This window comes from Rhamphochromis sp. 'chilingali' (genome assembly GCF_963969265.1).
Source record: "Rhamphochromis sp. 'chilingali' genome assembly, chromosome: 15".
Lineage (NCBI taxonomy): Eukaryota > Metazoa > Chordata > Actinopteri > Cichliformes > Cichlidae > Rhamphochromis > Rhamphochromis sp. 'chilingali'.
In genome coordinates this window covers 744,606-815,593 of record NC_137942.1, presented here as the reverse complement: position 1 = coordinate 815,593, position 70,988 = coordinate 744,606, and the positions used below count along the sequence as shown (strand labels likewise).

General features: G+C 44.1%; 3 protein-coding genes and 1 long non-coding RNA gene across 5 annotated transcripts; 2 read left to right on the top strand and 2 right to left on the bottom strand.

The window, feature by feature from the left end:
* The first annotated feature begins 20,778 nt into the window (after nucleotides 1-20,778).
* Nucleotides 20,779-37,449, top strand: LOC308411040 (uncharacterized protein). Its single transcript, XM_080904737.1, has 3 exons — nucleotides 20,779-21,735; nucleotides 22,536-22,619; nucleotides 36,442-37,449. Exons 1-3 carry the CDS (start codon nucleotides 21,620-21,622, stop codon nucleotides 36,857-36,859), a joined length of 618 nt encoding a protein of 205 aa, XP_080760863.1. The 5' UTR covers nucleotides 20,779-21,619; the 3' UTR covers nucleotides 36,860-37,449.
* LOC308411041 lies at nucleotides 28,271-50,469 on the bottom strand. The gene is made up of 3 exons (XR_013974330.1): nucleotides 49,715-50,469; nucleotides 40,263-40,425; nucleotides 28,271-31,801 (listed from the first exon to the last, which is right to left on the bottom strand). It is a non-coding gene; the product is annotated as an uncharacterized lncRNA (long non-coding RNA).
* A 171-nt stretch (nucleotides 50,470-50,640) lies between these two features.
* nr1d1 (nuclear receptor subfamily 1, group d, member 1) lies at nucleotides 50,641-62,896 on the top strand. The gene is made up of 8 exons (XM_080904736.1): nucleotides 50,641-51,063; nucleotides 55,746-56,015; nucleotides 56,100-56,188; nucleotides 57,286-57,430; nucleotides 57,519-58,159; nucleotides 58,235-58,420; nucleotides 60,799-61,009; nucleotides 61,666-62,896. The coding sequence occupies exons 1-8, from the start codon at nucleotides 51,030-51,032 to the stop codon at nucleotides 61,884-61,886; spliced, it is 1,797 nt and encodes a 598-aa protein (XP_080760862.1). The 5' UTR covers nucleotides 50,641-51,029; the 3' UTR covers nucleotides 61,887-62,896.
* A 3,085-nt stretch (nucleotides 62,897-65,981) lies between these two features.
* On the bottom strand, nucleotides 65,982-69,442 carry LOC308411037 (uncharacterized protein). Of its 2 annotated transcripts, none has more exons than XM_080904735.1 (9): nucleotides 69,378-69,442; nucleotides 69,060-69,153; nucleotides 68,083-68,206; nucleotides 67,828-67,985; nucleotides 67,320-67,462; nucleotides 67,065-67,242; nucleotides 66,729-66,868; nucleotides 66,488-66,650; nucleotides 65,982-66,193 (listed from the first exon to the last, which is right to left on the bottom strand). In XM_080904735.1, the coding sequence occupies exons 1-9, from the start codon at nucleotides 69,392-69,394 to the stop codon at nucleotides 66,128-66,130; spliced, it is 1,083 nt and encodes a 360-aa protein (XP_080760861.1). In that variant the 5' UTR covers nucleotides 69,395-69,442; the 3' UTR covers nucleotides 65,982-66,127. The 2 variants fall into 2 exon arrangements, with proteins under 2 accessions (XP_080760861.1, XP_080760860.1); XM_080904734.1 differs by having other exon boundaries at nucleotides 65,982-66,143.
* Between the last annotated feature and the right edge of the window lie 1,546 nt (nucleotides 69,443-70,988).

The window sequence follows — 70,988 nt, the reverse complement described above, 5'->3', positions numbered from 1 at the left end:
TACAATGAAAAAAATGATAATAAGCAATACACATGTATGAGTGAACTATGTGCATGGTGTTTGCGTTTGTACTGCTCGTTACACATTTTAACAGCCGGACGGCTTTTTGAACTTTGACATGAGCAGAGATTTTGACTGTAACCCGTTAATGTTGAGCCCGCCTTCAGTATGAGTGACACCGTGTGTGTGTGTGTGTGTGTGTGTGTGTGTGTGTGTGTCCTCTGCCCCGTGCTGTTAACGCTGCGTTATTTTTCTCTGAAGCAGCTTTTTACCAAATAATCTTCATCACTTTTCTAATATTTGAACCCAGTGTTTCTGTTACAGTGAGGCTGGAGGACGAGCTTTATTACGCAGGTACGCTGTGACCTGTGTGTGTGTTCATGTTTGACCGAACATGGCGCGTGTCACTCCTGGGGCTCACGTTTGCACATGCTCAGTGGTCTCTGGTTGCACACAGACAGTTCAGGTATTCTGAGGTCAAACAGGTGAAGTCCTGACAAATCTCTGAAATCATCATCATCTGTGCTGCACACAGACGAAGCTGTCTAAGCTTGAGATCTGGAGCTGACACAGTGTTAATATCCTCCTGCTGCTGCAACACCGGAGCAGTTTAAACAGAAAGTCAGGAGCAAAAAGCTTCGGCCAGTAAAACCAGACGAATGAAGAAATGCTGAAAAAGAATCAAACCAACAGGGAAGAAATAAATCCTGCACAAAGAAAAAACTCAAGTATCCAAGATAAAGTAAAAATATGAGAATAAGAAGAAAATCACAGAAAGCTGACAAAGATTAAAAAAATATTTTAACAGAAAGGAGAGAAAAATGAAACGTGAAAGTAAAAATCATGTAAAGACACTCGCTGCTAACATCACAGATCGGGAGCCAATTAGAAGGCAGGAAGCTCCTCCTGTTCAGAAGTCCTTACATCATCATCTACATTCAGCTGTCAGTCACAGTGTCAATGAGCCCCTCACCATGGTTACGGCAGTGTGTGTGACCACGGCAACAAAGATACTGCCGTTTGTTTTTTCTTCTTCTTTTCATCAGCTTCATTTACCTGCTGCTGAATATTCATGAGGAGGAGCCACTGCCTGCGAGCTGATTGGCTACCAGCAGCTGCCAATCACACATTTATATAAGCGCTGCAGCCCGCCCCCTGCAGGTCATAAATATTCATATTAACGGCCAGAAAAACAGAAGTGTGTGTGTGTGCGTGTGCGTGTGTGTGCGTGTGTGTGTGTGTGTGTGTGTGTGTGTGCGCGTGTGTGCGTGTGTGTGTGTGTGCGTGTGTGTGTGTGTGTCTACAGGTTCTTACTATCTTGGTGGGGACCAACAGTCCTCATACGTACCAAAATCCAGTTCCCCACGGGGTTGAAGGCATTTTTCACACTCAAAATGTGGCTTTAGTGTTAGGGTTACATTTTGGATTACTGAGGACTCGCTCGCAGTGCATGCTGGGAAAACAAAAAGCAGCTCATGCGCCTGCAGTTCCTCTGGTGTCCAGCAGAGGCAGCAGTGAGTCTGTCCCCGGAGACTCCCCTGTTAAAACTTTAGGATAGAATATTTATTATATGAAAATGTTTGTTACAGCAGAGTCAACATGTTCACAGCCGGTAACACAAACTGTTTGCACTCTGTAGATCATTTCTTCCTTTATAACACCTGTTATTATAACTCACCTGTTTAACCTGTGTTACAGCTGAAAGTGTGCATTATTATTATACAGGCAGCTGTAGCTGCTAGCTGTCTGCTGGGCTTCACCTCAGCTGGATAAACTGGACCTGGCTGCTGTGATGTTAGCCGGTCAGATCGAAAGCCTCAGCCTGTCCAGCTGACAGTGAGTGGTACAGTGTACATGTGGCACCCTGAAGAATCATCATAAACTAATGCACTTAAAGGTACAGTCAGTCATTTTAAGAAGATATTTAATAAAAAACATGATGCTGTACTCATTCTGTGAGATGGGCAGTAACACGTTAAAAGTAACGCATTACTGTAATCGGATTACTTTTTTCAAGTAACGAGTAGAGTAAGGGATTACTATTGCAAAAAAGTAATTATTGTTACTTTCCCATAAGCATGCTGCATTACTGAACAGTGATTCTGTTTGTGAGAGTGAAAGAGTGAGTTTAAACACAAAAAATCATTTTATTTATTTACATTTCTTCAAGTCAAAGACTGTTGCATATATTTTAATGTTTGTTTGATGCATGAAGTTAAAAGATTAAAACTAATAAAACAATTTTTAAAAAGAGGCTTTTTCATTTGATTACATTTATATGATGTATTGTACAGAAAACATAGAATTGGGCTGAAAAGTCAATTGCTTTACTTTGTATTCAGGTTTTGCATCATGTTTTTACAAAGTAACTAAGTAATAAAGTAACTAATTACTTTTGAAAAATAAGTAATCAGTAATTAGTAACTAATTACTATTTTCAAGGAACTTGACCAACGCTGCTCTTAAGTATCCATAAAATACTGTGTAATTACACAAACATGTCCGCGCCATTTGTGGTTCCAGTTACTCTATGCTGAATGTTTTTGATTTGTCCCATAACAGTAAGAAAACAGACCTCTGCTGACATCTAGAGGAGAGAAATGTTACAGACTGTAACTTTAGCCAGAATTATGTTTCCTGAGGAGTCTAAAACCCAATAACTAAAACCAGGCTTAAAGTCTTATGTCATAGGTCAGAACGATGGCCACACATGAGCCTGTGTGAGTCTGCCCTGTATGTGTATGTGTGTGTGTGTGTGTGTGTGTGTGTGTGTGTGTGTGTGTGTGTGTGTGTGTGTGTGCCTTAGAAGTCAAATAATACATTAGCCACACTTAAAAAAAACAAAAAAACATCTGAATTTCATGTAGAGCTGAGATTCGATGTTGTAAGCAGAAATCGTATGCACAGCCAGAAACATGTTTCCCCACTTTCACAAGGCTGAGGTGTCAAATCCACAACCCCCAACAGATGGTTTGTTACACGTGGGTGTGAAGGGCGAGCTTTACTTACACAGCCTCACACACACTAGATTTTTAAAGTTTTTGGGTACAGTGGTTTAGTCACAGATGTAACTTCCACTTTTGATAAAGATCACTCCACCTAGGAGTTGGCCGTCCGACTGCGGTCTGGGGTGTGGGGCCTCCCTGCTGCTGCGGAGTCGGGGTGGTCTGCCTCTCCCCACCGCAGGGAAAAGGGTAACACCACCTGGGTCTGGGTGCAGTTCCCCCCTCCAGGGGCAAGGGTACCTAGACCCGGGGCTTAGAGTACGCTTGGGGAGTGTGATCATGTGTACAGCGTCTCTTTATGTCTGTCTCCACGTTGGTTGAGTGTGGAGTAAGTGCATATGAGAGCATGAGGGTGGGAATGGATGTTTGTGTCTGTGTGTGCCTGTATGTCTGTGTCTATATGTCAGGTTGGGTATCAGACGTCACCTCTCTGGGGACATCTCAGGCCCTCCAAGGTTTGGAGGCCTATCTCCCCCTACCACCACTTCCCCTGCCAGTGGCGGACTCCCTCAGGTGTCGGTGCGTTGGTGGTTCTTTGTGTCCGGGGATGGGCGTCCAGGTACACACCGGCTCACTCCTTGGCGGCCGCTTATCGGGGCCTGGAGCCTGGGGCTCGCTCGGGCCACTTCGGAGGTGGGGTGCCCCCGGCCTCTCGGCCTGGGGCTCGGTCACTCAGGCACGGCTGGCTGCCGGCGGAGCTCACGGGCGCGTCACTGCAACTCCCCCTGGCTTCTGCTCCGCGGCTGCTGAGTGAGCCCTCATCTGGGACTCTCCTCAGCTCTTTCTGGGACAGTGGCGCGGCTGCCCCTCTGTTGGTCTTCCTTGGTCTCTTGTGTTCTGGGGGCCTCTGGATGTCTGGAGTTTTGATCTCCTCCATACCTGCTTCACGCCCTGGAGGACGGGGCTGTGGCCCCCCCACACCCTCTAGCAGATTATTACATGAAGGAACCTTTTAAAAACAAGCGCGTCCATGCTCACAGGTGTACACACGGGTGATCACACCCACAAACTACACCCTTTTTGGCTCCTACCTCAAAGCACACTGTGTTCTGTTGATCTTATGTGCTGCACAATAATGTTTAATATTTAGTATTTACTGTCATATTCCCATATATCATTGTGATGTTGTTTATTCTATTACTCTTGTTCTCTGCTGCTTGCTTTCTTTTTTCTTTCTCAGCAGGTGATCCAGGTGATTGATATATGCATTTTTTTTCTCTGCCCGTTCTGTTGGTTTTTGTCTTTTGCCCTTCTCCCCCGTCCCTCTTCTCAGCTGTTTCTCTTTCCCTCTTTCTTTCTCCCCTTCTTTCCCCCAGTCAAGTCTGTCCCGTATTCAGTAAGTGAAAATAAAATAAACAATAAAAGGTGAATCAAATGGACCATTACGGCAAGGCTGGGATGGTCAGTTTGGTAAAGTAAATCCGTTGGGCATCTTTCTTTGCCTTTAGACAACAATTCTGATGCAAAGGAGCCAAACGGGACAGGCCAAAAAAAAGGAAAAAAAAAAAGATCACTCCACCTGTTTATTTCTTAAGAAATGAAGCGTCTTTATTAAGCTCTTATTTATAAATGTCTACACAATAATAGACACCGTGTGCTCTGAGACATTATAGTCTTCTACTTCTGCTTCCATCGGTTTGCATTTTAAACTCCCAGCCTTTCAGGTTGTTATGAACGACTTATATTTCTAACATTTTGTGATATAAAAGTGAACCATGTGGCTTTTTTTATTTTCTGTTTGATGGAAGGACTTAAGACACGAGTTATTTAAACAATTCTAAATGACAGTGTGATGGCCATAGTACTTTATGTGGGCCAAATGTGTTAAGGATAATGTTTATCAATGTAAAATTGCAAAGAACCTTTGAATAGATTATAACATTTTGTAAACAGATACCTCAGAAGCTGTACTGGTAGATCTATGTATGTAAGGTAAAACTTTCCACAGTACTTCCACTTAAGTAGCTAAACACATAAAGTCACCCTTACCAATAATCCGCTGCTCCTTGACAAAAGTAGCACAAACAGACAACTGACTGAGCAATGATAAGTAGAGCTACCCGAGGCCGAGACTCAAGCAGAAGAAAATTAAAAGTTGTTGTTTTTGTGGCTCGAAAAATTAAAGAAAGTATGTTTAATAATTCAACAAGACCCGCACCTTCAACACATGTACATTCAAATTCTGGAACAGGCTCAACATTGCTGCTGTTCAATAGTTTTTATCCGTTTGAAAAAGTCATTTTACGGCTTTAATGTTTCCAGCTGATAAGGAGAATGAGTGCGTTTCAAATGTGCGTCCAAAGGCTTTAAACATCTGCTTTGTCTGTAACGACAGTATCAAACTACAGAGCATTGTTTTTACTAAAATTCAACATTTTCAGATGAAAATTTGGCTGCTTTTTGTTTTTTCACTGTAACACGCACCTCAATGCCATTTTTAGGATATTCTTGGTGATCCCACCTTTTTCATATTTATGCTTTTGGCACTGAGGGTATCTAATACGCATGTTGTCACTGTGTTTGTACTACCAGCTGTGAGGGCTCTGCTTTTGCTTTGAGCAGTCTGTTTTTATTTTGTCTCGTGAGTGTGTGTGTTTTTCAAACGAGATCCTCGTCAGTTTGATTTTGTTACCACAAACTTTGTGTGAAGTTCACAACAGAGGTAAAGAGATTTAAACACCCCAGTTTAAGGAGGCAGGCAGGGGTTGAACCAGCTGCACAGGACAGGTGAAGCAGAGAGTGTCGGGGGGAGATGTGCAACAGAAGCAGAGGGAACATTTTACTAGATGATAAATGGCAGATTTAGGTGATTAAGGATTTGTTGACAAGATTAAAAGACACGTCCGTCAGAGTTCAACAACATTACAGTTTGATTAAATAAAAAGTTTTTAAACTACACAAGGGTCATTTTCTCCTCTGATAGTAATCATATTAAACATGTCAAGAAAGAAAGAGTATAAAGAAAAATAGTAAGTGTGTCTAATTAAACTCTTCCTGTGAGCCTTACATCATCCTTTAATATGTTTGGTGTTACAAACTTGAAGAAGCACAGAAAAGATCATCAGACATTAATCTAATCAGTTTGCAGCCTTCATTCATATTGAAAAGTTGAAATCTTCCCTGCTAGACCCAAGTGCAGCGTTTAACACCGTCGGCCAGAACATTTTATTACAGCTATTATTAAATGGAGAGTCCTCTTCACACACTGAGGTTAATTATGAAGCTCCACAGGCTTCTGTGCAAAGACCAGTTCTGTTTACATTATACGCGCTTTAGAAGGCATAGCATACATTTTCACTGCTATGCATATGATACCCACTTTTATTGGTTAAACTGCAGGGATGTCTTAGACACATAATGAGCTTTAATTTTCTGCTTCTAAGTTCAGATAGAACTGAGGTTATTGTAACGGGGCGTAAAAATCTTAGAAACGCTGCGGCTAACAAGATCCTTACTCTGGATGGCATCGCCTTGAGCCGCCTGTTGTAGTGATTTGGCACATTATAGGTAAAATTGAAGCACACAATCCCATAGCACAACATCAACATTTATTTATATACAAAAATAAAAATTAAAAGTAGACTGTTGGTCGAGTTAACCTCCTGAACTATCTACAACACTTGGAGGAAACCTGAAATTAAGGCAGAGAAGAGGTGAGACATGATCATTACTGATTACTGATGACAGATTTAGATATATTTTCATAAACCATTCATTTGACACATCAATAAACAGCATGGCAGGGCAAAATATTTTTTCTGACATGGCAACCTTTAAAAAGTGAAAGGAGACAGAAAGACAGGTGAGAAAGAATAAAACTTAACTGACTTTTTGATGGCATTTTACACACAGCACTGGTGCAGAATCTAGAAAGTGTGGGAAAATACTGGCATCATGTACAGTACTTACTGAAGAAATTATGATGGGACCCTAAAAAAATTACTATGTACAATAATGGATTTCTATGCATTGATGAAAACGTTTGTTGTAAGATTCAGATAATTATTTATTAAAAGCGAGACATTTTAAATGAGAATAAGAAAGTATTTCTTTGTGCCCCCCTCTCCCTGTTAATGCCCTACCTGCCCCCCTGGCAACACTTTGCTAGACCCGCCCCTGCACAGTTACCAGCTGTCAGCTACATAAAAAAGGATCCTGGTGTTATTTGTCTCTCAGAAACAGTTCATAACTTCAACTCATTCATGTCACCTAAAAGGTAAACCTTTTTCTCCATCACCTGTTCAGCTCTGATGGTTCAGTAAGGACATCTCCTGGTTTCATCCTCATGTTTCCCTCTCACCACATATCCAAACCGACATCATGACCAGCAGCTTTACAGCTGTGGCTCCAGCAAACATCAGCTGATACTAGAAATTAATATTAAATAAATTCTAACAACAGCTGATCAAGCTTAAACCTGCTGCTGTTGTTTAGCACGACATCCCCTGGTTTCCTCTTTCTGGCGCAAAGTGAGCGATAAACAAACAAGAGAGCCGATCAGCTGATCATTGATCAGTTTCATGATTGAAGTAGAAACAGGAGAGGGAGGGGAGAGAATGAGAGAAGAAGAGGCAGCTGTGCAGCAAAGACAGAATAACTCCAGCTTTGTCTCTTTTCCATTGTAGCTGAAGTCCGGGACAAACTGCTCTTTTTCAGCTCAACACGAAACGCGTAATAATTTCTCTGAATGCAGGAGGATTACGTTTTTTACGGGATGGTTGGCAACTCTAATAATTAACCTTATGAATAAAATAAAGTTCACTATCAGTAACATCAAAGCACCACCCAGCTGTAGAAACTCTGTCATGCTAGCTAGTAGCAGTACCAGTTATTGTAACTGACTGTAAAAAGTCAGCACAACGAAAATAAACTAAACTTGGTTTATATCTGACACAGATAGACTGCAGCTCATAACTTCTTACCTGAAGCTCAGTTCACCTGACACTCACCGGCCCCGCCTCGGGTCTCTCCTCCTCCTCCCTCCGCCTCCCTTCATCCACCTGCTGGCCTCTGTGGCAGCTCCGCCACAGCCACCACCAAACAACTGAGTTATTTTTACACATCTGCCAGCATCTGGCCAACCCACCACCTTTCATTGTTTATACCGTTATAAAAAAAAAAGAAAAAAACCCCATTGGCCCATAAAAACGAGGAGGTGAAATTATTAACAAGATAATCGACCTCTGTTGGCGTAGCGTTCAGATAGCTGCTCTGCTCTATGTTGGTACAGGGCATTGAAGATGATAACAGTGGGTGGATTATATTCTTAAACTTAGTTACAGCGCTTTCAGAAAGACATCTACTGTGATAAAGTCTACTCTCCACCGCTGTGTAATCAATTATTGTAAATGTAAATGTTATCAGGAAATGATCAGACAGGAGAGGGTTTTCAGGAAACACTGTTAAATGTTCAGTTTCTATGCCATATGTTAAAACAAGATCTAGAGTGTGATTAAAGTGGTGGGTGGGTTCTTTTACATTTTGAGAGAAGCCAATTGAGTCTAATAACAGATTAAATGCCATGTTGAGGCTGTCATTTTTAGCATCTACATGGATGTTAAAATCACCCACAATAATTATTTTATCTGAGCTCAGAACTAAATTAGATATAAAGTCTGAGAAATCAGACAGAAACTCTGTGTAAGGCCCAGGTGGACGATAGATGATAACAAGGAAAGGCTTTCAAATGAATTAAAAGTCTGTCTTGGTCTTAGTCTGGATATCTTCCTGGATTCATGTTTAAGGAACAGTTTTTGTATTTTGTAGATATTCATTTTGTCAGCAGGAAGCCGCAGGGGTTATTGGACCTGATTAAAGAAAACTCTGAGGAAGGTCCAAGTCGGGCGAGAAACAAGATTCAGTATGTCGTGAACCTGAGAGCAAGGCTGCACGTGTTGGGGTTTTGTTCCAGGTCCAACAACATCAACAGCGCCTGTACCACAGAGGGCCGATACTCAGGCAACTTTCCCTGGAGTTAAACTGCTTGTCTTGATGCATCTCAATCATCCAGGAAAATAAATCTCCAAAAGTTGAATCTGTTCATGTGGACGCAGCGTTTTGTGGGAGAAACGTTTCGTCATCATCAGGTGACGTCTTCAGTCTCAGCTGACTGCAGGTTTCACTGCAGCACATTTACATAATGACTGAAACCAGCCCACTGAGGGAACAATGGGCTGTGAGGGCAGTTCCTTCATCATAATTATGCAAATTCTCATGACCATTGATCAACAACCACTGATCAATGTCCATGAGTCCCATTCACAGAGAGTTGGGGAATGGCTGCAATCACAGCATGTAAGATAAGATAAGATAAGATAAGATAAGATAAGATAAGATAAGATAAGATAAGATAAGATAAGATAAGATAAGATAAGATAAGATAAGATAACCTTTATTAGTCCCACACTTGGGAAATTTGTTTTGTCACAGCAGGAAGTGGACAGTGCAAGAGTTATGAGGCAAAAATTAGAATACAATAAGAATAAATACAGTACACAGCTGTACAGAATAGAATAAAATACTATATACAGTAGAATAAAATAAAATAAATATACAATAAGATAAAAATAGAATACAAATACAAATACTATATACAACTGAGTAAAAATACAACGATGACAGAAAGGATTATTGCACTTAGTATTATTGCATATGTATGGATGTGTGTGCTTGATCAGTTAAAGTCTTTATTATGGAGTCTGACAGCAGTGGGGAGGAAAGACCTGCGAAATCTCTCCGTCCCACACCGTGGGTGCCGCAGTCTCCCACTGAAGGAGCTGCTCAGTGCTGTCACAGTCTGCTGCATGGGGTGGGAGATGTTGTCCATCAGGGATGACAGCTTAGCCGCCGTTCTCCTGTCACTCACCACCTCCACTGGGTCCAGAGGGCATCCTAGAACAGAGCTGGCCCTTCGGATCACCCTGTTCAGTCTCTTCCTGTCCCCAGCAGAGATGCTGCCGCCCCAGCAGACCACGCCATAAAAGATAGCAGAAGCCACCACAGAGTCATAGAAGGTCTTCAGGAGTGGGCCCTCCACCCCAAACGACCTGAGTCTCCGCAGCAGGTACAGCCTGCTCTGCCCTTTCCTGTAGAGGGCGTCTGAGTTATGAGTCCAGTCCAGTCTGTTGTTCAGATGAACACCAAGGTACCTGTAGCTGTCCACAGCCTCAATGTCCATACCTTGGATGTTCAGTGGTTGCAGTGGAGAATGCTTGTGCCTGCGGAAGTCTACCACCAGCTCCTTGGTTTTACTGGCGTTGATCTGGAGGTAGTTCAGCTGGCACCAGTCCACAAAGTCTTGGTGACAGATGGTGACAGATGGACCCTTAGGCCCCTCCTCGATTCAGAGATGGTCTTTCCCTTTTCACGTAAATGGCCTCCTTGACTCCGCCCTCAAACCAGCGTTCCTCCCTGTCCAGGATGTTACATCCTCATCATGGAAAGAGTGTCCACTGGCCTGTAGGTGTGAACAGACTGCAGAGTCCTGGCCTGACGAGGTGGCTCTGCTGTGCTGAGCCATCCTCTCAGCCAGAGGTTGTTTGGTTTCCTCGATGTATAAATCCTGCCAATCCTCCTGCACTTAACAGCGTACACTATGTTACTCTGTTTGTGTCGGGGGACCCGATCCTTGTGTTACTCATTTCTTCTAGCTCAAAGTTACTCGCCAAGTGGGAAGGACCATTTGTGGCCACACGGCGAGTAGAGGGATAATTAATAAAGAGTCAAAAAGATGGATGTATCAGCAGAATGTAACACTGATTTTATCTGGTGCAAAGATCTGTGACGATGTTAAAGCAGTGCTGTGTTTGCATGGCAGTGCAGTATTAATGTTTTTATAAGATCAATGAATAACAGCGATGAATAATGATGATTATTATTTTGGCTGTAATCGTGCAGCCTGCATGTTCTCCTGAGGGCTCTTTGTCTTTCACTGGGCAGATATTACAGCCTTAAATACTCGACTGTGTTTGACTGCAAATCATTTTTCAGAGTTTATCATTAAACAATCTGTACAGGAACCTGTTTCACTGACTTTGTTGCTGATAGAAAACAAACACAGACACTTTTATTCATTCATGACTTTTTAAAAAGACACTGCAGCTGCTTCCCCCTCGTCTGGTGAATCAGATGGTTTATAGGAATACGTACGTTCTCTGTGAGGGTCAGATAAGGTCGAGCTAGTTTCTCTTTCTTCACTTTTACTTTCTGATTGTGTCAGAAAACCATTGGTAACATCTGCAGTGTTGTTTGGGACTGGTTTCCTGCTTGTCTCATCGTGGGCTCATTTTAGAAAAAGATAAACATTTCTTTCATGCCACAAATAACTGAAGGCAGTTTATTACTTTCACTTTCACCCATCTTCACACCTATTGTTACAACAGAGCTAACATTACATAGCTACAGTACACAGAGGTTAGATGAGTTAAAGCACAAATCTCCATCTTTTTGTGTGCAGCAGTAATGCAGTAGTGCTAATAGTAATAAAACTTCCATATACTATCAGTGCTTACACACCTGGGTTTCAGTTAGCTGAAGGTAACGTAGCCTTAGCTGTTATTTCAAAGCATCTTAATGATCACAATAGTAACAAGAATTAAAAATGTACACCTCCTCTTCACTTCGCTGATGGTCTGTGGATCCTACATCATCATAATCATCACAGAGAGGTGTCCAGTGAGGTACAACTGCAGCTGTTCTTTCATGGCAGGAGGTAAGGATGCCAGTCAGTGGGAGACACATTTATCCAACAATCAGGCCTCTGGGGAGGACATCCACAGCATCCACACGATGCTCAGAGAGCTACAATGGCAAGACCTCCTGTTTCCCACAAATCCTAACAGACCACTTAAACATCGACCATTATCAGATACCCCCAGAAGAGGAAGCTCTGAGTCTCTGATCCTTGTTATCACCCACAATGCAATGCAGGGCTTGGAGGGAGTCGTGGAGGAGACTCAGCGGCACTGTTAGTGTGAATGTTGATACTACTTCCTCTTAAGGAAGTACAATCCTCCAGTTGCATCTGTTATCAGCAGCTGTCCTCTGTTGGAGCACTCTGTATAACTTTAGCCTTAAAAAGGTTGGAGGTTGAGTCCTTTTATCCACCTCTGAGTAAAGATGAGAAACACTCAGCCAGTGTTTCTAAATTAATGCTTATGTAAAAGAACCATAAGCAGCAGTGTCATTTGGATCAAATCCCCACACATCACACACACACACCTCTTTTTACAGCAGTTCTGTTATGAGACTAGTTGCATGTATTGATTCTCCTCGAGCTGTAAGTGCATTTTTAGTGAAATAAGCAAATCTTTGTTGGTTATAATAAATGCAATTTGTCCACATCTGTGTTTTGCTGGTTTCTGTCACATGTTCAAAGAATGGAAACCACCATGTGAATCCTGTGCTAATCTGATTGGTTGCTCATCAGTGACCCTCGAGGGACACCTCACTAACTTATTACTAAATGATTTTACTGACTGTGGCCACATCAGTGGAGTCATGGAGGAGACGAAGCAGTCAGTCACTTAGCCCTGAAGGCCTACTGAGATCTGATGTGCAGGTCTGTGAGGCGTCACCGTAAGAATGTGCATGAGTTATTTGTTAGTGAAGCAGTGAAATTCACAAATGCACAAGTTATTTTTGATCATGTCATGATTTGAAAAGGGATGAAACTGTCAGAAAGGGAGTGATTCATACGTCCTTCCTGTGTTTGTGTAAAAATGACCAGACACGGCACAGAAAACCATCCTGAAGCTCTCCACCATCCTCGCTGTTCGATCAGCTTCCATTCACAAATACATAAGTTATTTTTGATCAAATCGCTGATCCCTTGTAGGTGACACAGTCGTGCTCTGCAGGTGACACGATCCAGTTGGCGGAGGGCGCTCCATCACCCCTCATCTTTGGATCCAGCTCAGAGGGAGGTCAAAGGTCAATCACATTGTAAAAACGTGTTGTTTTCCTCCTCTTTAGGGTCGTTAGTGTGGTTCTGGAGTTCTCTTGCAATGGCTGACATGAACTCGAGCGGCGTGACCCTTGACCTTAACTGCAGTCTGTGTTTTCAGTAAAATCTGGAATGGATCCTTCCAACCTACAGAGTGCAGTCACCGTCATGCATCACTCAGTTTTACATTGGTCTGGTAAACAGAGTTTACAGGAACCCAAAACCTCTCTGTGAAGTCAGATCAGCTGCAGTTATTTCTTTCTTCATTTTGACTTTCTTTCACAAACTGCCAGATTTTTTATTTTTTCTACAACATGTCCTAACAAAAATGTCCTGTGAGAAGAAAAGGCTGGAAAAATATTTGGTACTGAAAACCTTTAAAAGAACTTCAGGAACATTTTGGAACTAATCTGGTTAATTGGCAGCAGGTCAGTGACATGATTAGCTATAAAAGAGCATCTTGGACAGACAGATGTTTTCTGTGTTTTATTATTAATCAAGTGTCAGTTTATGAGATTTCTAAATGATTCGGTTTTCATTCCATGTTCTTTAACTAGTTCTTCAGCATCACTCTCAGACAGGATATTTCTAATTTTAGAGATTTTATGCAAACGGTGGAGGTGAAGAGAAACAAAGAGCATAGAGAGAAAAAAAAAACATATTTAGAAGCAAGAAATTAGAGGTCATCTTTATGTTTTTAAGACATTCCTATGGTTTAATTCACTGAGTTTCATCACATGACCTCATGGATCAGAATAACAGGAGAACATCTGCAAGGCAATGAAACAATGCAGTGTTTTCTAATAATACCGGCTAAGTGAAAGCTGTTGTGTTGGCATGGACCAAAATCTCTGATCAGTGTTTCCAGCACCTTGTTGAGTCGATGCCACAAATAACTGAAAGCTCTTCTGAAAACAGGGTCCAACACAATAAGAGCAAGGTGTACCTAATAAAGTGGCTGGTGAGTGTAAGCGCTCTCTAAAAGCAGCTGCCTGTGGAGTTTGAAACTGAGTGTGGCAGTCACAGAGCAGGTTGTATTCACAGAAATGAAGGATGACCCCAGCATGCGTGGGTTCTCTCCGGGTTCTCCCACTTCCTCCCACAGTCCAAACACCCGCGTGTGAGTCTGTCTCTGTGTGTTACACTTCAACAGACTGGTGACCTGTGCAGATGGACCCTGCTTGTCACTCTGTGACCTGAACTGCCTCATCCATCCATCCTTGTCAGGGTGGCTGGAGCCAATCACGGCTACCATAGGGTGAGAGGCGGGGCACATCCTGGCTGTATCCCAATTCAGGGTCTGCAGCCTCAACGGTCCTCAAGGGCCGCGTACTCAAAGACCGCTAAGGCCGGAAGTGCGAGGCTTGTGAAATGGGCGGTCTAGCCTCCGTCGCGCTGCCCAGGTTGCCTAGCAACCATGATAGCTGGAAACGTGTGGTTGACAGAAATGAAGGAGAACATGTTTTGTTCATTTGTTTGTTTCTACATGAGCTTTGTGTGATTTAACAAGTATCTGAGGCTGAGACCACAGGACTGTGAAACATGATTGTTGGGCTTCATATCTGTACTGAACAGTCATTTAAGATCAGCTAGTAAATAACAATCAGCTAATGTTGTTCATGAGACTAAAGTCAGTGTAAATATATGTGGCCAATATTATAGTTATTATATTAATCATTATCAGTTATTACAGCAGTGAGTTTGAACTCTCAAATCAAATCACTTCTATTGTCACATCACATGTGCAGGTACACTGGTGCAGCACATGTGAGTGAACTCTGTGCCAAACACTGAGCTTCAGGAAAGATTCAAGTTGCAGTTATTTATATTTCCCATCACCTTAAATCTTCACTCAAAGACGAGTATCTGTGACAGTGTATATACAGATGTGTTATATATAAGAGACAAATATTGTTCGTTTAATATGTTGGTACTAAATTTGGCTCAATGCTTACATACATGTGTAAAAAGCAAATGTAGGAGCTGTGATAACTGTGTCTGATAGAATGAAGAGTAGACTGATATATGAAATATTCCTTTATTGGGTGAGAAAATCAGACCATGTCATAACTGCTGTAAGTCGCACAGAATAGATATCAGAGCCTTAAACAGGCTGACGTCTGCTAAATGGGTCAAACTGGGCAGAAAGTCTACAAACACATAACATCCTTATAGAATATGATAATAATAATAATGGATACTTTATTGATCCCCATGGGGAAATTACTTGTTTTTCTCTGCATTTGACCCATTCACTCAGTGAAGCAGTGGGCAGCCCACTAAGCAGGCGCCCGGGGAGCAGTGTGTAGGGACGGTACCTTGCTCAGGGGTACCTCAGGGTAGCCGTTAAGTGGATTCGAACCGCCGACCTTCCGATCATGGGGCGACCACTTTACCTACTGAGCTATCCCTGCCCCCAATGATGTAACACTATAGATCAACTTAGCTCAGAATATATAAAGCATATAAACAGTTACAGCAACATGATGCAACAAACACAGCAGCTACTGATCCAAAATACTCAAAGCTTCATAGAACTGAAACCAACATTTATTTTAGCTCCATTCTGCTGCTGATACAGACTTTAGGTTTCTGAACATTAAACTTGTTGCTGCCTTTCATGGTGTGTAACTTGAAGGCCCTGAGTACTCTGAGTACTTTCTCCCACACTGGAAACACTGGGATGATCACATTATGTGAACATTACCTAATAAGACTGATTCAGCACAGACAGTTCTGTTAAACTTTCCTAGCAGTCCTTCACAAACAGGGAACAGTCTGTCTATCCTCTCCATCTGTCAGCTGCTGCTGGCTCTTCCTCCTCCTCTTCCTCACACACTGCTGAGTTTGTCCTGGTGGATCATCAGGGGTGCAAAGCCTCACAGATGATGTGCAGCAGTGGCTCCCTCAGTCTGTCCTCACTCTGGACACTTGCAGTCGTCACACATGGAAATCAAATGTGTGATAAGCTGCAGGATTCAGACACAAGTGTGACTTATAAACACATGTTCATACTTTTATTCCACAATCAGAGAGAAAGAAACAGAGAGAGAGTGCAGGACAGACAGACAGGTGACAGTCTCAGGTGTACACACTGCTACACAACAGCACAGAGAAGGAGGATTTAGTGTTTGTGTTATTACGAGTGTAAACAAGAAGAGTTCCAGATGGTGCAGTGGACACATGTGTGACTGCTGTGATTAAAGCATCTTTCTTTCAGCTTAACGAGTGAACCGTCAGCTCGTTCAAACACACGTTAAAGTCCGTTTGGCTCGACACCACCGAACAGAGGCAGCAATATAACACAGCTCACATTAACAGTGCAGTGGATCCTGCTTGTGCCGTGATGTTCAGGACTGCAAACCGAGCAGCATCACTGACTTTCAGCTCGTTGTGTTTGTGGATATATGACTGACTTTAATTATCCATAAAATCATCACAATCTCTGTAAGATTAAGGTCAGCTATTGTATTATTATATTTTAAAGGCTTTGAAAGCAAGTTAACGCTGAACGTGCAAACATCACTAATGTCACATAACTTTGCCGACATGTGGCCAACAGTAATGTTTTAATGTTCCTCATTATTAATAAACATTTGCACATAAATAAGTGACATAATATTCAGTACTTACTTTTAACAGTTTACTCTTCGGCCGCTCCGCTTCTGCTGTCTGCGGCAAAATTATCCACACCGACTGCCGCGCCATGCATTGTGGGATATGTTGGGCCACAAAGTCTACACCGCCACAGCCTTAAAATTCAGGGAAACGCATTTGAGGCCGCATTTCGAGCAGCCTTTGAATTGGGACAGCCTTCGGCGCGCCGCTGTGACGTAATCAGCCTTAAAATGCGGCCTTTAAGGCTGCAGACCCTGGATTGGGATACAGCCCCTGACCATAACACACAGACAACTATTCACACCTGTGAGCAATTTAGAGTTTCCAGTTAAACTAACCCCACTAACTGTGTTACTTTGGACTGTGGGAGGAAGCCAGGAGCTGGAACTGGGCCAGTGAAAGAAATTCAGCCCTGAAGGCGTAGTGAGAAAATGAAAATGAAACCTCCAGCTTCCTCTGCTCTCACAAACACACTCTTTGGGGTGCTTCCCATACAAGAACACACACTTTACTTACTGTAGTTTTCGGGTCATAAGCCGCTACTTTTCCCCACACTGTGAACACTGCGGCTTATACTGACGTGCGGCTAATGCATATTTTTTTTCATGCGGCCAAAAACATTTTACCTGGTAACAGTAAACCAATCAAATTGATAAGTAGTATATATACGGTATATATTTTTATCGGTTGTTAAGAGACGTTGTAATGTTGTTTGTGCGCTGTTCCGTAAAAGAGCCATGAGCAAAGTAATTTGTGTGTTACTGATACGTACTTAAAGGTAGCCGTGTTACAGGCGCTGTTCGAGGGAAAAAAGCATTTGCTTATGTATTTTTGTATGTTACCATAACGTTTATGTTACCATAACATTTATGTTACCATGTTTATGTTACCTTACGGATTAAATTAAACGTTAAAAATCCTCACGTGTAATATTTCTGTGTAAATCTCATATTACAAGTGAAACGCATACGGCTTAAAATCCGGTGCGGCCTGTAATTCAATTCAATTCAATTCAATTCAATTTTATTTATATAGCGCCAAATCACAACATAAGTCGCCTCAAGGCGCTTCATAGATACAGAGAAAAAACCCAACAATCATATGACCCCCTATGAGCAAGCACTTTGGCAACAGTGGGAAGGAAAACTCCCTTTTAACAGGAAGAAACCTCCAGCAGAACCAGGCTCAGGGAGGGGCGGGGCCATCTGCTGTGATTGGTTGGGGTGAGAGAAGGAAGACAGGATAAAGACATGCTGTGGAAGAGAGACAGAGGTCTGTTAATACATAGTGAGTGAGAAAGGTGACTGGAAAGGAAACACCCAGTGCATCATGGGAATCCCCCGGCAGCCTACGTCTATTGCAGCATAACTAAGGGAGGATTCAGGGTCACCTGGTCCAGCCCTAACTATATGCTTTAGCAAAAAGGAAAGTTTGAAGCCTAATCTTGAAAGTAGAGATAGTGTCTGTCTCCTGAATCCAAACTGGAAGCTGGTTCCACAGAAGAGGGGCCTGAAAACTGAAGGCTCTGCCTCCCATTCTACTTTTAAATACTCTAGGAACAACAAGTAGGCCTGCAGAGCGAGAGCGAAGTGCTCTAATAGGGTGATATGGTACTACAAGGTCACTAAGATAAGATGGGGCCTGATTATTTAAGACCTTGTATGTGAGGAGCAGGATTTTGAATTCTTGTCATGGTCCGCGGCCCGGCGTCCGAGGTGCTGATGGGATGCCCACTCCCGTGGGCGCGGCTGCTAACTCCACACCTGCATCCCATCCCAGGCGATCACCAGGTGGACTATTTAATCCTGCCCAGCCTGCTGCTCCACGCCAGTCCGTAGTCGTCCTTCAGCGGTAACGTACACCTGCGGGAAAGCCCATATGCAGACCTATCCGTGTGAACTAACACTAACTCTGCCTTGTATACTCAGATCACAGCTCGGCGTGTTTGAGCCACCAGCCTGTCCACCTGCCTGTCCGGAATTTGGATCACGATCAGCCCCAGCCGCCTCGACCTTTCTGAAACTTCTCCCCACGGACCCTTACCCCTCCCTCCGGTTCCCTCGGCCCCGCTATCATCGTAAGACGCGTACTCTACTTCCCCTCGTATACTGCCTTTTTCCCCGCACCCCAATAATCCTTTTTTCCTTTTTCTGTTTCAGCCTCCCACAGTCCCGCTCTCGGCGTTCCTGCGTGATTCACCTCCCGGTCCCTCGGTTTTTTCTGGTTCCGTGCGTTTTTTCCTTCTACCCTCCCGGGACACCCTCAGTTATAATAAAGTTTATTTTTGTTCTCTCGTACCGCTGTGTGTGTGTGTTCTGCTCCTGGGTCCAACTTGTGCGTGGAACTTCGGTTCATGACAATTCTGGATTTAACAGGAAGCCAAAACAGGAGAAATCTGCTCTCTCTTTCTAGTCCCTGTCAGGACTCTTGCTGCAGCATTTTGGATCAGCTGAAGGCTTTTCAGGGAGTTTTTAGGACTTCCTGATAATAATGAATTACAGTCGTCCAGCCTGGAAGTAATAAATGCATGAACTAGTTTTTCAGTGTCACTCTGAGACAGGATATTTCTAACTTTAGAGATGTTGCACAAATGGAAGAAAGCAGTCTTACATATTTGTTTAATATGTGCATTGAAGGACATGTCCTGGTCAAAAATGACTCCAAGGTTCCTCACAGTGTTACTGGAGGCCAAGGTAATGCCATCCAGAGTAAGAATCTGGTTAGATACCATATTTCTAAGCTTTTCAGGGCCGAGTACAATAACCTCAGTTTGATCTGAATTAAGAAGCAGAAAGTTAGCGGCCATCCAGGTCTTTATGTCTTTAAGACATTCCTGCAGTTTAACTCATTGGTGTGTGTTATCTGGCTTCATGGACAGATAGAGCTGGGTGTCATCTGCATAGCAGTGTAAATGTATGCTATGTCTTCTAATGATGCTGCCTAAGGGAAGCATGTATAATGTAAACAGAATTGGTCCTAGCACTGAACCCTGTGGAACTCCATAATTAACCTCAGTGTGTGAAGAGGACTCTCCATTTACATGCACAAACTGGAGTCTATTAGATAGATATGATACAAACCACTGCAGTGCAGTACCTGTAATACCTACAGCATGTTCTAATCGCTCTAATAGGATATTATGGTCGACAGTATCGAACGCTGCACTGAGGTCTAGCAGGACAAGCACAGAGATGAGTCCACTGTCAGAGGCCATAAGAAGATCATTTGTAACCTTCACTAAAGCTGTTTCTGTGCTGTGATGAGCTCTGAAACCTGACTGAAACTCTTCAAATAAACCTCTGCAGATGATCTGTTAGCTGTTTGACAACTACTCTTTCAAGGATGTTTGATATAAAGGAAGGTTGGAGATTGGCCTATAATTAGCTAAGACTGCTGGGTCTAGAGATGCTTTTTGAGTAAAGGTTTAACTACAGCCAGCTTGAAGGCCTGTGGTACATAGCCGATCATTAGAGATAGGTTGATCATATTTAAGATTGAAGCATTAATTAATGGCAGGACTTCTTTGAGCAGTTTTGTAGGAATGGGGTCTAAAAGACACGTTGAAGGTTTGGAGGAAGTAATTATTGAAGTTAACTCAGAAAGATCAATTGGAGAAAAAGAGTCTAACTTAACATCAATGGTACTAAGAGTAGCTGTAGATAATATTACATCTGTGGGATGATTACTGGTCATTTTTTCTCTAATGATAAAAATTTTATTTGTGAAGAAGTTCATGAAGTCATTACTAGTTAACGTTAAAGGGCTGGTTGGCTCAAAAGAGCTCTGACTGTTTGTCAGCCTGGCTACAGAGCTGAAGAGAAACCTGGGGTTGTTCTTATTTTCTTCAATCAGTGATGAATAGTAAGATGTTCTGGCTTTGTGGAGGGCTTTCTTATAAAGCAGCAAACTATTTCTCCAGGCTAAATGATGATCCTCTAAATTTGTGACACGCCATTTCCTCTCCAGATTACGAGTCATCTGCTTTAGGCTACGTGTTTGAGAATTATACCACGGAGTCAGGTACTTCTGATTAGAGACCTTAGTTTTCACAGGAGCTACAGTATCCAGAGTCGTACGTAGTGAGGAGGTGAAATTATTAACAAGATAATCGACCTCTGTTGGGGTAGCGTTCAGATAGCTGCTCTGCTCTGTGTTGGTACAGGGCATTGACGATGATAACAGTGGGTAGATTATATTCTTAAACTTAGTTACAGCGCTTTCAGAAAGACATCTACTGTGATAAAGTCTACTCTCCACCGCTGTGTAATCAATTATTGTAAATGTAAATGTTATCAGGAAATGATCAGACAGGAGAGGGTTTTCAGGAAACACTGTTAAATGTTCAGGTTCGATGCCATATGTTAAAACAAGATCTAGAGTGTGATTAAAGTGGTGGGTGGGTTCTTTTACATTTTGAGAGAAGCCAATTGAGTCTAATAACAGATTAAATGCCATGTTGAGGCTGTCATTTTTAGCATCTACATGGATGTTAAAATCACCCACAATAATTATTTTATCTGAGCTCAGAACTAAATTAGATATAAAGTCTGAGAAATCAGACAGAAACTCTGTGTAAGGCCCAGGTGGACGATAGATGATAACAAGTAAGACTGGTTTCTGAGTTTCACAGCTGGGGTGGACGAGGCTGAGCATCAGGCTTTCAAATGAATTAAAAGTCTGTCTGGGTCTTTGGTTGATTAACAGGCTGGTGTGAAAAATTGCTGCCACACCTCCCCCTCGGCCTGTGCTGCGAGGTTTCTGGTAGTTAGAATGACTCGGGGGTGTTGATTCATTTAAACTAACATAATCATCCTGCTGCAACCAGGTTTCTGTAAGGCAGAGTAAATCGATTTGTTGATCAATTATTAAGTCATGTACTAACAGAGACTTGGAGGAGAGAGACCTAATATTTAATAATCCACATTTCACTGTTTTACTCTTTGGTTCAGATGTGGATACTGTATTGTTCTTTCTTTGTGATTGTTTATGTTTAAGTTGTTTGTTGCTGGTTTTTAGTTTGTTTTTTGTCTGTTTGGGAGCTGACACAGTCTCTATGGAGATGGGTTTTTGGGGGGGTAGCAGGAGGAGAGAAGCTGCAGTGAGGCGTGTAAGACTGCAGCTCAGTACAAAATTGATTTTCTTTCTACAATTACAGCATGCGGCTTTACGGTAAGATGATTACTTTCACTTTCTTTCTGACTGCACAGAATAACAAGCCCCCCACCCCAATGCTTCAGTATAAAAAGCCTGAGCACAGAGTCACAGTAACAAAGACTATCAGTCTTCTCTCAACAGGACGAAGCAGGTAAGACAAAACACCTAACCTCCACTATATTTATTATGGCTTTTTATTCAGTTATTCCTTTCAAATGAAATTATATCTCATCGTTATTTCTTTTTGTTCTCCCTTTTTCTTCTTTTCTTAAACTGATGTTCTGTTAATAAGACTGTTAATAAGTCAGACTATATTGGTGATTAATTCATACTGTATGGATGGAATCAGTCCAGCATGAGGGCTGTGATACTACCGTCCACCTAATATAATGTAAATAATGTTGTCTGTATAAAACAGTAATGATTGTAATCGACTGATCATCACATTTTAAAGATCAGAGGCTTCTGATCTCCATAAGTTATCCATTGATCGAGTTCATAAATATTGTTTCAGATCAGGTATCCTGTCCATCCTCAGCAGTCCTGTCTTTCTATCATGACTCCCAGACGGGAGTGTGTGTGTGGTAGCGAACAGGAAATAACAAAGTGAGAAACATAATAACAGCTCAGGCGTGACCCGATCACATGATGCTGACTGAGCCAATCTGAAGCTGAGGACAGGGCTGGACTGCATCTCTGGAACCGTCCCCTGCATGATGATGCTAGCTCACCAACAACCCAGAGTCCAGGATCCAGGACAGGGAGTAAACTGAAAGGACTTCCTCTGACTCTCTGTTTTCTGCTCCTCTGCACAGGTTCATCATGGGTCTCCCAACTCACCGTCAGTGCAGCATCGAGATCCAGAACAAGACCACGACGTTCACCCTGTGCAACCCATGGTGAGTCCTGCAACTCCACGTCCACAGAGAGCTGTCCCCGCGTCAGCTGCATGACAGTTATTGAAAAATCACTTGGATGTTTCTGTGAGGTTAAATCCAGATATATGTAATTATTGTTGTTTTCATTCATGAACGTTCACAAAAGCAGAAAAAGTAAAAGCACAGTTGTTGATTGATTAAATTACAGTTAATCAATCACACGTGAGTGTGCTGCAAGGATTTTAAAGCATTGTGAAGTTTGACGAGATCCCTCGACCCCACGAACGAGCCTTTCAGACTCATGCTGGGACATGAGGGGTCAAGGAAGGACAGTAGGAAGGAAAACTTCCTGTTAAAAGGGAGTTTTTCCTTCTGTTGGGGGAAAACTCTGTAAAAAACCCAGGAGAAATAAAGACACAATGAGACAAAGTTACTTTCTTTATCAAACGTGTACACGGGTGAGCTGCTAAGGACAACTCACACCATGCACAGTGGCTTGGTAATTTTTATAGGAAAGACAGTGAGAACAGGATAAGAAAATACAAAACAAATAAAATAAACAACTCCATATGTGGTGCTAGTCTCGTCAGCAGAGAGCTGGGAGAAGGCTGTGAGAGATAAAACAATCTAAAACAATATGTCCCAAAACAGTATGTCTTTGCTGAGAAAGTCTAAAAAGATAATTCTAAACTAATCTAACCATAGACAAAAGGGCATGCTTGCACATTTAAAAAAAAGGTAAAGAAACATAGAAACATTTTTCCTGTAACATTCCCTCCTGTTTTAACTTATTTTAAATGTATACAACAATTGTCTGTGAAGGTTATTTATTAAGTATCTTAAACAATTTTTAATTTTCAAAATGTCAGCATAGCAGAAATGGAAGTCATTTGGTCTAAAGAATAAAACAAAAGAAAATAATAAAAAGAAAAACATAGTAAATGAAAATCATAGTAAATGAAATAACAAGTGGAATAAACAAGAAAAAATAATAAAACTAAAACTACAAAAAATAAAGGATAAAAACCTTATATTTTAAAACGAAAACTACAAAAAATAAAAGGATGAAAACTAAAATGAAAACTTTGTATTTAAAAATGATGAAAACCAAATATGTGAAATGAAAACTTCAAAAAATACAAGGATGAAAACTTCAAAAAATAAAAGGATGAAAACCTGCATAACCTACTAATGTTTTAATCAGTGCGTGATCACTTGACAAGTCATTTTTAATCACCACGTCATTCATTAGCAGTTATTACAAGTTCTCCTCTAACAGAATTGCAACGGGATGCTGTTCTTCTTGAGGCATGGCAACATAAGCAGTCATTGTAGTTGTTATCATCTTTGAAATCATTACTCTTAGACATGGCGGTGTAGCTGCTCCAGATGTGTGGTCAGTGACATATTTCTGCAGAATGGTCAAATTCTGCAAAGCTTCATAAATGTCTCCGCTTACAAACTCCTCCTTGTGATGCTGTTAGCAGGTCTAGAGTCAGTCTGTTCTGCAGCACCATCGTTCTGATGGCCTGCTGTTCTCCTGCTAAGGCGGTTCCCAGGGTCTTAGTCAAGTTGATGTGTCGTAGCAGAGCATATCGGTTGATTTCCACATGATCCCGCACCTCGGCAACTCCAATGCCGGGGATCAAGCTCTGTAAGAATTTCACTCCTCCTCCCCAGATGCGAAACTCTCCCGGCACTCCAGTGTCCACGGTAATGCCGAAAGAATTGGGGGAGGCGATGTCCACTTCACGTCTCTGCCGGCTGCTTGGGTGATGTGCAACACTTTGCATGAAGAAAACGTGATCTGATAATTCCACCAGGGCGCACAGACCTCCCCAACCTTCAGGGAGTGACAGATAAGCCTTGTTGCCACATAGGAAGTACCAGTCAGCCAAAACTCTGGTTCCTCTGCTGCTGGGTGCCGTCCGTGCACATCCTGTCTGGTACTGAGTCTTTGTTTGTAGTGGCATTCGGTAGCTGTAGTCGGAGCGACAGTTGAGGCTCATCAGCGTCGTGTTACTGGCACAGGTTGTGTTGGTTGAACAGGCCATACACTTCCTCTCATTCCTCGGTGGGCAGAAAGTGTGTATTTACATAGGTGAGTAGGCAGCTCCCCCACTGCCCGCGATCCATTGTTCATCACACATACTGGCAGTTGTGATGCGTTCAGTTTGTTCAGTAGAATTACATCAGGCAGTGGGTCTGAGACTTGGGGCCAGGTCAGTAGGTAGGTCTGTCCAGAACAGTTCACATTTGTGAGTGACGATGACCTCCAGGTTGCTTTCGCTGGGATGCTGTAGTTGGCTTTGGACCAAAGAGTACCGTAGCCTGGATGTGTTGCCAGGCCCAACAGACACCAACTGCGATCTTCAGGTATGCTGTATGGCCACAGACCAGACGTCTGTGAGGATAGGGGCATATGGGTACATGCATAGCAGTCAGTTTTGTTATTCAAATGAGCTGTAGTGTTCATAAACTGCCACCAGAAGTTAGTGGCGTAGCCATGGGGAAACTTGGTGTACTTTCCTTTGTCATACAGTGTCTGCCTTTTCTCCATATAGCGTGACTTGTTGTCCCTCATGGAAGCAAAGGTGAAGAGCCCGGCCATGGTCAGGGCCGCTGCAGTTGATAAGAGCCACCACCTCATGACGACGGAACACACCCTCCTGTCGCGAGTAGACCCCCCGGCCAGGAAAGCTGACCCCTCCACCGGGCGAGATCACAACAAGTAGGCAAGCCTGCCGTCAGCTGTGTTTAGATGGCTTCACTGACTCGCCTGCAGTGACTCTGATGGATCCAGGATGGTCGTTCCGCAATTTTGCAAGCGGTCGGTGTAGTGAGGAGGACTTGGTATGGCCCCTCCCACCTGGGTGTGCTCCAGTTTTTCCTTTGGAGCACCTTGATCAGAACCCAGTCACCGGGCTTTAGTCTGCAAGACACTGGAGAAACATCATCAGGTTGTTGATTATGTACAATGATCTCTTTGTTTTCTAACAGCTTAGACATCCATTCTGCTAATGTGTTTTCTCTGATTGCTTTGTCTATTGGTTGACTGGTAATAGGCAGTGGAAACGGCCTGCCATGAATGATTTCAAATGGAGTTAGTTTATGGGAGCCTTGTGTTAAGCGCATCCACATCTTCACTAAACCCAAACATTCAGGCCACGGCCTTCCTGTTTCTGCCATGCATTTCCTGAGCCTTTGTTTTATAGTGCCGTTAGTTCTCTCTACAAGGCCTGCGCTCTGAGGGTGATAAGCACAGTGGTGTTTTATGCTGAAACCGAGTGCTTCAGAGACTTTAGTGATGACATCATTTACAAAATGAGTGCCGTTGTCTGATCGTATCAAAGCTGGAATGCCATATGTGGGTATGAAGTGATTGCACAGGCACTTTGCTACTGAAATTGCATCTGCCTTTTTCACTGGATAGATTTCCGGCCACTTTGAGAACACATCTATAACCACTAGGGCGTATTTCGACCCTTGACATTCGCTTAGTTCAATAAAATCCATATGAATTGTGTGAAAAGGATGAGGCGGAGTTGGAAAACGGCCTCTTCTTGGTCGCAGATTTCCCTGAGCATTATATTTTTGACACGTCATGCACGTTCTGACAAATTGTTTTGCTGAAGTTTCAAAATTTACAGTGTAGAAATGAGAGTTGACAATACAGGTCATTCCCCCCGATGACAAATGCGTACAGCCATGAGTCACTAATGCCGCCATCTTGTGGAGCGATTTGGGCAACACTGGCTTGCCATAACACATCATTAAATCGTTTGTCAGAACTGCACCGTGTTTTAGCCATTTTGCCTGCTCTGCTGTGCTTGCTGCTTTTTGTTCACTTTGCAACACATCCAGTGGAATCTGATGCGTGTTTACTGCCATCAATGTCATGTTTGTCTTTTGTGCCGCCTGTTTTGCGGCACTGTCAGCAAAATTGTTGCCTGTAGTAATAAAAGAGCTATCAGTTTTATGTGCTGCACATTTACACAATGCGAGTTGTTGTGGTAAATTTATTACAGTCAGCAGTCGTTGTAAGAGGCTGCCATGCTGGACTGGTTTACCGGTTGATGTAATCATTCCTCTGTTTTGCCAGAGCTTTGCAAAATGATGCACAGCAGAGAAAACATACTGGCTGTCTGTATAAACGTTTATTTGTTTATCTTTGTGTATTTCACATGCACGAATAACAGCTATCAGCTCAGCGCTCTGTGCAGAATATGAAGAAGAAAGTGGTTTTGCTTCTATTATTCTACTGTCTGTGGTTACTGCGTAACCTACACAATTACGGCCTGTGTTGTCTTTAGAGGCCGATCCGTCCACAAAGACATCACTAAAACCAGCTTGTGGCTCAGCATGGATGTCAGGGCGGGGTTTGGTGTCTTTGTCTAATTCTGCATGGCAGTTGTGCACATCTCCATCAGCTGGTGTGCTCACTAGAGTCCCTGGATTCAGTGTGCCACATTTTTCCAGTGTGATGTGAGACTGTGATAGTAAAATGCCTACATACGATAGCTGTCTGGCATGAGTCAGGTAAGAGAGATTGGCTTGCAGCAGTATAGATGTGACAGCATGCGGGACCTTGACAACTAGTTTGTGCCCTAAGACAATGTCTGCTGACTTCTTTACTGCTTCTGTGGCCGCTGCACAGCTTTGGACGCAAGTCGGCAGGCCCGAAACTACAGCGTCTAACTTACACGAGTAGAATGCCAGAGGGCGCTGTTTGTCACCAAAAGCCTGTGTCAGAACTGCCTTCATGTAGCCGGCCCCCCCATCAACATGCAGCACGAAAGGCTTGTCATAATCAGGCAGGGCCAGGACTACATTTGTTTGTAAAGCCACCTTTAGGTTAGTAAATGCTGTGTCTGCCTCTACCGTCCACGTTATTGTATCTCGCAAAGCGAGGTTTTTGCCATAAATCATGTCTTGGAGTGGCTGAACTGTTAGTGCATACTCTGGAATCCAAGCTCTACAGAAATTACACAAACCTAAAAAACTCATCATCTGTTGTTTTGTTTTAGGTTTGGGTGTGTTTTGCACTGCCAGCTTTCTGGTTCCCAGCAGTGTTTTGCCCTGGCCTGTGAGTGTGTGTCCGAGATATGTAACGTTATCACTCCACAGCTGCAGTTTGTGTTTTGAGACTTTGTGGCCCTGTTCAGCCAAATGCTGTAGCACAGCAAGTGTGTTGTCTTTGCACGCCTGCTGTGTGTGACCGGTTATTAAAATGTCATCTACATACAGCAAGTATTGACCTAGCTGTGGGAGCTTACAGCTAGACATTGACTTCTTCAGTGCTTCTGCATAGAGGGTTGGGCTATTCTGGAAACCCTGGGGCAAACGAGTGTATGTGTACCTCTGACCCTCAAAGGTGAAGCCAAACAATGGCTGTGAGTCTGGATGTAGTGGAACTGAGAAAAAAGCGTTTGAAAGGTCGATTACTGAGAACCACTGTTCTTTCGGTGTGACCTGATTTAAAATAGTGTGTGGATTAGCAACCACAGGTGGGATTTGTTCAGTCACTTCGTTTATAGCTCTCAGGTCATGCACTAGACGGTATGCACCCGTGATAGCTTTTTTAACAGGAAAGATAGGAGTGTTACAGGTGGCTGTCTTTATTTTTATTAAAATTCCTGCCTTTTCCATGTCTGCTATCACTGGGCGAATGCCATGTCTAGCCTCAGTAGTGAGTGGGTATTGAGATATCAGTGGTCTGTGTTTTGAGAGAGGTTTTACTCTTACTTCATCTGCATTTTTTATAAGGCCGACATCAGCAGGGCCTGTAGACCAGAGAGTTTTAGGCAGCTGAGCTAGTGCTGCCTGATGTCATTCAGTTAATTGTGCATGTGTTTCAGCGGCATCGGCTAGGTGTACAGCGGGCCTGACTGCGACCAGCCAACCCAGTGTGTATCGGAAACACCCTGTCCGGCGGCCTTGCAGCCAGCCTTCATGAGTGTCTTCCGTTTTTTCATAAGTGTCTGCTTCAACCCTGGCTAACACATTTCCTAAATCCTTCCAGTCTGAATGATAGTTATGCGCTACAGACACGTGTGGCTTAGGCATGCGGTTCAAAGCCTTCACGGCTGCTGATTGGATTACTGAGCACACTGCATTTCCCGACTTTGTGACATACAGGTGTTGTAAAGTCAAACTCTGTTGTCCTAGCTTCCACACTTGCTGATCGTAAAGTGGGTCTGGGCCTGGAGTTTGTTTAAATCTCAACGTGTTGTGATAGTCAGTGGGTTTCTGGAAATAGGATGTGGGGGGTGTATATTTGCGGGCCACATTGTGTAGTTTTGTGAGCTCTGGCAGTTCGAGAGTCCAGTAATAATGTGGGACACCGTGGCCTTGAGAGAGACACACGTTGCTGCTGTGTGCCGTGTTAATGCTATCTGGCTCTGGAGTGTTGTCATTTATCATGCATTCAGCAATCATGCCATTCTCTTCCGGTATCACGCCTATCCTGAGTTTTGTCAGAGCGTCTCTTCCTAGAAGGTTTACTGGGCATGACGGGTCATATATGCATTTAATGAAGCACCTGCGGCCACTTTCTGTATGTATTAGTTCTAAGGGGGCAGTTAGTTGTTGTACAGTGGTGAGGCCTGTGGCTGACTTCACAACTAATGTATCTTTTGAGTACTGTAAGTTCTTAGGTGCCTGCCTCAAAACCGTTTTACATGCTCCTGTGTCGCATAACATTTGGATTGGTTGCCCGTTCACATGAATTAACAGCATTGGTTTGTATTCTGACCCTAATAGCAATTGTTCTATGTTAAAAACTTCCCCTCCCTCATCAATGTTCATGTCTTGTGTGTTTTCTAGTCACATGTCATTGTTCTCCATAGATTCGCCACTGTTTTGCCTGTCATTGTTCCTCCTACTATTATGTGTCTGTGGCTTACTTCTGCACTCTCGTTCAAAGTGACCTCGTTTTCCACAGTTGAAACAGGCATTGTCTCTTTCATATCTGCTGTCTCTGTTTCTGTGTCTGCGGCCTTGCTGTCGATTACCTTGCTTCCCTTTCTGTCTCTGATAGCCTCCCGAAAATGCAAGGAAACCTGTCTCTGAATCTATGGTGAAGACGTCAGCCTTATTTTTCTGTTTGTGCACTTTTGTGGCGTGTTCAGCATGTAACAGGGCATCTGGCAGGTTGCCAGTGTTCATTGTGACCCAATGTTTCTCTACATGTGCTCTGATTGGTGGGAGCAGGCCATTTAGAAATGCATTTTTTAATTGCTGCTGGAATGGCGTTGCATCGCCATCGGCATAATCTAAATCTGAATGCTGCCTAAAAACTGGGCGCAGGCGGTCTAAAAAGTCTGATGCAGTTTCATTTTCTTTCTGTTTCACCTCTCCTATTTTATTGTAGTTTGGCTTGGGGGCCAGCTGTAGTTTCACACGTTCATAGAAGTTATGTAGTTGGCCTTCTAATTCAGGGTCACCTGCACGCAGGGGTTGTGGTCCGTTGCCGACCACTAAAGAATCTAAAGGATTATTAATTGCCCCCCCAGTGAAAGAGCCTTTCACTGAGCCAAACTTCAAACCCAAAAGATCTTGAAGTACCTGGTACATTTCATGACCGTTTAAATACCATTGAGTCCTAATTGCTTCAACTGCTCTCTTCCATATGTCAAAACCGTCATGCAGGGGCGGGACATCTTTAAGAACATTTTTGCGATCCTCATGTGACCATGGTCTAAACACAAGAATTGTGGGGTGTGCGTCTTGATGCCCCATAGGTCCAATCGGCTGACCATATCTGGGGTTAGGTGAACTTATTAATGGAAATACTCCTGGGGGGCTTGGGGGGTCAGGCCATATTTCCCTGCCTACATGATCTTCCCCTATATCTGCTTCAGGTGCTTGTGTTAATGACATTTTAGCTAAATCTGCCTGCACTGAACCGTAAGGGTTATTCACAGCTGCATCTTTGTCTGTTTGCTTGGGAGTTGATGCAGAGGCAGTAACATAGGGGGGAGGGGCTGCAGCCGTTGCTTCAGGCGCCTCACAGCTTTGCTTTTGTTTTTTATTCTGTCTCTTTTCTCTATTCTCAGCACGTCTCTGTTGCTCTTTTTTCCATGCATCTAGGAAAGTTAATTCATTTGTGCGTTTTCCTTTCTTTCTAAGATTTGTGGTTGCACTTATTTCCTTTAATAAGCTATCTTTGAGCTGTGTTAAAGCTGCGGGGCTGCACGTACCCTCCCACCCAGGACATGACGTCTTTTTAGGATTACGCCATCTCCTTGCGCTGATTTTTCCTGCACCTGGATATTTATTTTCTATCCATTGTTCGTCATTAATGAACTTTTGTGTATACTGCCCATTATTGGCAAGAGGTTTAGAGGTTTTATTCCCCATTTTTCAATTTTTATTATTTAGTGTATCTTACTTATGTATTTATTTAGTTATTTATTTTTATTTATTTATTTATACACTGGCAATACAGCTGCTATCCACCTTCGCTGGTATGAGGAATGAGAGTGGTTGTTCACACGCCCTTCTACTTTCGGACTATTTCCAAAAGCGGTGTGAACTTTACGAGGCGGAACTCGACCGTTCTCCCAAGCCACCAGCACTTCAGCGAACAGCAGTGAAAGAAAAACACAGTAGGAGCGGCTCAGTCTCTTATTGGACCGTGAAAAGTCAGCTTGCTCCGTTAATTAAAACAATACACACACATACATTCACATTCACACTTATTCGCGCGATCGGAACCCTTATCATAAGGGGAGCTGCCAGTCTTTCTGTAGACGAGCTACTTATTCCCTAGACCCAGCTGGGGGAGCTACCCAGAGCTCCAAACCTAACCCACAGAAGTGGGGAGCTTCCAGTCGACGAGCTCCAAGCTACCAGCCGACGAGCTACTTTAAACCCACAGAGGTGGGGAGCTTCCAGTCGCGACGAGCTACTTTCGCTATTTTAAATTCCCTGAATTTAAAATACGCTTTTACGCAAGATTGTGTCAGTGTGTCTGTATCTACCTGGTCAGTGTCGCCGGGTCTGGTCCACCTCGATCGGGCCCCACCACCGTGGGTCGCTTTCTAGAACGTTGGCCAAGACTCGAATCTAACGCCCTTGGTCTTTGACCACACACCTAGCGTGTGGGCTGTCGACAGACGAACAACGTGGACTGGTCACGGAGATGGGACACGATGGAGGCGCTCCGGCTCCGAAGGACCAAGAAATGTTGGGGGAAAACTCTGTAAAAAACCCAGGAGAAATAAAGACACAATGAGACAAAGTTACTTTCTTTATCAAACGTGTACACGGGTGAGCTGCTAAGGACAACTCACACCATGCACAGTGGCTTGGTAATTTTTATAGGCACAGAGCACAGAGACAGTGAGAACAGGATAAGAAAATACAAAACAAATAAAATAAACAACTCCATATGTGGTGCTAGTCTCGTCAGCAGAGAGCTGGGAGAAGGCTGTGAGAGATAAAACAATCTAAAACAATATGTCCCAAAACAGTATGTCTTTGCTGAGAAAGTCTAAAAAGATCATTCTAAACTAATCTAACCATAGACAAAAGGGCATGCTTGCACATTTAAAAGAAGGTAAAGAAACATAGAAACATTTTTCCTGTAACACCTTCCCACTGTCACCAAAGTGCTGCTCATAGGGGGTCATATGATTGTTGGGTTTTTCTCTGCATCTACTGTACAATATAAAGCACCTTGAGGCGACTGTTGTTGTGATTTGCGCTGTATAAATCAAACTGTGTAAATTGGGAGTGTCAGAGCAGAGTCAAACAGGATGTGACACGAGTCAGATCAGATCTCTGACAGGAAGCTGCCATCTTTCTGTTGAGCTACGTTCCTTCCTGCTTCACCAAACCTCAGACTTCCTTTAGACCAAACCAACCCAACCAAGGTGCCATTATTTCTATTTCGTATCACTTTATAACTTCTTCATCTCAAAGAAAAATATCTCCTACACCATATATAAGGATGCATTGTCTATGAAAGACACAAATATGGTTCTTTTCATGTACTGGCACAGCTACATTTGTCTGAAAGCTTACTTTATGGCTCTTGTATAGTTATCTGTGGTACTATATAAGATGAGCGCTAAATTCACCCACGACATGGTTAAGTTGGTGCACTGCCCAAATGTCTGGCTCCTGAGAATGAACCACCATCCTTTTAACTTAACGAGTGAACTGTCTGCTTGTTTCTCCTTAAAACAAACGTCGGTTTGACTCGACACCACCAACACAACCAGCTTCAGCAGCAAAATAACTGAACGAACGTTACTCCATCCAGATGTTTGACTGTAAAAGTGGCACACAGTGGCATGGTCCTCCTGTCCTGTTTGCTGGTTCTGTTTGTGGATGTATTATCCATAAAATCGTGATCTGTCTGCAGGGTTAAAGTCAGTCTTCTAAAGTAAAGGCCTTAAAAGTAAGTGGAACCTGAGCCGCATTAAGTACTGACATTGCTAATGTCACGTCACTTTGCCGACATTTGACCAAAAGTAACTTTTTCCACGTTCTTCAAAATTTGCATTGCTACTTAAATAAGTGAGAATAAATATGTCACAATAGATACATGAGAACAAAGCCCACTTGCTTGTCTTCCCCCAATTTGTTTTTAAATTAGCTGTGTCCCAAAACGTCGGCTGCATCCTCCGGAGGCCGCATTTGAAGGCCAATTACGTCACAGCCAGGCGACGAAGGCTGTCCCAGTTCATCGACTCCTTCAAATGCGGCCGACAAATGCGTCCTCCTTTTCCCCGAATTTGAAGGATGGGTCGAGTGTGTCCTTCGTGGCCCACCATATCCCAGAATTCATAGCGCAGGGCCAGCCAAATTTCAGCTGCCAACAATGGCGGCCGCTGCTAAGTTTTAAAATTACTCTTATTAATCTTTCTGGGTCACAAAATAAACTTTTAACATATTTTAAGGCGAGAAAGCAGCTGTGTAAATTACAAATATCTGCTCGGTTTATCAAGACATCGCATATTTGCAAAAGTGTGCCGACGTTTTCGGAGACGTCTGTTACCCACCCGCTCGATAGCAAGCCGGGGGGTTCAATGGTCACTCCAGCCAGCGAGAGCAGCGGACTCCCGGCTTCATCGTTTTCAGACCCCCGCTCTTTCGCTACTCAGGTTAAACATGATATAAGTCACTCGGATAACTTAAAAATGTAATTGTTTGCCTTTTTTCTGTGTTTTATTTGTTCCAGAGTAAATCGGTTTGGCTGAAATCAAAGTTATTAGATTATTAGATTAAATAAACTTTAATAATCCATCGGGTGGGTTCCTCCGGGATTCTCACACAGCTGAATAAACGTCAAACAGAAAACTGATTAAACAGAAGTGTGAGACGGTTGAGAGTTTACTCCAGTGTCCTGTTATATTTTAGATAGCAAGGAGCAGACGGCCGAGTTTATTAAACTCCACCGAGACAGCGGTGACGCAGATCTGAAGGCTCGACAATCACATTTCACAGCCTCGCACTTCCGGCCTTCTCGGTCTTTGAAGGACCCGGTCCACGTAGACCGCGAAGGAAAATGGGATCCTATTGGTGGCTCAGCTGGTTAGTAAAGAGGGACAACTACTTACTTACAACGACTTTATTGCACTATATAATTTTCCAATCAGTGTTCAGGAATTCTCAATGGTGCTTGGTGCCATACCCTCAGGGACTTCAATGTTATATACAGTGGGGCAAAAAAGTATTTAGTCAGCCACCGATTGTGCAAGTTCCCCCACCTAAAATGATGACAGAGGTCAGTAATTTGCACCAGAGGTACACTTCAACTGTGAGAGACAGAATGTGAAAAAAAAAAAATCCATGAATCCACATGGTAGGATTTGTAAAGAATTTATTGGTAAATCAGGGTGGAAAATAAGTATTTGGTCAATAACAAAAACACAACTCAATACTTTGTAACATAACCTTTGTTGGCAATAACAGAGGTCAAACGTTTACTATAGGTCTTTACCAGGTTTGCACACACAGTAGCTGGTATTTTGGCCCATTCCTCCATGCAGATCTTCTCGAGAGCAGTGATGTTTTGGGGCTGTCGCCGAGCAACACGGACTTTCAACTCCCGCCACAGATTTTCTATGGGGTTGAGGTCTGGAGACTGGCTAGGCCACTCCAGGACTTTCAAATGCTTCTTACGGAGCCACTCCTTTGTTGCCCGGGCGGTGTGTTTTGGATCATTGTCATGTTGGAAGACCCAGCCTCGTTTCATCTTCAAAGTTCTCACTGATGGAAGGAGGTTTTGGCTCAAAATCTCACGATACATGGCCCCATTCATTCTGTCCTTAACACGGATCAGTCGTCCTGTCCCCTTGGCAGAAAAACAGCCCCATAGCATGATGTTTCCACCCCCATGCTTCACAGTAGGTATGGTGTTCTTGGGATGCGACTCAGTATTCTTCTTCCTCCAAACACGACGAGTTGAGTTTATACCACAAAGTTCTACTTTGGTTTCATCTGACCACATGACATTCTCCCAATCCTCTGCTGTATCATCCATGTGCTCTCTGGCAAACTTCAGACGGGCCTGGACATGCACTGGCTTCAGCAGCGGAACACGTCTGGCACTGCGGGATTTGATTCCCTGCCGTTGTAGTGTGTTACTGATGGTGACCTTTGTTACTTTGGTCCCAGCTCTCTGCAGGTCATTCACCAGGTCCCCCCGTGTGGTTCTGGGATCTTTGCTCACCGTTCTCATGATCATTTTGACCCCACGGGATGAGATCTTGCGTGGAGCCCCAGATCGAGGGAGATTATCAGTGGTCTTGTATGTCTTCCATTTTCTGATGATTGCTCCCACAGTTGATTTTTTCACACCAAGCTGCTTGCCTATTGTAGATTCACTCTTCCCAGTCTGGTGCAGGTCTACAATACTTTTCCTGGTGTCCTTCGAAAGCTCTTTGGTCTTGGCCATGGCGGAGTTTGGAGTCTGACTGTTTGAGGCTGTGGACAGGTGTCTTTTATACAGATGATGAGTTCAAACAGGTGCCATTCATACAGGTAACGAGTGGGGGACAGAAAAGCTTCTTACAGAAGACGTTACAGGTCTGTGAGAGCCAGAGATTTTCCTTGTTTGAGGTGACCAAATACTTATTTTCCACCCTGATTTACCAATAAATTCTTTACAAATCCTACCATGTGGATTCATGGATTTTTTTTTTCACATTCTGTCTCTCACAGTTGAAGTGTACCTCTGGTGCAAATTACTGACCTCTGTCATCATTTTAAGTGGGGGAACTTGCACAATCGGTGGCTGACTAAATACTTTTTTGCCCCACTGTAAAAACACTGACAGCTCAATATCTACCTCAGTCACTCTCCCTGATCCAGCTGAGTCACCAATAGGAAAAATCTGCTTTTCACAGGAACTTGGTCACAGCAATAAGAGAATACGTAGTTTATGCCAAGAAGATATCGTCTCTCTCCCATATATAATATCTTATTGGAACCGATATGTTCCAGATATCAAGTGGAAGACAGTCTGGATGGTCCCCCATAAATATTTGATTGTAAATAAGGTGAAAGAAGTCTCTTTTAAAATTCTACATAAATGTTATCCAGCCAGTCACTACATGGTAAAATTTAAAAGGGACATAAATACTAATTGTACTTTCTGTGGGGATCATCCAGAAACTGTGACTGTGGCAGACTGGCGACCTGTCCAGGTGTGCCCCACCTCTTGCCCTATGATAGCTCAGATAGGCTCCCGCCCCTCCGCAACCCTGATAAGGTTAAGTTGGCCACTGATGAATGGTCTCTGAGCGTGACGGTGCTTGTGGGTGCAGGTCTCTGCCGGTTGTTCAGGTGTATTGCAGGTGTGAGGTGTGATGTCTTCCTGTTTCTCCAGCATGCACATTGTGAGCGGCTCCTGCAGCTCGCCCCTGCCTCCCACGCTCAGCCCCTACGAGAACGGCAACGCCCTCTTCATCAAGAAGCCTCACACGGCGTGTGGCTCTGTGACCGTCTTCACCTACGACCTCCAGCACGTGTCCACCCTGCAGTTCAACGGCAGGGTCGCAGTGATGTTCTCGGTGCCGTACGACTTCAACTTCTACTCCAACTGGTACGCGGTGGGAGTCTTCGACATGGACAAAGCCTGCGACCAGCACCTTTACGACGAGATGTACAACAAGTCGGAGCAAAAGTTTGTCAGGGGCAAAGCCAAGGGGCCGAGTCTGACCTACAGGGGGGCCTACATCACTGTCAGGGCCACCATGTCCGACACCTACCAGCCCATCCTCAAGGTCGCCATCTGCAATAACTGAGGCCCACAGCCGCACCTGCAGTGTGCACCATTAATCCCACTTAACCCAGTAACACTGGGTTCACACTGCAGGAGACCTGCAGCTGATTGATCAATCAATTAATCAGTCATCAGTCAGTTCGATTCTCTCCTCATTTTATATCCACAAACACAGATTAAATCTCAACATTTATTTGAAATTTGGATTTCTTTCCCTGCCCCTCCTTCCTGATGACATCCAAAAAATGGTGAGCTGTGATTGGTCAGCAGTGTGTCTGTGATGTTGTCTGAACCCGATGTTAAACTTTTTTTCCTTCTCTTTATGTTTGACACAAACTTAACTTTTACTTTTGATGATGTCACTCAGAAATCGTCATGGCGACTGCATTACTGTGGTCCAGTGAGATGAAACCACAGAGCTGTGCAGCTGTGAACATGTGGATGAGATAATAAAGGCTGAGTGAGTCCTAAATGTCTGAGCTGTTTTCTTACGATAACCAATCACAAAGCAGTCTAAGGAGCTTGGGAAGAAAAGCGTCGGGACTTCTTTAAGTTTCTTGAAGACGTTTGGTCCGAGAAGCTTCTTCAGTTTTCAGAGCAACTAGTGCAGAGTCCAAGGTTTTAAGCCCTGTGAGAGTTTTTCTAAAGGGGTCGCTGACCCACTGTCTTAAAACATCTATAATAATTGTAAAAAATAAAATTGGCTACGTCGCGTAGCGAATGTAACTCCCGCGATAAACGAGGGACTGCTGTATTATTAATAGTAGAGTCTGGGACATCTAATTGATTAACATCCACATTGATTATCATGCACTATTATTTTTGTTCAAGGAGAGCAAAAACTATAAAACTCTCTCAGCTTGTTCGTTGCCAAAAATGGCCACTTTTGTGTATGTTCACAAAATGCTGTAAAATGTGTATTTATTAAAACATTTATCTACTTTTACCGACTTGACTCTTTAAATTAGCTCCAGTCCTTTTCATTAAAACCAAAATTGTATCTACATTCTTTTTTTACTCTTTAAATGCCAGTTAGGTTATATATAGTACCAGTACCGTTTCAGATAAAAAGGTGATAAAGTCCTAATGGTTTCATAAATCTTCCTATTTATTTATTTTCATATAAGCATCGGGGACAAGGCTGTCTTGCAATTGTTGAGGTTCACTAGTGTGCGCCCTATTTCTTCCAGGATGACTCTTCATTTGTAGGTTTTAGTGGACTCTTAGTACTGTGAAGTGGTTTTCATGAGACAAAGGCTTGTATTCCAAGATCTGGGAGATTGTAGAAATGAGCAGTGATGCCCTTCTTGCCATCTTTCCAGAAAAATAAGTGATCTGGAAGCTGTTACGCTTACTTACAGCAGCAGCACTTTCTGTACCTGCATAAACTCCAGGACACATTTACTAACGGTGTTTGTTGCTGTATGTGCTGCAGCTTTGAATCTTTTATTAATATATATTTTGTTAATATTTTGGCTATGGTGTCTTGTTATGAAATGCACAAGAGTAAAAGTGTTTTTAGCATGCGGTCAAAGCTAAGTTTGACTGGGAAACTCAAAGCTCAATAGTCTGTATCAACAAAAATTCTCTGCAGCCTGTGTAATATTTGATGCGTCATAATTTATTCCAGTCTATCTTGCAAATACATGTTTGCGTTACAATGTCACGCACAAACACACGCAACTATTAGATCCTTAAGATTAAACCTGTGTCATTCTTTTGATCCACTGCAGTGTAATAGTCACAAAAAAAAGAAGTGAAGTGGCCAAAAATGGCCAGGATAGAGATCAAAGGGTTAATTCGTAAAATGTCTAAAAATATTATTGATTACAGGATAATACATTACTGTTAATAGCAACTGTAAGCTTTTTACTTTGAAGTTACAAGTATAAACAATGCTGTTACATTTACACTTACATTTTTTACTATAAGTATGGACATAAAACAAGTGAACAACATTTTATAATAAGCTTAATTGGAATTCTGTACACTGGAAAACAACCAACAACACATAAAAAACACAAACAAACAGCCAGTGCCTTCATCTGTCCGTTAAGTGTCAAACATCACATTGACCCGTAGTCGCTGCTCGTCAGCACATGCTTTTAAAAAGAGCTCCATGTCCTCTGCAAACTGAAAAACAAAGAGGAAGAAGTCCCTCTACACAAAAACACTGCAGATGACAGGCCAGGCAAACATCTATTGACCTGGTCCAGAAACTGTCTCACCTGGGACTCTCCACCCCCATCTGCCTCTGGATCAAGGACTTCCTGACAAATAGACCACAGTCTGTCAGACTCGGCCCCCACCGGTCCAGCACCATCACACTCAGCACCGGGTCTCCACAAGGATGTGTTTTGAGTCCCCTCCTGTTTACGCTCTACACATCCGACTGCTCCCCTACCCATCTCTCAAACACCATCATAAAGTTCGCGGATGACACCACAGTGGTTGGACTCATCTCAAGGGGGGATGAGTCGGACTACAGAGATGAGGTCAACAGACTGACTGAGTGGTGTTCAGTTAACAACCTCCAACTGAACACCACGAAAACTAAAGAACTTATCTTGGACTTCAGGAAGGGCAGAGCAGACCCGGCCCCACTCTACATCCACGGGAGCTGTGTGGAGAGGGTACACTCCATGAGGTTTCTGGGCGTGCAGATATCTGATGACCTCTCCTGGACTGCAAATACTACAGCGGTGGTTAAAAAGGCCCAGCAGCGTCTCCACTTTCTGAGAGTGCTTAGGAGGAACAACCTGGAGGAGAGGCTGCTGGTGACATTTTACAGAGCCACCATAGAGAGCATCCTAACGTACGGCATAACAACATGGTATGCAGGGTGCTCAGCTGCGGACAGGAAAGTACTGCAGAGGGTCATCAACACAGCCCAGAAGATCACTGGCTGCTCTCTGCCCAGCCTGGAGGTCACTGCAAACTCTCGGTACCTCAGCAGAGCTGGCAATATCATCAAGGACCACTCTCACCCCAGCAACCAACTGTTTGAACTATTACCGTCAGGCCGACGGTACAGGTCACATAAAACCAGGACAAACAGATTCAGGGATAGCTTCTTTCCCAGAGCTATCACCGTAGTAAATAAGCACAAAAACAACTGAACCTATTCCATACCGTCACTGTCATTATATTATGCTGCTATTCATACTGTCATTATATTAATGCTGCTATCCTGTATATATTGTACATACTATTGTTTGAGTACTTACGATTGTTTTTTTTGTACTTTTTATATTTTACATTTATATTTATTATTGAAACTTGCACCAAGGGAGTGGCACTCCAATTTCGTTGTACTCTGTACAATGTGAAAAGCAACATTTAAGTCAACAAAGAGACTGCAGAGGTGCTGAAAAGAAGTGCATATTTATAACTTTAACTATGAGGTATATTTAATACCAACATACCTTTGAAAGGCAAAGCATTTTGAATGTGTCCATTTATTTGCTGCTCAATCTTTGCCCTGACAGCAGGGCTGAGAGTGGGGCGCAGAGGGCAGCGAAACAGCCAACACGTGGTGCACTCCTGCAATTCTGGCTTGGAGGCAGAATTCCAATTTGATATGTGCATCTAAAACAGAGAGAAACAGATAAACACCATATACACCTTTAAGTTCAGGTTTTAGCAGAAATAACACGTTACAGTTAGCATGTAAGAGATTTGGGGAGAAAATTCTTTACAAAAACATAATTTACAAGACACTTAATTGTGACATACGTATCTATTGACATATAACAGACAATTGAACAAAGGCTAACTCAAATCTGGGCAATAAAAAAGCAGAACAGAATGGAATAGAGAATATTAGTATTTATAAATGTATGAATCTCTTTGTGACAAACTTTACAATGTTGATGCAGGTGGAATGAGAGACATGAATAAAGCACAATATGCAGTAAATGGAACGATGTGCATTGATGTCAGATACTGAAAAGCAGTGAAGTGAATTTGTTCAATAACAAGCAAAAATCAAATACGTTTGAAAGGGACCACTAAATGCTAGTCAGAGGTGTTAAAAGTGCACACATTCCTTACTTAAGTTTAGATACCTCGGGGGTCTGACTGTTGTTGTAACGCTAACAAAGTGCCAACATCAGTGTAAGCAAAGTAGATGATTCCTAGAATTATATAATTATTAACAGCAAATTTATACATGGAAGACTCTGTACCAACCTTTACGATCGATTTGCAAGGTTAATGATCCATGCAGGAACGAGACAACAAAAAAAATCCACGCGGGAACGTATTTCCGCCTACTGTGGAGGTCACATGTTTCCAGTTAGTGTGGAGGTCCCAATATGGCGCTCCCCAGTGGCTTTTTTATTTTTTATTTTTTTTATTTTATTTTTTTTATTGACAAAGCACAAAATACAGATATACAAATACAAAATAGCAAACACAATGTCAGGGGGTTCGTATAAAAAAGCACAATAGACACAGTCTATTATAGAATCACATGATATTGAACAGGGAACATAGGTTTATGGTTTTGACAGCTTTTTGATTTTGAGAATGTTGTATGGTTTTAACATATTGTTTGGTTTCATTTAAAAAGCAACGAAAGGATGGTTTTGCGTTAGAAAATTTCGACTTATGTATATGAAATTTGGCCAATAATATCAATAAGTTAATCAAATAAAATTCGTTTGCCCTGTGCATGGGGTACTTAAAGAAACCAAACAATATTTTCTCGTAACAAAGAGAGAACTCAGAAAGGATAAAGGAAACAACAAAAACACAAAATTCTTGCCAGAAAAGATTCGTGTATAAGCATGACCAAAATAAATGAGAAATATCTTCCTTCACACAACTACAAAATGTACAGTTAATATCAATGTCCTTTTTATAACGTACAAGAAAAGACCTAGTTGGATAAAAACGATGAATAACTTTAAAAGATATTTCCTTTACTTTGTTATTTAATAGAAATTTCGACGGTAAGGTCCAAATCTTCTCCCATTCCAGGTCCTGGTATAAGTTATTCCAGTAGGCGACAGCCACTGGGACACAAGTTCTGTCTTTTTGAAACAGAGTTCTTATTTCACGGTTGTTTTTCCTCCTTACAGAAGGGAAACACACCTGACCGACATAAGTAACAGCAGGGTCCAGTGGTAAAGGGGTCAAATCACTAACAACAAGATTTCTAAACAACATTAAGACCCCAGCAGGGATAGCATCAAACACTATGGCATATTCCTTTGGTGGAACAGGAAGACCATATCTATTCAAAAATTCTGAGTAAGAGAGTAAACCTCCAACAGGATTTATAAGTTGTGCAACACGATGAATCCCATTATCAAACCAATTACTTAAAAACACAGATTTATGTTTGTATAAAATGTCTCTATTGTTCCAAATATAGTATCTATGTGGAGAAAAATTGTGTTTATAAATCAATGACCAGGAAAGAAGCATTTGTTTATGAAAGTTGGATAGTTTTAAAGGGATTTTATCGATATTGTAATTACAAAGCAAAAGAAAGTTAAGACCACCAATTTTTGAGAAAATATAATTGGGAATAAAGTTCCAAATTGAGGTTGGGTTCCTGAAAAATTGTTTAATCCAGTTTATTTTAAACACATTGTTTAATGAGGAGAAGTCAAGAAAGTTTACTCCACCATGTTGGTATGAGCTGGATAAAACTGATCTTTTAATATAATGAATTCTATTCTTCCATATGAAATTATAAATAAGTCTGTCAATATCTGCCAGGGTTTCTTTATTTACATCAAGAGACAAAGCAGCATAAGTTAGACGAGATAAACTCTCTGCTTTCACCAGTAAAACTCTCCCTTTAATGGATAAATCCCGCTGCAGCCAAGCATTTAGCTTTTGTTGTGTTTTGTCCAAAATTGGAGTGAAATTAAGGGAGCACCTGGTGGATTGATTTTTATTAATGACTATACCAAGGTAAGTGACAGACTCTTTCACTGGGATGCCAGCAATAGATAGACTGGTACAATTTCTAAGGGCAAGCAGTTCACATTTGCCAATGTTTAGGTGGAGTCCTGAAGCTAAAGAAAAGGCATTAATTGTGTTAATAGCCATCTGCACCTGTGAAGCATCTTTTAAAAAGAGAGTGGTATCATCAGCAAGTTGACTAATGAATATTTCTTCATCTGCAATTGTTATACCTTTCAGAGGACTGCCTTTAATATAATCAGAGAGGAGTTGAGCACAGATGAGAAATAAGTATGGGGAGATGGGGCAGCCTTGCCTGATACCGCGGTTCAAGTTAAACCTAGGTGATGTACCTGCTTGTAGTTTGATGGAGCAATTCACATTTTTGTACATTGTTTTAATTGCATTCTGAAAATAAGGGCCAAAGCCAAATTTGTCCAAAGCCTGAAAAATGAAACCATGTTCAATCGTGTCAAACGCTTTGCAGAAATCTACAAATAAGATAAAGCTATCATCCCTACACAAATCTGCATAATCAATTAGGTCAGAAACAAGTCTGATGTTGTTGGATATGTGTCTGTTAGCCATAAAGCCAGAGTGAGTTTCATCAATAATATCATTCAAAACAGCTTTCAGTCTTTTGGCAAAGATCTGAGCTAGGATCTTATAATCATTATTAAGGAGGCAAATTGGCCTCCAATTGTCAATATAAGTGGGATCTTTCTTTGGCTTTGGGATTAGGGTTAACAGACCTTGTGATAAAGTGGGGGGAAGAGACTGATTTATAAGACTTTCAATGTATATATTAAGAAGAAATGGAGCCAGTTGATCTGCAAAAGTAATGTAAAATTCAGAGGTTAAGCCATCGGTTCCTGAGGATTTATTAAGTTTAAGACGTCGAATAGCAGGTAGCACTTCACTAATAGATATCAACCTATCACAGAAACTCATCTGATCTTCTTTAACTGTTCGCACATCAGGGATTTGTTCCATAAAGTTCAGAGCAGCACTCTCATCAAACTCTGACTTGTATAAATTTCTATAAAAATTGGAGCAATAGGTGGAGACTTTTCGGGGATCATCAGTTATAATACCGTCAATATTAAGTCTCCGAACAGAACTAAGTTTAGAACGAGATTTCTCTAATTTAAAAAAATAGGATGAGTGTTGTTCACCTTCTTCTAACCATCTTCTCCTTGATCTCACAAAGGCTCCCTCTGCTTTCAGTTTATAAATATCATTTAACTTACTCTGTTGCAAAGCTAAGTCAGTTTTATCTTCTTCAGATAGGTTCTCTGGTGGGATCTGAGTGAGAGCAGATATCCTAGTAATTACATTAATTTCTTCATTTTTCCTCTGTTTTGCTGCAGATGAGCCATACTCTCTTAAATATTTAGCGGCTTCAAATTTAAAGAGTTCCCAGTTTTGACAGTAGAGATGACTGGTTAGGGCTTTATCCCAGAAACGTTTGATTAATGACAAAATATCTTCAAGCACTTTTTCATGTTTTAGAAGGGAGTTATTAAGTTTCCAGTAGCAGCTCCTACAAGTTTGGGCAGCATTAGTATTGAAAAAGACCTGAAGTGATACCGCTTTGTGATCCGTGAGTGGAGTTGGCATTATATTGGCTATAACATTATCCCTATTTAAGCAATCAGAAATTAACCAGAAGTCAATACGGGATTTAGAAGAGTTGGATTTGTTACTCCATGTAAATAGTCTGGCTTTAGGGTTTTTAAATCTCCAAATGTCTATTAAATGAAACTTTTGCATGAATGTATTTAAACAACAGGACAGAGAGTTATTTGAGCTAGGTGGCCATCTGTCTAGTGAAGGATCTGGAGCAATGGAGCAATGGAGGGGGTAGGGACAAATAAGTAAATACTTCAGCCTACTCCTTTTCAAACAAATAATGGAATGATATTTTGTAATGATTGTGAAGGCACATGTTTGAAATGTTTGAAATAAAAATGAACTGAACTGAACTGAACTGAACAATGTTAAAATCGCCTCCAACTAATAACAGGAGATTCGGGTATTTGGATAACCAGAACAAAAAGCGTGTTTCAAGGGCATCCAGTAAGAAGTCATTATCAGACTTAGAATTAAAACCATACACGTTGGCAAGAAGAAGAAGTGTACCATCAATGTTGACAATCATTAACACATAGTGTCCTTCTGAGTCCATTTCAGAGTGCATAACATTCCCATTAAATTTGTTCTTCAGAGTAGTAACTCCTGCCGATCTTTCTGATCCATGTGAGAACCATAGGTCCTTGCCCCACTGTGTTTTCCAAAAAGCAGTATCCTTAATAACAGAATGTGATTCTTGAAAAAAAACAAAGTCAGTATTCTGTTGATTTGCAAACAAAAACAAAGCTTTTCGCTTAACAGTGTCTCTTAAACCCCTGACATTGAGAGAACAAAGTGATATAGACAGTGCGGCTTTAACACAAAATAATGAACAGTTTACTTCCCATAGTTAACATGGAACTGGTATTAACTTTTATCCTGAACCTCAAAATTGTAAACAACCCCTCTGACATCTTTAACTTTATACCTCAAGGAGGGCATGAAACCTCCATCATCGCAGGTGCAGCTTGATCCTCAGGCGAAGTGAGCGTTGGGTGCACCTCTTTCCCCTCAATGATCACACGGACCCCGGCAAAGTGAGCTCTTTTTCCTTCTTTCCTTGCAGCATCAATAAGAGGCCAAAGCTTCTCTCGAATTGCCCTGTCAGCAGAGGACAGATCTTCAGTGAACCTCATGTAGTTTTCTTTCAGAAAGGAACAGTTTTTAGCTTTTCTCCAGATCAAGTCACGAGCTGATCTTGTCACAAATCGAATGATAACCAGCCTTGGTTTCTTCTGAGTTTCGCTGTAGCGGCCCAGGCGATGAACTACATCAATGCTGTTTTTGAATCCTGCACTTGTTTCCCCGGCAACAGTGCAGCAGATGTCAAGTACTTTTCTGGTGATGTCTTCTTGCTTTTGCTCAGGGACACCTGAGAGCCTGAGATTCCATCTCCGATGGTATCTTTCAACTTCGTTGACCTTCAGTTCTACTTGAGACATTCTGCTGCTGTTTTTTTCACAAGTAGCTTTAACGGTTTTGGTGACATTCTTCAAAGATTCTACTTCCAAGAACATGAAGTCAATAGACTTCTTCATGGCCTCGATGTTAACAGTATTCTTGCTGATCATAGCCTCCAGATTATCTGAGCGCTCATTAATTAAAGTAGCAATGTTGTTTTGCACATCAGCAAGAGTTATATCACCTTTGTGTTTTTTACCATCTGGTCTGGCTGGAGTATCGGGATCCGAGTCCGGCAGTGGCATCAGTTCAGGACTTTTGCTGCGGTTGTAGTCATGTTCGGCAGTCACGGCATTCTTGGGGCTGGTTTTTGAGCCAACAACACCTGTGTTTCTCTCCATTTCCTTGGTTGCTCCTTTGGTTAGACTTTTAAACTTCATGGGTGTTTCTTTTTCCTTCCTTTTGCTTCCCTGAGTTGCTGAAAACATCGCTGAGGTAACAGAGCTTTCCTGCTGTTAGCTGAGCTATCGCTTTGCAAAGAGGCTTGGGTCGCGAAAAAGTCCTTTGAAGTATGGTTCAGGAAGCCGTTACTTAGAAATGTTGCATACGTGTACTGAATAAACAGTCAGTAGAATAACTCATTTGTGATTCAGAGAAAAAACGACGGCTGAATGGTAAATGGCCTGTATTTATATAGCGCTTTTACTAGTCCCTAAGGACCCCAAAGCGCTTTACATATCCAGTCATCCACACACACATTCACACACTGGTGATGGCAGCTACATTGTAGCCACAGCCACCCTGGGGCGCACTGACAGAGGCGAGGCTGCCGGACACTGGCGCCACCGGGCCCTCTGACCACCACCAGTAGGCAACGGGTGAAGTGTCTTGCCCAAGGACACAACGACCGAGACTGTCCGAGCCAGGGCTCGAACCGGCAACCTTCCGATTACAAGGCGAACTCCCAACTCTTGAGCCACGATCGCCCTAAAGGGAAGTAAAACTGCAAAATCCTGCTTAGCCGCGGAGAAGAGTGTCTACCTCGGTCGCCATCTTGGCTGCTCCCCCGCGCTCCCCAGCCAGACCCTTCTCAACGTCCCTGTCACTACCCGATTCGTACCGGAAACCCGATCGGTACCCCGCATGCGCAAATCTTACGTCACTTCCTCTCTTTGCCAACATTGCGACATTCAATATATTTGAATGATACGGTTAGCGCCCAGTTAGCTCCTAGCATTTCTCAACAGCTCTGCCTCCTTTTCGACTGCCCGGGACATTTAAACAATGGATAATCCGTATACAAAGAAATTCATGCTTTTCTCCTCAAGCGTCCCCCGATTGAGCAACAGCGCCGTAAAATAAGAAGAATGGCGCCTAATTACAGAGTTAATAATGCAGACTTTGTAATATCTCACGTGTAGATTCATCAGCCAGATGAAGTGTTTACTGACAATTGACAGTGATAGCGCACATCATCATCACTATTCCAACAATCCTCTCCTCACAGACAAGCATAAACACACTCGACTATCGCTAAATCAGATTTAACACACGTTTGTAATGATGATAATTCAGTTTACAATAGGGTTTATTCGCTCGGTCAGCAGGTGGCGGTATCCTCGTACACTGGGGAGTAAACTGCCATTAAACGAACAGAAGAAGAAGAAAACATCTGCACATGCGCAGTACGGATCGGGTAGACCCGATTTGTACGGTCAGACTTTACACATGCGCAGTAAGGATCGGAGAGTCCTGATCCGTAACTTTCTTTTTATTTTTCATTTTTGTCTACATTGTACTGAAATGCTTCATTATTGCAAACATTTTAAGATATACTTGTTATTCTTAACATCTTAACAGATACTCTGACCCATAACTATCGTAAAACGCTACGACCGGAAGTAGAAACCTTTCGCGCATGCGGGGTACCGATCGGGTTTCCGGTACGGATCGGGTAGTGACAGTCCCACTTAAATCCTGCTAAATTTTGGGCATCACAATTTCAAAAGATCACAAAGTCTTAGAAAAAGTAAATATTTTAGATAATGTTGACAAATGTAAGACAATCCTAAATAAGTGGTTACAAATATTATTAACCAAAATGGACAGTTTATCTAGATTTATATATCCAGCTTACTCTCTATCAATATCGAATAAAGTTATTAAAACAATTAATAGCTTGAATTTTAATTTTATTTGGAGGAATAAGTGCCATTATATATCTAAAGATGATTTGGTTAAACCATACATTGAAGGCGGTGGAAACGCAATTGATTTTGACATAATGAATGGTGTTTTGAAACTTAAATGGTTAAAATCCTTCCTAAATAATCCACACTCCATTTGGTTTTTTATACCAAGTAAGGTCTTTAACACACTGGGGGGTATCGACTTTCTCCTAAAGTGTGACTTTGAAATTACTAAGCTACCTGCTAAACTCTCTGAATTCCATAAACAGGTCCTTCTTTATTGGAAAATGTTATTTAAACATAATTTCACTCCACATAATAGCCCAATTTGGAACAATAGATATATACTGATGAACAGAAAATCTATTTTTATTCAAGATTGGTTATCAAAAGGTGTTTGGGCAATTGCCCATTTTGTAGATGAGGAAGGACATGTTCTAGGACATCAAGATTTTTGCCAAAAGTTTAATATCCAATCTTCTAAAAGTAAATTTAATCGGGTTATAAAATCCATTCCATTGTCACTTAAAAACATAGTTGTAAATGATATAATATATTCTGACATCTCCCCCAAGTTAAGGCAATTATATATAGATGGTATTCGATTTTGTGATGTTAAATGCAACAATAAGTTTCTTAGATCTTCATTAAGGAGTCTTTATTCTCCAAATTTACTTAGACGTAATTACATATTAAAAGATTTCCAAAGGGAAGAAATTGAAAAAATAAGAACTGATTATATCACCTTCCCTATCCCTCCTAAAGGGAAAGAAGTCCAATTTAAAATCTTGAATAAAATTTACCCGACAAATAGACTCCTTAGTGATAGATTCAAAATAGAAACGGGTAATTGTGTATTTTGTGAAACAGAAGAGGAGGATTTGGACCATCTATTCTTTTTGTGCAATTTTATACAAATATTTTGGTTGGATTTTCATACCTGGCTTTATTCCAGTGGGATTCAAATTACCCCATTTACCTTAAATATGATAATGTTTGGAGTGTTTTTGAAAGAAAAGAAAGCTAATTATGGTGTTAATGTGTTATTAATCTTGTGTAAGTATTTTATACATAAATGTCGCTTTTTTAAGATTAAACCAACACTGGCTCACTGGAAAAACGACCTAAACCTGTTGGTTAAATCTTTGACTTTAGTTAAAAAGAAAAAGGCTGCTTTTTTTGTTTCCTTTGTAGAAGATTTTGATTTAGTGAGTTAATAATCTGTTAATTTATGTGACCCCATCTTTATATTTTATTTTCACTATATATGAAAGTTGCTAATATGTAAGAAATGTTTATTCTCTGAATCTGTAATATATGGTGCATTTTGTTTGTATGTTTATATTACTAATAAAAAAAAAAAAAAAAAAAATCCTGCTAAATGAAACAACTGCACCACCTGCTGTCTCAAATGTCACCCTGCACTGACTCCAGTAACAGCAAAGGATGCTGGGTAATATTCAGTGTGGTAAAGAGAGGACCTACCTACTTTGTCCTTGACCATAAATGCTGGAGCTGTGACTGTAAACCTGTAAAGAGCCAGCAGACGTCACCCAGAGGTTACAGCTGCTGGGCCCCAGTCTGACTCATCACTGTGAGCCACAGCTTAGCCCGCACTAAACAACCAGACCGCTGAGCAGCTGTTTTCATGCAGCGTTTGAAGAACACAAAGTCTGTATGCTCTGATCTTAGTTCAGTAACACATCATTTATGAAGTTAAATAAAATGTCCCTTACTTTTCCTCTTCTTTGCATCTTTCTCCATTTCTGAGTGTCACACCCTGTGTTTCTCTCCCTCTGAACTACAGCACACATGTTTAGTGTCAAACGTCACATAAGCACTTTGTGTGTTTGCTGATGTTTGTTGAGCTGTTAAAAAGGTTGCTGTTGAACTTCCCTGCTGTTTGCTCCTCTTCTGCAGCGCTAACTGGATGCTGAACAATGCTTTGCGACTTTACATCTGCACCATGAACGCATCAACAGTGAGGGTGTGAGTGGAGTGTCGCTATTTTCTTATTGCTGAGTAAATATCTGTAGAAGAAACGCCAGGCTGCAGTTCACAAAACCTCCTGGACAGCTCCATGTTTCCTCTCTAACATCAGTCTGCGATGGTCTGATGGAGGATTCCAGCTGTTCAGCAGTCCTGGCTCTGCTTCGTCCTGTTGTTGCTTACATGATGCTCCAGATGTTGTCTGCTGGTCAGAGGTCTGGACTGCAGGCGGGCCGGTTCAGCGGCCGTGCGGCTGGGACAGATGCAGTCTGCGATTTAGCGTTGTTCTGCTCAAACACGAAGGCCTCCCAGAGACACACGTCAGCACGGAGCAGGTGTCAGAGCAGTGTATAAACACCTGTTTATACCTTTGAGCAGTGATGGAGCCTTTCCAGATGTGCCAGCTGTCAGCTCCGATGCCCCCCATGAGAGCTGCAGGCTTTGACCTGAGCTCTGATATCGTTAGTCTGGAGGATGTGGAGTCCATTTTTGGCTCATAAGTAGAATAAGTCATCATAAATATAAGTAGTAATAAATAACGTTAAATGATTGGTCAAAGCATTAAAATTATGTTTTAAAAACTACAAAAAAAAATCTCCGCCTACGAATCCCAGAATGCCCCTGTGCGAGGAGCAGCCGGCTCCACGTGCTCGGAGGTTTAAACGAGCGGCTGCAGCGCAGAGAAGGGGCGGGAAAGTGTGTCACTGGGGCACGAGGCTCTCCCCGCGGTCACATGGTCCCGTTTTCTGCCGCGTGCGGGCACGGCGGCCCCCGCACATTCATCATCATCTTATGGCAAGCCGTTATGCGCGCGCGCCTTGTTTCAAAACACACAGGCAGGCAGACAGAGGCGCGCGTGCAGCAGGACGGATCGCTTGGTTCCGCGTGCAGCAGGAGCAGTAGTTTGAATTCACAGAATAAGACCCCGCTTCTTCTTCTGTGGTGGTTTCTTCTCCCACGTCTCCGAGCCTGGGATGCGTGCGCAGCGGTAGCTTTCTGGGACTTTTAAACGAGGGTCGCGTGTGTGACTTTTTCTCGGATGTCACAGTGACCACCGCTGCCATGGACACGAACAACAACAACAACAACAACCCAGGTAAATACGTCCCCTACTCTGCACCTCACGCTTACATTAGAGCTGATAAGAGCGACGCTGTGCGCGTGCGGTACATTTATTTTGACTTTTAACAGTGTGGGGGTCTCTGCTGCTGCTTCAGAGGTCGAGTTTTAAAAGTTGTCAAATTTCACATGGAGTTTGGCAGCAGCGCGGGGTGAAGGCTGAGACAAGCAGGTTACTGGTCGATGAGTAAACTGTTGGTATCGTTAGTATCGGACCACAGGTCGAAGCTTTGAGCACCTGCGGCTGTGTGGCGCGCGAACCTCTGTTCCGGTGTTTGTGTCCGCGGTACAGGTTCTCTCAGCGAGGGGGGCGGGAGCATCGGGTTCAGGTCCAGACCAGGTTCTGGACCCCGCATTGCCCTCACTGCAGTCCCCGTGAGCAGGTGTCCGTGGCCGTGTTTCGGGAACAGCGGGTCCCGCTTGGCACATGTCCGGCGGTGGTCACGGGGACCGTGTACGTGACTGCGCCCGTGTGTTCGGGTAAGTGGGTCAGAGTGACAGCGGTCATGTCGGAGGGTGGACAGGTGTCAGGTGGACCCGCAGTAATGTGTGTGTACGTGCTCGCTCGCTCGCGCCAGTTGCCGGTTCACATGGACCGGCAAACCGAGCCATGTGCGCTATGTTTTCACGGAGCTCCGCGGGCTGTGATTGGCTGCCACTGAGCCTGAGCTCATTGTATAATTCCGCTGCTCCTCCCCCGGCTCCTCCCCCTGTGTGCTCCAAACACGATCACATTTAAAGATTTGCGCACAGTCACGTGGTTTGACGTTTGCTCATTTTCGCTGACGTCAGGAGCCTTTGCTCTCTTCTTCTGCACTTTTATAGTTTGTATTTGTATGTGATCAGATTATTGATCATGGCTGATTCTGATCGATGACCGGGATGAGGATCTTTAGCACACACTGATGGTTCATCGATGATAGTAGTTACAGTCCGGCTCTCACCTGTCCTCACCTGTTAAAGCTGCAGTTTGGGTGTTTTTGTCTCCCCCTGCTGGCGCAGACAAGAACAACACAAACACAGCTGAGCGCTGGTTTCTGTGTGTGGCTTTTATCTGCAGCAGCACAGACTGCACTCAGCTTGTTTCAGGCAGGAGTCACAGAGTTTTATTCAAATGCCACTAAGGATGTTGAGCCGTACACAGAGACACGTCACACACCTCGCCACAGACACCTGCAGCTGACCGCGGTGACGTGGAGCTGCTGGGAGACGCAAGAACACAAAAACATGAATCTGTGTTAAAATAATCCCTCAGGAGTTTTTTCAGACTGCAGGCTTACTGATGTAAATAACGATAATATATTTATCACATGATGTAATAAAGTGTAAACCGACAAATAAAACTCGACATAAAACCTGAACACAGTGACGAACACGACAGGTGAGACGATGTACCTGTGCAGCTGATTTATTTACATTTCTGGGACAAAAGGAGCCAATCAGAGGGGAGTGAGGTCAAGGAGGGAGGTGTGAATGAGTGAGGGAATAAAACAGATGTGAATGATGTATGTGATTTATGGAAGCGTCTCCATGTCTGCTCGAAGTCCGATATTCCTGATCCAGGATTCCTGCTGTATCCCCAGGATAGAGCGCCGCTCTGCTCGCTCTCACAGATCACCGTGTTTGTGGTTTAAAGCTCATCACAGCGGACACTTACTGACACTACACTACCCATGAGCCTCAGCTGCTGGTGCTGAGCTCAATGATAACAGACATTCGCCGCACTGACGTTCAAAGAGCGTTTGGCTCGTGTGAACTTCCTGTCAGCTCAGAGTTCAGCTAACACGTTTCCCTGCAGCACGCCCACAAACCTCAGACCAACTTTAAAAAACATGGCGGCGTGACGCTTAAACACGTACTTAAAAGGTGATAAAGAGGGTTCTTAGAGAACATTTAGTAAAACATCACTGCAGCACTGTCAGAGAGACTCTCAGGACACGTCAGCGTTCGACCTCGAGTCGTTAGCCGTTAGCCACTTTGAAATTCCCACGGTGAGCAGAGACCCTGATGAAACGCGTTTACGCTCAGTCAAAGAGGGCGAACATGTGTCAGCAGCTGGATCCTCTCCTCTGGAGGTCAGCACAGTGCCTGAAGGAAGCACAGCGTCTTATTCCAAGCACGGATCGTTTAAAACCTTCACGAGGGCCTGAAGATCATGTGATCTGTCCTGAGACCTCGTGAGCAGCAGAGACGTGCCACGTCACCACCGCGAGCGTCAGCGCTAACGGGAAACTTTATTAGAAAATGATTCCCAGCTGGAGCATGATGCTGTTGTCAGGTGGAGGTGAAATGAAGCTTTCTTATCCCACAGTCTGATAGGAGCCTTTGCAGATTACCCAGAATGCACTTTGTGGAGCTTCCTGCAGGGCACGCTGGTTACTGCTCCTCTGAGGATGTGACTGATGAAGTCAGATGAAGGTTATTCTTCTTCTGCGGTTTCAGCTTTAATTATCTCTGAGTGGCTGTCGCTCACGAGACGAAGCAACTCACCTGCCAATTAGAAGGTTGGTGGTTCAATCCCTGGCTCCTCCAGGCTGGGGCAAGACACCAGCCCCAAAATGTTCTCTGACACATCCAACGGCGTGTGTGTCAGTGTGTGTCAGTGTGTGTGTGTGTGTGTCAGTGTGTGTGTGTCACTGTGTGTGTGTGTGTGTGTGTGTGTGTGTGTGTGTGTGTCAGTGTGCGTGTGTGTGTGTCACTGTGTGTGTGTGTGTGTGTGTGTGTGTGTCAGTGTGTGTGTGTGTGTGTCAGTGTGCGTGTGTGTGTGCTCTGGGAGTAGAAGAATCAGTCCAAAAACAAGCCCCTCCTCTTCGCTTTCTCTTCTTATTCTTGGACTGTGAGCAGCTTTGCATGACTGACAGTTCATAATAATCCTTCTGTATCTGACTCTGGGCTGACTCCGCAGGCTCTCATTCATCCTCTGGGATCAGCAAGTTTACTCTCTGTGATGTCATAGAGGTCTGCAGTCTGCAGTCTTGGCTCACACTCAGCTCGTTACGAGAAACTCTAGATTGTTGAGTATGAACATCGCCATAGCAACAGCAGATATATGACAGGAAGTGAGGAGGAGGTCACGTTTAAGCTGAAGAATCTTATTTTACTGCAGCAGAAAACGCTGCAGATCTGTGTGTGTGTGTGTGTGTGTGTGTGTGTGTGTGTGTGTGTGTGTGTGTGTGTGTGTGTGTGTGTGTGTGTGTGTGTGTGTGTGAGAGAGATGAATGGCGGGAACGTGAGAGTGTGTGCAGAGGGAGGGTAGGCGTGGGTGTGGGCGGGCCTCTGGCGCTCCAGTCCCGTTGCAGAGCCGTCTGAGTGGAGCAGGCACGTGTCTCAGGGGCGTGACCACGGAGTACACACGAGCCTCCCGCCGAGGCTGCGTGAGGGGGAGGAGGGGAGGAGGAGGGAGGCAGCAGGTTCAGCACAGACATGAGCACAGCTCGGATATTTCTGTGGTCAGACGCTCAGAGGCCATGTGCAGCTTTATAAACACGTCACGTGACCTTCATCAGCACTCGTTTGTGTCTGCATTTCCACACTGAGTCCTCTGTCTGAGTGTCTGTGCTGGTCTGTGAGCTCGCTGTGGTTCCTCGTGTAGCGTGAAGGTGATGGCGGCTGCTCTCCTTGTTCCTGTCTTGGTGACCCAGTTTGTGAGCTGGCAGCGGGCCTTGCTGTGTGAGTGTGTGAGCACAGACTCACAAAGCACACATTCAGCCTGAGTCTGAGCAGCAGAACATGAAGGTGATCACAGCTCGCACTGGTCGTGTGTGTGTGTGTGTGTGTGTGTGTGTGCGTGTGTGTGTGTGTGTGTGTGTGTGTCACGTGCAGCTCTGACATGTGCAGACAAACATCATCCTCTCATAACAAACAAAGAATCAGGGGTTTCCTCCTGTTAGTGCTTCTGACTCCTCGCCGTGTGTTGACTAACAAACACATCGTTAGTCAACACTAATGCTCTGTGAAGGTCGCTGCGTGTCACGAGGTGAAAGGTGTTTGTCCCAACCTCAGTGGGGTCAGGTAGTTAGTGATATTGTATCATACAGGGACACCAGAAGCTGATACTTAATCAGATAAATTCAAATATTTTGGGAACACTACAAAACAGAGGGCCCATCTCTGCAGCGTGGTCCTGACATAACGTCCAACGCCATCGAAGCCACGGCGGTAAAAACAGGACTGCAGCCTCCCACAGAGATCAAACCTGCCGCTGCACCGATCGTGTTCAGCGGTCACAGTCTGCATGTGCTGCTGATGAAATCGTTGCTCAGAGCTTCACGTGATTTACAGGATGCTGATGGGAGGCAACAGGTCTGCAAACAGTCGCTCTCAGACGCTGTGCACATGTGGCAGCCGATCACTTCATTTTGAGCCCGCTCGGCGGCAGACCAACATTCACGGCAGCTTTCACTGGTGCTTTGATGAAACCTGAGAAGGTGTGAGTCTAAATCCCGCCTCTGCTGAGCGGCGGTACAAAGTCACGCTGCGCTGCACAACGAGCAGAACAAAGAGCAGAAATAAGCACTTACAGGCTTTTATTTTGTAGGAGGAGGCTGTGATGTGTACAAGCAGTAAAACCGAGTCGCTCAGAGCGTTCGAGGAGTAGAGGTGGAACGCTTCCCCCTCACCACTGTCAATAACCTCTGACCTCCCCTTGCTCTCCTGCAGGAGGCGTGATCTCCTACGTGGGCTCCTCCGGAGGCTCTCCCACTCGGACCAGTCCGGTCTCCATGTACAGTGAGAACTCCAACTCCCAGTCCTTCTTCACCTCCTCCTCCTCCCTCACCCTGCCGTTCCTCAGCTCCGGCTCCAGCTCAGGGTCAGCCGGAGACGACGGGTCCTCCTCGGCCTCCTCGTCGGCAGCAGGCTCGCCTCGAGGCCGCGACGACGGCGGCTCTCTGAGGACGTCGCCCAGCAAGTCTGTGGCCAGTCTGACCAGTAAGTACGCAGTTCGTTTGCATGTTTGTGTGTTGAGCTGAACGGAACCTCTGATGTCACTTCCTGTATGTGACTGTGTTTCAGAGCTGAACGGCATGGTGCTGCTCTGTAAGGTCTGCGGCGATGTCGCCTCGGGTTTCCATTACGGCGTGCACGCCTGCGAAGGCTGCAAGGTGAGATCTCACACACACAATGGAACTACCGACTCAATGATAGTATTTGTGTTAATTAATTAAAATCTAAAACTGTTATTCTTATTTTTTGTTTTTGTAATATTTCAGAGTTATTTACTTCCTGTTTATTTTCAAATGCGTTATTTCTTTATTCACACACATCACATGCACACAGGCTTTAAGTGATGATGTGATGAAGCTTCAGTCCAAACTACTCTGCATTTATTAAGGCTGTTGTGTTTTTAACATGTTTTAATCTTTTGTATCTTGTTCTGTTTAATCTGAACAAGCCCCTAAAAACAGTCAGTGATCCCTGTCGGCCTCTCTCGGCTTTTATTACCACTGTTCATTTTAAAGCTCAGTTTTTAAAACCTTACGATGTAGCTACAGCCCAGCCCAGGCAGCAGTATATGAACGACTAACCTCGTATTGTGGATGGATTATCTCAGTTGTTCTCCTGACTGAAGTTTGGTCCTTTTACAGCATCCTGCCATGCGATTGCATTTGTTCCTGACCATCAGGAACCTTCACGTTAACTTTTATCGAGTGGAAGAAAGTTAGCGTTCATCCTCCAGCTTCACTGTGTTTATGCTAACATAGCTGTGTCGCTAGCGGTCACGTAGCACATCATTATATACCAGCTAGCCCAACTTCAGTAACCCTACAAACGCCACTGCTGTTTAGTTTCCTGTCTTCATTTATGTTGGAAGTGATAGCAGAGCTGTACGTTTTAATTTGTTTCAGAAATCTCTCAGTCAGAACATGCTATTTTTGCGTGGAAGCTAGCGAGCTAACTTCCGCTAGCTAACTTCTAACTCCGTTAAATTTAATAAATTCTGTTTTCATGGATGTTAAACTTAACTGTTACACCTGGTAAAGCAGCAACGCTGATCATTTTATTACAGATGAAAGAGTTTAGACAGTTTTTAACTCTCAGTGATGCCGCAGTGTTCGTTTGGCTTTGGAACCTGAAGCGGCTAATGACGTCAGACTTAAAGACCGGATATACAGTCCGCGGATTTTGGCAGTTTTGGGGCTTGGTGGTGATGACGATGATGATGCTGAAGGTGACGGTGTGGGCGTGTCTGGTCTTGCAGGGCTTCTTCCGCCGCAGCATCCAGCAGAACATCCAGTACAAGAAGTGCGTGAAGAACGAGAGCTGCACCATCGTGAGGATCAACAGGAACCGCTGCCAGCAGTGCCGCTTCAAGAAGTGTCTGTCTGTGGGCATGAGCCGCGACGGTGAGCGCCCGCCTCACCTGCACGCCCACCTGCAAGCCCGCACACTCTGAATCCGACCTAACTCCTCCTCTTCCTCTTCTGTCCACAGCGGTGCGCTTCGGGCGGATCCCGAAGCGCGAGAAGCAGAGGATGTTGGCCGAGATGCAGAGCGCCATGAATAACATGGTGAACAACCAGCTGCAGAGCGACTTCCAGCTCGCCAGCCTGTCGTCGTCCTCCTCTTCCTCATCCTCTTCCTCCTCGCCGTGCCCGGGGGTGACCATCGCCCCCCGGCCTCAGCCCTCAGCCCTGCCTCCAGCCCCCTCCTCACCCTCCCCGCCTTCTTCGGCTTCCTCTTCCTCCCCACCGCCTCTTCCCTCCCATCAGAGCTCCTCCCCCTCCTGCTCCCCACCCCCCAGCCCCGGGATGGACTCCACCATTAGCGCCATTGCTCGCGCTCACCGCGAGACGTTCCTATACGCTCACGACAAGCTGGCCAATAACCACGTCCACCACAATGGGGAGGCGGAGCTCTGGCAGCCCAACCGCTGCCCAAACGGTTACCATGCCAACGGCCTCAACACCATCTACCACCACAATAACAACCTGGCCACAGAGTGCTACCTACCGGAAAACAGCCGCACATATCTTCACCGTAGCAACGGGAGGCAAAGCCAGCAGAGCGGTCCCGCTGGTCATGTGACCCAGGAGCAGCGCTGTCCAGTGAAGAAGCAGACGGGGATCGTGCTGGTAAGAGCTCATCCACTGGGGGAGGGTTTACAAGCTGTCACCTGATTGGCTGACGGTGCTGTCCTGTCTCCGCAGGCTTGTCCAATGAACATGCAGCCTCACGCCGACCCCTCGAAGACCCCGCAGCAGATATGGGAGGACTTCTCGCTGTCCTTCACGCCCGCCGTCAGGGAGGTGGTAGAGTTCGCCAAACATATCCCAGGATTCAGCGGTCTGTCCCAGAACGACCAGGTGGCCCTGCTGAAGGCCGGCACCTTTGAGGTGAACCTGTGATGTCACTCGGTTTAGTGGGCGAGGTTTGTGCTGATTGACCCTGTGCACGAGAAAATGCTAACTTCCTGGTTTGAGACCGGATGTGGGGTTGTACATTTCCGGTAGCTTTACTTTGCGGTCAATCGCTACTGCGAAGATATCCTCCAACATCATGTCCAAAACTCGAAAACAGAAAGATGGCGTTAAGTTACAAAGAGCAGAAGGTGGGAACACTCACCGCTGCTGTGTCATAAAAAATCTAATGATCAATTTTGATGTTTAAAGCGTTTAGATCGATCAGTTGTTTACTTCACTCAACACAAGCAGAACTGCATCACTGCAGCAGAAGACACATCGTCCACACTCAGAAGCACATCTCTGTATAGTGACTGGTCTCATGATTTAAACAGGCAAATGTTCAGCATTCAAACTACAGGTGAAGAATAGTCAAACCAGATGTTTCCCCGTTATGTCGAGATCAGCTAGTCAAGTACACACCTGCACAGCATGTTAACAAACCGTGAAAAAAGCCACACAAAAAATGAATGATTGCTGGTAACGGTTTCTATACATTAGTATGTACGAAGGGTATGTTGTGACTTACCTTCAAAATTACAGCGGTCCCTCGCTATAACACGGTTCACCTTTCACCTCGCTGTTTCGCAGATTGCAAGTTTGCATGCTTTTTTTTTACGTCACATTGTGTCCTGCGTCCTGATCGCTGCAGACGATCTCCTCCGTGACGTCTCTCCTGTACAGTACAGAGTCGCTGCATCGATGCTAGCAGTGTGACTCTGAAGTGCAGTACTGTATGTCCACGATGTCCACCAAACGTTTGCACCGTCAAAAAATAAAATTGGCTCCTTGATTTCATCTCTCGCTGGTTATTTTTAGAACATAACACCCGCGATAAACGAGGGACAGCTGAGAAATATAACATTTGAATCCTTTTCTCTTTTGCTCTGAGGCGCGGGGAAAAATATCACAAGTCGATGAACATCATTTACAGATATGTTGGGTAAATGCCCGAGACATCTATAGAAATGTAAATCGCCGCTTGATTCATTCATTTGCTTAACTTGTTTTGGACCGTAAACCAGGCGCGAATAGGACACCGGAAACAAAGCTCCCCACAGGAGTTTCCGCACCGGAAGTAGCATATGCTAACGTGCACATAGTCAGTTGGTTGATTGAGATTCCTTAGATGCTGTACCCGACCTGACCACTAGGCAAACTGGGGGCGCTGCACCCACCCTCTAGATATTTACCATGTCTTCTCACTCAGCCAGTTACAGCACTGTCATCCAATCAGAGCACATTTTAGGGAAATGACCTCTGACCTTTGAAAAAACTATTGAGTTCACCCTCGAGTCCACAAGAGTGCGAGTTTAAAAACTCCCACTAACGTTCCCGAGGTCAAAGATCTGAAGCTCAGGTTGCTGTTTAGTTGCATTTGTTCATGGAGACGTAGCGGTCGCAGCAGTTGCTTGTTGCAGCATTTGGTTAAGTTAGTGAGTTGCCGTGTTTAGTTGCAGCATTATGTTTCATTGTGAGACGCAGTCTTTGCTGTATTCTGCCCTCGCACTTAACTAGACAGATGGACAACCATCTTCCCATGTAGAAAAACCACAGCGCTGTTCCTTTCTGGCAGATTTATTTGACTGGATGCTTCGCATGGCTTTGTTGAAATACATGAATGTGCCATAGGGGTAGCAAACTGTCCTTCTCCCGCTAGACAGGAAGTAATGAGAAATAGCACTTCTGGTAGGATGTCAAAATAAAATGAACAGTGTGCCAGAAACAAATAAAGATTGCATGAACTTATATAACACTACATAACATGAGGGGCGAATCTTAAGGAGCCAGAACATGCTGCATTGTCTGTAGGTACAGAAAATGTTGCAGATGTAGTCCTGGAGCTACAGCATGATGTTTACTTGTTGCTGCAGATGTAGTTTGTGTTGCAGTTGCTTGTTTTCTGTGTAGATTTGCAGTCACCCACGTCACGAAAGCTTTCTTTCCCAGCTCCTTAGGCTAGTTGCTTGTTGTTCAGTTGCAAGTGTTGCATACGTTGCAACGTAGTGGTTGCTAGAGTTGCTGTTGTTGCAGGATTTGGCTTAGCTGCAGGAGTTAACGTGTTGCTGCAGTTGTAATGGGCGGTGTTTGGCTGAAGTTGCTGTGTTTAGTTGCAGGAGTTTGGATGTGGCGAGTTTTCTAGGCAGAGGATGTTGATCTATTAGCAGGAGTTGCAGATGTAATGTTGCTGTAGTTACACGCCTCCTCGTTGGTTGCTCAAACTCGTGTCAGGCTGAGATCGAATGAAACCTAAATGTGTCGGTGACATCATCGCGCTTTCACTGATTGCCCGTCCTTGTTTCCTGTCTCAGGTGCTGATGGTGCGTTTTGCGTCGCTGTTTAACATGAAGGAGCAGACGGTGACGTTCGTCTCCGGCGCCACCTACAACCTGCAGGAGCTGCGGGCGATGGGCATGAGGGACCTGCTGGGAGCCATGTTTGACTTCAGCCACAAGCTGGCGGCGCTGGAGCTGGACAGCGAGGAGCTCGGACTCTTCACCGCCGTGGTGCTCGTGTCAGCAGGTGAGCAAAGATCGCCGCCGCCGTAGATTAGCTGAAACGTATCGCAGTTATTTAAGCAACGTGTTGAGTGTTTAAGAAGGAAGTATAGAAAATCAACTTCCTGTTTGTAGCACATAACTACGGCGAGTGCAGGTGTAGCCCGAGTTTGTGTGGTTTAGCTGTTGTTGTTGTTTTCGATGCACGTTCAATCATCCAGGTAAGGAAATCGCTAAAAGTTGATTCTTTCATCTGGATGTTTTCAGAGGAGAAACGTTTCTCCATGTTGCTGCTGTAGTTGCACCAACTTGTTGAGTTGCAGGTTGTGCCAAGTTTTGGTGTAGTTGCAAAAGGTACCGTTTGTTCAAGCTGTTGCTGTAAGTGAAGCGTCGTGGTTGCAGTGATTTAGGTAGCAGCGGCGTATGTAGATGTTGTTGCCGTAGTTGATGTCTTGTGTTTAGTTGCATAGTTAATAATTTTTGGTTGTTGTGTGTCGAAGTTGCACATGTCGAGTTTGTTTTTAAACTGTTTAGTTGCAGCTGTTGCTGTAGATGTAGTGGGTGGAGTAGTCACCGGGTTTGGTTCAGTTGCAGTAGTTGTAGACGTAACAGTTGTTGCAGTTGCTGCAGATGTAGTGGTTGCCCGTTGCTCGCTGACCTGCCCTCTCCGTGTGGTTTCAGACCGCTCCGGCATCGAAGACGTGGCGTCGGTGGAGCAGCTGCAGGAGAATCTGATCCGCGCTCTTCGCTCGTTGGTCAACAAGTCGCCCGTCGCCCCAGAGAGCGAGCACCTCGACGTGGACTCGCCACGCTTCACCAAACTGCTGCTGAAGTTGCCAGATCTGCGGACGCTCAACAACATGCACTCTGAGAAGCTGCTGTCCTTCCGCATCGACGTTTGATGACATCACTGCGATGTCACCGCATCGCCACGCTCTCCAGCCCTTAACATCGCAGCGTCATCCAGACCGCATCGGACTGGCAGGATGATGATGTCATCAGCAGAACTTTGCAAGACATGCGTCTCCCCGCCAAAATAAAAGTCTGCTTTAAAACAGCTGGTTGATGTTTTAAAGGAGCAGGCTGCCATTTTTAAACCACACTATTTTAACCTGTGTAAGCCCAATCCGTTAGCTTAGCCTAGCCAGCCCAGTTCTTTGACTTTACTGGAGCGTCGCCAGCAGGAAGTCTGAAAGACAAAAGTAAGAAGCGTGAAGGACGTGGACGACGACAGTACGCTAACTGACGAGCTCACACAGGACAAACCTGTTCGTTCAGCTTCACTTCCACTTCCTGTTGATGTCATCATTCTGTCTGATTTTAGCTTCGTTAACGTTCATGATGAGTTCAGACGCTTTTAATTTGAAAGTTTTCCCAGCTGGAGACAGATGCACACTAAAAGTAGCTCTTTCAAACATCTGGACGCATCCAGCTGCTTTTAATGATTTTAAGGACTTTGGGATCAGCTCCTTCGATTTTCAGCGGCCGGCGATCTCTGACTGCGGCGGCCTCCACTTCCACTCTGCAGGAAACAGAAACTCTTCCAGTACGAACTGATTCATCCTGAACTTCCAAACTGTGGAGCGCCCGGAATGATGACTCCACCTACTACAGAGATGGAGGAGGCGGGGCGTGACCTGGCGACGCCTCAGACAAACCTTATGCAGCTGATGTTCTGTAAAGAAACTGTACATAGCCATGAACACAAAGATCCAGCTATACTTGAACTGTTTCCCTGAGATCTGTTGTACACAACTATTTTTGGTTAATATGAATATATGCCTGTGCAGATATCGTGACTATTAAAGTATGTACGAGCGAGGAAGTGCACCTGATGAAAGAAGATCTCTGATGTGTTTTAATCTGTGGTTTATGTTGTAAAGACGTTATATAAAAATGATATATAAATATATGCACACATGAGTCGTCCTGAATCTATAATATTCACACTGATCATAAAGACGTTACTGCGATGGACTGATGATTGGACGAGTCGGAGCTGAAGTAAAACGACCTTCAGTTTTCTCTCAGCGAAGCTCATTTTACCCACCAGCAGCGGAGGAGAAGCTGGAGTCAGTTACAGCGGCTGGTGGAGATGCTGTAGTGGCAGGGTTTGATGTCACAGACTCAAGCTGCTGCTGGTTGTAGTTGCAGCAGCTGTAGAGCGGGTGATGTAGCTGTAGAAGAGCCTGATTCGAGCTCTCTGTTATTGTACCGCAGCAGCTGTATGTGCTCTCTTCACGCCCCAAATCAAAATTGAGGAGGCTGTAAAGCAGCTCATGATGTTGGGACTAACAGTCACAAAAACTCATTTTACTACAGTAAAAACTTTTAAAAAAAATCTGAACAATCAGTTTTATTTAAGTAGCGCCAAATCCCCATCCGTCCGTCAGTCAAAGAGACCACGCCCCTAATAATGAGTTTATTTTGACACGGAAGTCTATGGGACTGACTCACTGCTGCCTCTGCTGGGCACCACAGGAACTGCAGCTCTCAGTGCTTCCATGTTGGGTTTATTCTAGTTTATTTAGACACGAAGCTTCGTCTGTGTCACCTAGCTCACCTTTATTAGTGGAATATAAAGGTGTTTAGGGTTATATTCCAGTGGGTCTGAGCTCAGCGGCACAGTCTGCCCTCTGGTGGCGTTTTTGTGCCTTGCACTACAGTCACTGAAATACAACATCTAACATCGTCTCTTCACCATCACACATATTTATCTCTCTGTGAACTGTAAAGTATGAGAAGAAAAGAAAAAATATTTCATGTGTAATTTCAGGTTAAATGTTTAATGTTTCATATAAAAACGAGACACGTTGATGACTTATTAATTAAAACAAATGAAAAACATCATATTTCATATGAACTATAGGCTGTAAATACAGCAGCGCCAGCTTTCTCCTTCACCAGACTCCTTTGACTTTTTCACTGATTTTAGAGCCGCAGACTGTGACAAACAGACATCCACGTGTGTCTGAGCAGCATGAGGTGAAGCTGATCGTGATTGGTGGGTTTTTGGAGGTTAGTGTCCTGTTGGCTCTGAGCTTTCAGCAGTCAGTGGGACAGCAGGAGAAGAAGGAGAAAGTGAGTCACTCTGAGGAGAAAGTAGGTCGAACTGCAGCCTCATAATCAAACTTCCACTTTCTGGATTCTGATTGGCCAGCTGCATCTCGATCTCAGCATCCCCACTGCCCAATGAGCAGCCAGCGGGCGGAGACGAGCACTGTGTCCCAGTTTCAGATGGACTCGCACATCACTTCCTTTTAGTGCTGTGCGTACTTATATAACACGTTTACAGCCGTGTGGTGCGTCACCGTGACAACGGATCACTCTGATCACTGATTTACAGCAGCAGGAGGAGGAGGAGGTCCACAGCAGGAGGAGGAGGTCGTCAGGCAATAAACAATAACACAAACTGAGATGTTGCACACTTGTTTGTATGTGTGACACTGAGCTGCAGGCGCATGCTTCATAACCACACCTGCATGGTGATGATGTTTTCGCGTGGAAGCAGTCTCCACCAGACTCCAGTCAAAAATGTTCCGTTTTCACACGTTCACTTTTACAGTTACGTGTTTATCAGGGTTAAAGCTCCTTCACTGACGCACCAGACTCCACGCATATACGTGTATTTACAGCTAATAATAGCTGCTTTTATTACGCCTGGCAGCCGTCTCAAACCGTCTGCTCATCTGAGGAGATGCTGACAATCAGTAAATGCTTGGAGCAAAAACACGAAGCAGCCTGGCTTTCGTACGCTAACCCTCAAACCAAACTCCATTCACATTTGTGCTCATTTTAAACACGAACAGAATCCTTCACTTAGTCCACTCAGATATTTTCCTGATGTCAGTTTCCTACTGGTGACTCAGCAGCAGTCACACACGTCCACGTTCCGCTGTATTAAGAGTGGGTGAGATGTGCGTGGAGGGGAAACTCCACAGTGATCTGCAGTAATCTCATTCTTCAGCCGGACTCCTGTGCATACACTAACCAGCAGCTGCTTTTACTCCACTGTCCTCTCACCAGACTCCGGGTGGACCTTTCCACACCTTGCTGTGACCAAAGATCAGTGAAAATCTAACTATGTGCCCAAGAGCATCAGTTTTACAGGCTGTAATTTAGAATTATTTGTTACACCAAACTCCGTTTAAGTTTTGGCTGATTTTACACTTCCGTGCATTTGAACCAAGCCCCAGTGAGAAACGTTAAACCTGTTAAACCTGCATGTTCTGCAGACACACGTGAGCTCCGTGGCTGTTTCCGTGTTTCTATGAGAACACGTGACCCGGTGTGTCAGCAGCAGGAAGTCTTCCCGCGGGCTGTGCTCGGTTTTCCTTCAGGAGCCGCTCTGTCTGGTTTCTGACGGCGTGACATGTCCCCGACATGTTATCTAATCACGCGGACATGCGTGTGTGTCTTACGTCACGTTGTACAGTATCAGTGTAGCAGTGCATGCTGGGAAGCAGCAGACAGCAACACGAAAGGAAACAGCGACTCCCGGTGGCAGCTTTACAAAATAAAAGCTTCAGCTGAAGAATTGAATGAACATTTTTTTCTGCTGGATTATAAATGAAAGAAGTTCATGAAATGTTTTCAAACATGGTTTTTTTAAGTTTACATTTAAAAACAGACCCAGCTCAAGCAGAAATGGGCTTTTAAAAACAGCCTTTCTATTAAAAACAAAAATGGTTTTACTCTGCAAACATGCTTTTACTGATTAAAATCCTCCAATAATTGGTTTATTTTTTCTCACAAATATTCCTTTAATTTGACATATTTACTGACAGTTTCATTATTCCCTAAATATTTGTTATACGTTTTTATTTTCAGTAGTTTTTCTTATTCTTTTATAACTGACTGCAAACAGAACTTTGTTAGAGTACATTTTATTAGTTTAAAAATGAAGTTTCTGCTTCTTCTGTGTGAAACTGATGCTTCTGTAAATTCTATAAACTTCTTTATTTATCAGAGACAAACTTCATGTTTCACACACCCAGTTTGTCCTGCAGGCAGAGGTTTATTTTCATGTCATGTGATCACAGACAAAAACACTTCAGGGCAGGTCACACATGTGCAGGTGAGAGAGCGACCCCCGGTGGATGTGTGAGAGAAGACAGGAAACGGTACAGGAGGAAGACGTCGTTCAGAGGAGAGGACTGCTGTAGAGAAACACCAACCACTCGGTCAGACGCAGCTCACCGCTGGGAGGCTTAGACACGCACACACACACACACACACACACACACACACACACACACACACACACACGTTCGTGTGAGACGCTGCAGCTGGAGCAAGAACACACGAGGTGAAATCAAAACCACTGAGATGAATGTTTGAGGCGGTCTTTGGGAGGTGGAGGTGGTGTCACGCCCCACCTGTGCAGGGTAACCACGGCGTCTCAAGCATCCTTTACTTCCCCAGACTCCAAGCCTCGCGTACTAACACACCTGAAACGCGATAATTTCACCTAAAAGCAGACTGTGAAGCAGCTTCCTGTTACCTTCAGCCCAGATGTGTCCACATGTTGCCCGTCCCGCCGAACGGACAGCAGGCGCGCCCGCCCCACGCGCGGGTATCCCTCCTCCACCTCCAGATGACACACCAGCGATGCCGTCTTCAGGTAGACGAGGAGGCGCTGGGCGGGGTGCCAGTCAATGGCGAAGCTGAAAGACAGATGGTGATTAAACGCCGTGGGAAAGAGGCCCCGCCCACGTCAATTCAATAATTGGTCAGCGCTTCACCTGGACCGCAGGCTCTGGATCTCAGACAACAGCTCGGCCTGCCCAACATAACACCGCATCACCTCCAGCAGGGCGGCGCTCAGCTCTACCCGTCGGCCCGTCAGGCTGTCCTCCGCGAGGCCCGCCGTCCCCTCGCTCACCTGAGGATCAGACGCCTTCATCACGCTCTATTTGAAGTTGGGCTACACATACTCACGGATCGATTGATCTACAGTTTGTAAGACACGCCCCTCGCATCTGTGACATCCAATCAGTTTTAATGAGTATTGATTGTTGATTGACTAACAGTTCTTAGTGTCGGAGGAAACCTGACATCACGCACACCTGTGTCCTTACCTGCAGTCTGAAGCGGTCGTCATGACTCCAGGTGACTGACAGCCTCAGCGGCTCCAGTTCATTGGACAACAAGTCAGAAGAGGTGTGTGGCCTGAGCTCCACACACAGCTCTGATTGGTTGAAGGCGAGCAGGTTGATCTGCATGACGTCCTGCGTGGTGCTGACGTGCACCTGCAGCCTGCCAGGTGACAGGAAGTCAGGTTAGCGACCAATCACAAGGGCTTCAATAGAGTCACGTGACTTTGTGGCACTCACTCGTCTCTAAGTCGCTGCCACTCGATCAGGTGACCGAGCATCACCTCTGACTCCGCCCTCAACTGGGCCAGCTGAAGGTCACATGACTGCAAAGCATTCTGGGCGTTCAGCAGAGACGACTCCAGCTGCTCACTCTGCTGCCTCTGCAGGGAACAAGGAGACAAGGGCAGGAGGAGACAAGGAGAGGAGAGGATGAGGCGACAAAGAAAAGCAAGATTACCTGATGTTTCACCTCCTCGACTCTTAGTGACTGACGTTAACCTGTGTGTGTGTGTGTGTGTGTGCGTGTGTGTGTGCGTGTGTGCGTGTGGATACCATGTTTAGATGTCTTTCTGAGGACCAAAATTGGAATGTGACTGTACTTGTGGGGACCAGATGTCCGTCCCCACAAGATTGAAGACATTTTGAGGCTCAAAATATGGTTTTAGTGTCAGAGTTACAGTTAGTTACAGCATCATGTCAATGAGATGCCCCCACTAAGATATGAAATCAAGTGTGTGTGTGTGACCTTGCTATGCAGATGCTGAACCAGCTGTGTGAGTGTGTGTCGTCTGTCGTGGATCTGTTGGATTCTGTCCTGCAGAGATCTGAGCAGCGCCTCGGTCTCCTCCACCCCTGACCTGCTCTCCACCTTCAGGGCCTTCCACCTGCCCCGAGCCCCACCCTCTGACACACACACACACACACACACACACACACACACACACAGTAAGTCACTTTCTTTGTGTTCTTTCCAGGTGAGACAGCACCACAGTGTGAGTACCTGGTTGGGGGGGGCAGGACTGTGCCATCAGTTGCTGGGCAGACTCCAGTCCTTCCAGCAGTGACATCATGGAGTCGAGGACAAACAGCTGACGCCACAGAACCTTCTGCATGCGACGGCGGTCCTGAACACACGTGACAGGACGATTTCAGAGACTGTTTTGATCTGTCAGCTGATTTTAGTAAATACAACATAAAAGAGATGATGTCACACAGAAATTAGAGCCAACTTAAAATAAACAATAAAACAACATCATAGAAACATGAGGGTGACACACTGACGGGGCTCAGTGTTCATACCCACTCACAGGAGCACAGGTATACGAAACATATTCCATAAACAAACACTCACAGTGTGTGTGTTCTGTTAGCACTGTGGACTTTATCAAACACACCAAAACATCTGGATCCTGAGCATGAGGAAGAAGACTGACTGAAGCTCAGCTCACTGAACCACTGGCACGCTCCACACTGCTGCCTGTGGGTCATGTAACACGGCAGCCATTTTTAATGAGAACAGACAAAGCAAAGCCTTCCGCCAGCGTCTCTCCTTATTGACGTTTCTCAGCCTCGTAGCTGCACTTCTTGTATTTGTGGTGATTTTCATCAGACCCCCGTCTGTTTCTGCTGTCAGCCTGGAGCTGCTGAACACCTCCTCTACTTTATTCTAACATTGCAAGGATGGCTGTAGCACGGTGACGTGTTACACACACACACACAGAGGAAACTGCTCAGTAACTGCGTGTGTGAGTATCAGCTGTCTCTGGTATGAACACTGATTGAAGTCCGCTCTGACAGGCTGGCCTCACTCAGGTGAGAAACGAAAACTTGCGACTGAGCCAACTCAGGGTCTGCTCTCCATTTCATTGTTTACGGTTTAACTATTCCCTCAGTGGGGGTCAGAGGTCAGGGTTTTGTGCGTTTTGCGAGGACTCTGATGTGTTGTGAGGTGTAGGCGGACTATTTTCTGCCACAGACCGTAAGGAAGAGCACCATCCGCGCCGCCTGGTCGCAGTCCGGCTCCGGTTCTCCGCGGGGCTCCAGCAGGGCCGGATCACAACGCCGAAGCACGCTGACAGCAAACAAACAAACGTCAATACTGAACCCTCGGTGACGCAGACCGTTAGCTTCAGCTGCTAACAGCTAATAAACTTCAGATTTTCAATGTTTTATTTCATCACGCGAGGCAGAAAACAGTCGCGTGACCCACGCTTCACGTGTGAAAAGGTTTCTGAAGTGGAAACAAACATTTATTGATGAGATTGATCACAATATATTAAATATTTTCAGACTTACGCTCGCACCGCCGCCATCTCTGTTTTCAAATATCCGCGCTCCCACCCGGGAGCTGATTGGCTCTCTGACAGTGACGCTACAGACAGTTAAGCCAATCATCGTGTTGAAGACAGCGACGCTCAGTGGTGAAATTTTTTTTTTTTTTTCACTTTTATTGTCACATCACATGTGCAGGTACATTGGTACAGCACATGTGAGTGAAATTCTTGTGTGCGAGCTTCACAAGCAACAGAGTTGTGCAAAATACAAGAATGTAAACAAGCAAAATACAAGAATGGCTACATCTGAGACTAATAAATATATGTACAATATATAATAGTATATGCATTTCTGGATGTGTATACTAAATATTTTCCTACGTGTGTGTGTGTGTGTGTGTGTGTGTGTGTGTGTGTGTGTGTGTGTGTGTGTGTGTGTGTGTGTGTGTGTGTACACATATTTTACAAATTAAATAGAGTAAACAATAAATAAAATATATAAAAATATACAGAGTTGAGACATGTGCAAAACAGTGGCATTACTGTACAGTATGGAGTGCATAATGTTAAAGTTCCAGTAGTGAAGCTGAGGTGTCTATGACGTGTTCAGCAGTCTGATGGCCTGGTGGAAGAAGCTGTCTCTCAGTCTGCTGGTACGGGACCGGATGCTGCAGAACCTCCTTCCTGATGGAAGCAGTCTGAACAGTTTATGGCTGGGGTGACTGGAGTCCTTGATGATCCTCCCCGCTTTCCTCAGGCACCGCTTCCTGTAGATGTCTTGGAGGGAGGGAAGCTCAAATTTGAAAAGCACCCATGAAATAAAAGGGTTTAAACGTTAACATTTTTTTTCAATTATTAAACTTTATTGAGAAACAGTATACAGAACATGTATACAACCAGAATGTCTGTGAAGGTTCTCAGTCATCCAGGTCATCGTAGTCAAAGGAGCTTGCAAAGAAAAGCGTCTGGACTTCTTTAAGTTGCTTGAAGACATTAATCGCCTCCGCCCCTTCCTCACACCTCACGCCACTGCCATTCTCATCCATAATCTTGTTATCTCTAGAATTGACTACTGCAACTCATTATTATTTGGCCTCACACAAAAATCTATCAACAAGCTCCAACGTGTCCAGAACTCTGCTGCCCGTATTATTACTAGGACTTCTTCTACCCACCACATCTCCCCAATCCTGAAGCAACTTCACTGGCTCCCGGTCAAATTTCGCATCCATTTTAAAATAATTCTGTATACATTCAAGGCTATTCATTCTCTCTCTCCACCGTACCTCTCTGACTTATTACAGATGAAGCTCCCATCCCGCTGCCTCAGATCTTCATCTTCTCTTTCTCTCTCTGTTCCCTCTGCTCGTCTGATCACAATGGGAGGGAGGGCCTTTAGCTGCTCTGCCCCTCGACTTTGGAATTCCCTACCCCCGGACCTCAGAAATATTAGTTCATTCTCTCTTTTTAAGTCCACCCTCAAAACTCATCTGTTTAAAATTGCCTATTCTTAAATTTCTGTATGTTTTAACTTTTATCTTCTATTTTTACCATTGTGTATATTTCCAGTTTTTATCTGTTGTACAGTGTCCTTGGGTGCTTTGAAAGGCGCTATTTAAATAAAATGTATTAT

Coding starts and splice junctions, on each gene's coding strand:
- nr1d1 (XM_080904736.1), top strand. CDS start 51,030: ATGGACACGAACAACAACAACAACAACAACCCAG. Junction 51,064..55,745: donor CAACAACAACAACAACCCAG/GTAAATACGTCC, acceptor GCTCTCCTGCAG/GAGGCGTGATCTCCTACGTG. Junction 56,016..56,099: donor GTCTGTGGCCAGTCTGACCA/GTAAGTACGCAG, acceptor ACTGTGTTTCAG/AGCTGAACGGCATGGTGCTG.
- LOC308411037 (XM_080904734.1), bottom strand. Junction 67,986..68,082: donor GTCCTGCCCCCCCCAACCAG/GTACTCACACTG, acceptor TGTGTGTGTCAG/AGGGTGGGGCTCGGGGCAGG. Junction 66,651..66,728: donor ATCCAGAGCCTGCGGTCCAG/GTGAAGCGCTGA, acceptor TCTGTCTTTCAG/CTTCGCCATTGACTGGCACC.
- LOC308411040 (XM_080904737.1), top strand. CDS start 21,620: ATGGAGATGGGTTTTTGGGGGGGTAGCAGGAGGAGAGAAGCTGCAGTG. Junction 21,736..22,535: donor TTACAGCATGCGGCTTTACG/GTAAGATGATTA, acceptor TCCTCTGCACAG/GTTCATCATGGGTCTCCCAA. Junction 22,620..36,441: donor TTCACCCTGTGCAACCCATG/GTGAGTCCTGCA, acceptor CTGTTTCTCCAG/CATGCACATTGTGAGCGGCT.